Source organism: Sceloporus occidentalis, unplaced genomic scaffold (assembly GCF_023333645.1).
Source record: "Sceloporus occidentalis isolate IW3139 unplaced genomic scaffold, rSceOcc1.0.p SCAF_206, whole genome shotgun sequence".
Classification (NCBI taxonomy): domain Eukaryota; kingdom Metazoa; phylum Chordata; class Lepidosauria; order Squamata; family Phrynosomatidae; genus Sceloporus; species Sceloporus occidentalis.
The window spans coordinates 565,603-619,781 of NW_028317186.1; the positions used below are offsets into that span (position 1 = coordinate 565,603).

Sequence of the window (54,179 nt, forward strand, 5' to 3'; positions counted from 1 at the left end):
ATACCAGTTATTTTGGTGACTTTATTGTCAGTACGAGTGAAAGGTTTGCCGCTGAGTAGATCGAAGCCGCTGATTACAGCAGGAAATGTTATCACTTCCTCCAATCGAATTTTTAGACTAACACACAAAATGGCCACCATTATCCCAAAATCTCGAAATTATTTGGACTCCTGCTCTAATTTGAATGAAATTTAATTAAATTAAAAATAGAAATGACACCGGACCACACTCTCATCTCTAACGTTAGATCTTTGATTTGGCATCAATATAAGTAATTCCTCACCTCAAAATTAATGCAAATTCTTTATAATATAGAAATATGTCTGGCGTGGATTCCCTTGGCGGCCATTTTGTTGCTGACCACCACCTATAAAGTACTTCATTTCATTAATCGATAAATAATCCGTACAGCGAGTTCATATTATTTGAATATTTTGCTAAGGGGGGGGATTATTAAAAAGTAAACATTATTTGTGCTGATATGGCAACCGTATACCTCTAATGCCAAGCGCTGTCTGTATGAATTATATTGTATCATGAACATGTCAAAGTAGACCACGGCTTATATTGTGACAGATCCGGTGCTGTATTTTCAGCTGGATTAATGAGGCTGGGGGTGAGTTCGTGACACCCCAGCACCCGTGTCATTATCACCGCGTGATGAACAGCCATGTTGACCGTCTTTTCACTTTGCTAGTTCCTTAACGCGGCAGCTGTAGCCACCGTCATCCTTCATGGGCTAATTTACAATGTTACAACACAATCAGAGTGACGGCAGGGTAATTCATCATCTCTTTCAGGGCCTTCATGTATTACCGCGGTGGGTGGGGGGGGTCGTCGCCGGCCATGTCACCGGTCTGTCGAGTCCTGAGATAACTCGCTTTTATTGTGTCGATATAGAAAGCGCGTGGGGTTCCCTTACATGCGGACAGTAACGGGTGCATTAGGTCTATGTGGGGTGGCGGAATGAAACAGGTCATTCACGCACATATACGCCGTGTAAGAGAACGGGCCATGCGCGATCTACAAGGTACTCTGTACCTGCACCGTGATGGGAGCGAAATATTATTCTTCAATAAACAATAAAATAATAAAATAAATCAAAAAATAATAAACATGAAGACTAATATTTTTATTTCATTATAATAATTTTAAATTCAGTTAAAGCCTCCAGATGCTTCAGATTTTCACTACTGAGAAAAAAAAAAAAGAAGTTCTCTCCACTCCAAATTTTTTTGTTTTTTTGTATTTAGTTTCTTTCTGGCCTTCAAAAAAGTCCAGCGAGTGCCGAGGTCAATTCATCTAATAATTAATAAAAACACACAACCAGCTTTAGAAAGTTCTACCACATTCCATTTATTGATATAGCGCCGGCGGATGCTGTGGTGCTGTTGGGCGGTGATTTAATAATATTACAATCGACAATATCCAATTTGACAGCAAGATTAATAATAATAATAATAATAATGTTACTATAGGATTAATGCATTAAGGCATACAGGTACAGAAGGAAAAGTGAGCCCTGCTCCCAGGAGCTTACAATCTATTAGATAATTCTATGGTATAAGAGAAAATAGAGCAGATTAAAATGATAAGAGTTGGTATTCACTATTATGTCTGTCAATTAAAAAATATTTAATTATATTATAAACTAAAATTTATGATGAGGCACGAGCTGCGAAGGGTTAATTTCCAGTCGTTCTTAAGCACTAGTGAAAACAATGCCGATATGATCTGCGTCAAAGAAGGGGGGGGGCCTCCGTATTATTTTATATTTTTATATATATATCTATATTTTTTTATTTTTTCCCTCCAGGTCTTTCAAAAAAAAAGCAATAAAATCAGCAAAGCCCTCACATCCAGAGCCCTGACAGCCTGTCAGATGCGTCTCAGCTGCAAAAACACTGATCCCAGCAAAAATTTCACCGGGGAGGAAAATGTATTCCTGAGCCGCACTCCGAGAGTGAAAAATGGCCGGGCCTCCTCTTTTGCATGAGGTTTGAGGCCTCCGTGGTGTTCAAAAGAGCGGATCGCTCTAAAACACAGCCATTCATCATCCGGAAAGCCCGGGCATCGACAGCGCAGGTTCTGGGGTTTTCACTTCACGTTCAGTTTATTTCCCACCTCTTGTTAACCCCTTGTGCGTCGAAGGGAAGCTCGTCCTGTTTCGAACCGGTCGTCAGAGCCAAAAAAATCCACCCGTGGTCCTCCCTTGTGGCACCCAAAGGGTTAAAGGCGCAGCCGGAGATACTGGACGCGCAGATCGGCGGGAAAAGCTCTCTTGCGTAACAAACGTAAAAGTGACATGTCCAAAATTATAATTTTTTTGTCACAATTAGCTCTTTTTTTTCCAAATGGTCCTATTTTTTTTTCTCAAAGAATATAATGAAAACCCTTTTTTAAATGTTTATTTAAAAAAAATTAAACAGAATTGTACTTGGATCCATTTTTGCCCCCTGTGTGTTGCAAATTTCAGGGAATTTTTAACCCGAGTCGAATTCCCGGTGGGCGTAACTGGGAACGCCGGGTCTTTGGGGGGAACTCCAGGTCGGGGGAGCCACTCCCGGTCCCCACCAAAAAATGACGTGTGTCCGGTGACTACAGCGGGATTGCCTCAATATCAGTGGGACCACTCATCGACATCATGGGACCGTCCACTGACATCAGCGGGACCTTCCACCCACATCCCAGACGGGGGGCTCCGGTAGCCAGAGACAGAGAGTTCCCAGGTATGTTAGGTGAACAAACAAAATGCTTCGGCACATATCCAGCCATTGGCCGCATTTACCTCATCAGGTGGCCACTGGCCTTAAAGCCCAATCTACTAGACAAACACCCTGACTCCTTATCATACTGCCTGTGAGAAACAATAGAATGGCTCAGTCTTAATCACCCACTCGGACACTTGAAAGGCCTTTGCTACCTATGATTCCGTCCTCCAGCAGATGAAACCCCATTTACCTCTCTTATAGCCGCTGCCAATGACCCGACCCTTCGTCGGTAACACTGATATGTTTTAAGTAACCTTTAAGGAAATTACCCAAAATGCCCCATAGAAAATTCCCTGGCAGTGTTGGGGTTAATCCATTCCAGCTTTCTTCATCCTCTGCATCATTTATCCCTCACCTTTAACTCTTCGTAAATCAGAGCACTTGTTTAGACAAACGTCCTCAGCAAGATGAATGGAGAGCAATTATCTTGTCTGCTTCTTCCGCACTTCTAGCTATAATTCCTTCACACCTTTAATATTTCTTCCCCTGACGTTTGTCAACAGTTAATTCAAACGCTTTGTACTAATTAATGGAATTCTGTTTATAAGGAGAGTGACATAGAGAGCGAGACTCAAAGAGAGAGACAGAGGGACTCAGAGAATGAGAGGAAAGGGGGGTGAAAGAGAGAATGAGAGAGAGATAGAGAATAGAGAGTCAGGGACTGAGACAAAAAAGAAAGAGAAGAGAGAGTAGAACTCAATGGGAGGCAGAGAGAGAGAGAGACAGAAGAGAAATCGAGTGAAAGGAGCAGAGAGGGACTCAGAGAGAGAGAGAAATGAGAGAGATAATTATAAAGACAGACGGACTCAGAGAAAGAGAAGGAAAAAGAGAGGAACATAAAGAGATGCTTATAGAGACAGGGAGAGAGGAGGAGACTCATACAGAAATAGAGAGAGGGTGAGACAGGTGCTGACAGAGAGGCTCAGATAAAGATGCTGTTATAACTGGACAGGAACAGTTGCGCGCATGTTCTGTACCGGAGACCACTGTGACGGCTGAGGCAGCTGTGCGAAGTATCTGATATTACATCATGTGTGTATGGCAGTCAGTGTGAGTGTGTATGGCAGTTAGTGTGTGTGTGGCAGTCAGTGAGTGTATGGCAGTCAGTGAGTGTGTGGCAGTCAGTGTGTGTGTGTGTATGGCAGTCAGTGTGTGTGTGTGTATGGCAGTCAGTGTGTGTGTGTATGGCAGTCAGTGTGAGTGTGTATGGCAGTTAGTGTGTGTGTGGCAGTCAGTGAGTGTATGGCAGTCAGTGAGTGTGTGGCAGTCAGTGTGTGTGTGTGTATGGCAGTCAGTGTGTGTGTGTGTATGGCAGTCAGTGTGTGTGTGTATGGCAGTCAGTGTGTGTGTATGGCAGTTAGTATGTGTGGCAGTTAGTGTGTGTGTGTGTATATGTGTATGGCAGTTAGTGTGTGTGTGTGGCAGTCAGTGTGAGTGTGTATGGCAGTCAGTGTGAGTGTGTATGGCAGTTAGTGTGTGTGTGTGTGTATGGACAATGATTTAGAGATGTATAATTATTCTGTAGGGGGTACCAAGTAAAAGTATTGCCTGGGCCCCACATGATTTTGATCTGCCCGTGCAAATAACTTCTGGGTTCCTTTTATCGGGTCTGCATAGAAAAACACCTGGGGTCGCATAAGCTGTCTTTTTTCAGGTGGGATAGCGGAAGACTCCATCTTTGCTGGGGCAATACAGTCACGTCCATTTTTCTTCATCAGCCAGTGTTCCTGAGGAGTGGGACAACGGTAGGATAGCCTGTAGTCACTCATTACAACTTACACGGTGGATAGTAAAGTAGGACCAAGTTGCTTAACACATCAACGGGAACACGCAGCTTAGTGAATAGGCCACTAATCCTGAGGTCACCCCATTCCAACCTCTCCTCGTGGTAAATGTGACTACAGCTACCATACCAGCAGACCGCCTCATCACGAGACCGCTCCTCATTCCTCGTTCATATTTTTTCTTTTCAGTATAGAATTCCCTTACGATATCGGGAACATATCTCTAACTGCGCCATTTAGTCGAGCGTTTTGCGGGCATTTACCACCAGGCATTGCGGGAATTCAAACACATTCCTTAAGAGAACACATTTTTTCGTCCAACTCGTCTCTTGTAAAAACACGATATTGTACATGCGGGAACATCTTCACTGATTTGTTAAAAGAATTCACGCATCAACGTTCAAATTTGCCCAAAACCATATGAAAAAAAAGCACTTAGGCATTTCCCGTCCCTGGAAGAGATGTATAATTCATGCGCTACACGGCAGGATTCATACACGGCGCATTTGAATGTTACGTCCATGTATTATTGAAAGGACAGTGTTGAGAATCAGTCGACCTTTCCGAAAAGAAGAACCGACCCATATTTTTTGCCCGTCTTCCATTAAAAAATATACACTATTATAAAAACAAGTCATTTGAAGCTCTATTTAATTATTGTTTTTTAATTAGAAAGAATAATTAAATGATTTATCAAAGACGATAAACTCTTTGTAGAAACCCTTCGTCGCTAAGAGTCGTTAAGGTATCTGTTGGCCAACTTAAGAGTTGGTGGACGTTTTTGGTAGGTCTTCCTATCAAGCACACCCCTCTGGCACAAAAATGGTTAATCCATATGGTTCTTTTTGTGGGGCAGTTTCTTGGTAGGAGGTAGGGTAGAGTTTTAACCCCGGGTTATATTGAACAGAAGACCAGTGAACACGTTGAACCTTCAATGGCTTTTTCCAAGATGCTCCATAAATGGTCCTACGGCATTGTCAGCAAAGCATGAGTGAAGAACGGCCTCCCTCGCCAGAGTCATTTGGAGGTGATACTCAGAGTAGTTAACACTGGGGGTTCTGGGGCAAACATGGAGGCCACAGACAGAAGGTCATGGATTTATATAGATACCAACCAACTTTAGGAAGTTTCCATGAATACATTTACTCTGTTTGTACTACTTTCACTGGAAGGCTATTCCAGGTATCTACCAACTTTTCTGTAATTAATAGAACTCTCTTGCATTATCCCACCCACCCACTCTTTTTTTATTAAAAATGTTTGGACCTTATTGAACACCTTGACATATTTAAAGGGTTAAAAATATCCCGCCTTTATTTGCTCCTCCAGACCACAACAAAAAAATTAGAAATGGGGGAAAAAAACTATTGTCATCTAGAACTTTGTTTCGGAATCTTCAACTTGAAAAGATTTTGAGTTTTAATTTTTAAGTAAAAAAACAAAACAAAAACATGATTTTTTTTTTGGGTGACATCAATATTCACAATTTAAAAAAAAAAAACTTGTTAGAATTTGTGTTACAAAATTCCAAAAATTTTAAGAAGAGACCTCTGAAATTCTGAAGGCTCATGTGACTACATCTCGGTCCAATGAAAGGTCTCTCCTTCGACTAAAGTTTGGGTAGTTTCTAATTTTGAAATATTCCAAAAAAGTGGAAAATGGCCCATTTTAAAATTTGCAAAAATGTTTTAATTTTTCTATTTAAATTTTTTGTCAACAATTTTTTTTCAAAATCATCCGAACCTAATTTACAAATTACAGGGCAATTTCCATGAAAACACAGACCCGTCCTTAAGACGTCTCGCTTCCTGATCTAAATTCTTCCCGTCAGCTTCCCTTTTAACCGTAATTTCCTCGAAGTTTAAAGGCGGACCTTGGACTTCAGCTGAGCCAAGGTTATTTTTCTTAATAAACGTTTCTACCCGTTCATTCAATGTCTGCTTTCGGTAAACTCTGAGACCAATTATTAAACCCTTAGGTGAGAAAAAAAAAAAAAAAAGAAAAAAGAAAAACGATAAAGAGAAAAAAGAAAAAGGAGAAAAAAAGAAAAAAAAAGTGGAGGCTGAGAAGGGGAAATGGAGTAAGAACAAGATGATGTTTGGCCGCAGTCAGCCATATTAATCCGGACACTGATAAAGACACATGCTTCGTGATGAGCTGACCCAGCATTTGTGCCTCGGCAGCTGGTAGCGAGCACTTCCTCGGCGGTGCTTTTAGACAGCCGCTGTAAATTGGGTCTCTGATGAGCAATGGCAGGCAGAGATCATATGCAACGGTTTGATTGCATTTTATTTTATCAGAGTGATTCTCTCTCTTATTCACCAAGATGCATCTTCTCATATTCCCGGCCTCCAATGTACCGTACCGTGCGCCGGGCCTCGCGTTATTACAAACCGATGCTAAAAAAATGCAAAGCGTAAGGGTAATTTCAGCAAAAATTTTATAGAAGGAGTTAAATTTTATTTTATTGCAATTTTTTTTCATTATTATTATTTTATATTTATTTATTTGTTTATTTTTGCCTAGAGTGGGCTCTGCTTTATTGTGAGATTTGCTGATATATACATGAAAAATAAAACTTTTGAAACGTCCGTAGAATGCAGAGGATGGGGTGAGATTATGGCTCGAGGTTTCGAAATCAAATTTGAAACTGAAAATCAAAAAGGAGGAATAAATGTGCTTATTGGCACAAAGGGTTAATGCTTGGATTACTCAAATGTAGCCAATTAGGGAAAGGATTTTATTTATTTATTTTGGTCACATTTTGGCTCATAGTGTTGTACTAAAAAATTCAAAAATGATCACTTTTTGAAAAAAATAAACTTGTACAAATTACAAAAATATGCATTTTTCTGGGTTTTTTGTATTTGCATTTGCTTATATTTTCTTCGCAAAATAAGAAGGATCAATATTTTAAAAAAAAATAAAAAAAATTAATAGAATGAAATGCAAAAAAAATCCCCAGCATTCTATGATGCTAAATTCCCCACACAAAAAAATGGGAAAAATAACCTTTTCTTGTATAAATTCAAACATTTTTGTTTTATAATTTTTCTTCTTTTTGGTAAACAATCCTCCATACTCCTCAAATGTTTTAATAAAATATTTCGATTCTAATTTTAATTTTGCATTACACTGGACTTGAATTTTGGAAAACTATTTTTTTTAACTATTTAAATATGTTAATATATTGATTATTAGCTTACTGCTGCCTTTTTTATTTATTTTAAAATTATTGAAATTTGATTAATAAATTCCTTGTTTTAGTTCGGCTGTCATGTTCTAACTCTAGTCTTAAAGTAAATTTGTAACTTTTACAACATTACATTTATTTATATGGCGCCAGCAGAGTCCGTAGCGTTGTTACAATAGGAGGACAATGAAAAGCAACAATAACATTAAACATTGCAATATATAAGATGACAAAAAATAATAATCAAATGTAATGTAAGGAGGTTTTACTTTACTGAGGTAGGTAAGTGGAACAGCCTCCCAGCAGAAGTGGTAGAGGGTAATGCAGTGAGGGTATTAAACATGCATGGGATAGACATACGGCCCCTGAATCTAAGACGAGACCAACAACTGATTAAGGTTTGAGTCTTTACAGCAGGAAATCAGATAGGGCCGAATGGGGCCGAAAAGGTTTCTATGTTACTTGTACAGGAGAAGAAGAGGGCTCTGTTCCTGGGAGCTTACAATCTTTTAGGGAGGTTTAAAGTTAGCAGGGGGGGGAGTCTGACAGTCTTGGGAAGAGGAAGAGGGGTTAGCAAACCTGGGAAGTCTCTGGCTCCAGCTACTTGGAGCCCCCCCCCCTTGCGGGGATCCGCTGACTTCAGTGGGCGGTCCCGCTAACTCCCCGGGCTGTCCAGCTGACTTCACTGGGCCGTTCCGCTAATGTCGCAGCTGATCAGTGGGCGGTCCCGCTAACGTCCCGGGTCCTGCTGACTTCAGTGGGTGGTCCCACCAATATTGTGACATCGCAAGACACACACCATTTTTTGAGAAGAAGTGGACGGAGAATGGGACGTGCGGCAACGCCGCTCCCGCGACCCGGAGTTACCCCTGAGGGGCCCGAAGAGTTCCCAGTTATGGGGGGTCAGTGCTGTTAAGGGCCGTCTATCTATCTGTGTATTCAGCAGGGAAACAGCCATTTTACTCTCCATGAAGTTATCTCTCCCCTACTGTTAAGCTGCTGATTGGTTCAGGCCGCCGTTATAAGGGCTGATTGAGAATAAAGGGGTGACCTTCAGGACAGGAAGTCGATTCGGTAATGCCGGTTCTGCCACAGCCTGCCTCCATTTCCCAAATAGCTCCAAAAACTGAGTAAGCTGGTGGCGAGGCACGAAGCGAAACCTACAGGTAGTTTGAAATAAATGAATTAAATCTCCGCTAAAAGCTGTGAAGGCGACGGTCTCGCTTTAAGAAACTCCCTCCTCGCAGACTCATAAATGATGTCATTACCTGAGAAGTGCACTTCCTCCCGTCTGAGTGCTTGAGTGGGAATTGGGGTCCTGCCGGCTTTGAAGAACGTTGTCCTGGCAATTAGCTCATTTCTCAATTAGCGTGTTAGTAATGGAGTAAATTAAAATGCGATATATTATTAATTGGGCCGTCTTAGTCGTGGGCCGCGAAGGAGTCGCGCGTTACGAACAGGAGCTTCACATTCTTGCTTCCTGTTTTGGGGCCATTTGGATTTTTTTTTTACGCTGCTGATGTAATTATGGAACTTACTGCCTGCCGGTTATTAAGAGGATATTCAGCCCCGATGTAAAATGGGACTACGTTTCAAATGGCTTAACAGTATAAAAAGATACTGAACTAAGGGCAAAATTACTGCCCCCAAGGGGCATGGCTGAGGGTAGTGCTTTCTACCCTCTTGTGAGGTATTTGTGCAACTGCGTGGGGCATTTGGAAGAAGAATAATGAGTTTTATTTACCCCGTTTAATGTACAAAGCCGTTCCCTGCTGTTTCTATACACAATGTCGGGGCTTTTAGGGGCATCCGGGGAGGAAAAAGGGGTATCAGGGAAAAATGAAGGGGCATCAAGGGGGGAAGGCACAGATGAGGGAAGAGGGGTATCAGGGGAGGAGAGAAATCAGAGGAGGAAAAAAGGGGCATTAAGGGAGAAAGGAGGGGGTATCATGGGGGAAAGAGGGGCATCGGTGAAGGAGATATGGGCATCAGGGGAGGAGAAAGAGGCACAGGGGAGGAAAGGGGCATGAGGGAAAAGAGGGGGCATAACGGGAGAAAAGAGGAGCATTAGCGGAAGTTAGAGGGGTATCAGGGGAGGAAACAGGTGCACCAGGCGGAGGAGAGATGGGGAAGAAAAGAGGGGCATCAGTGGAGGAAAGAGCGCCTTTAGGGGAGGAAAAAGGGGCTTTTGGATGAACTAAACAGGGGCACTTGGCAGACATGAAATGAATGTATTCAATAAAACTCTAGCTGGTGCTTTTGTCTGTTGGTGGAGTAACACGAGATGTGATGCCGCTGTACATTCATATCCCAAAGCGGGTCCCTCCAAGAGTTAACTGGTATTAAATGTTTTATTTAACGGCCAGGACCCGGTCCCCCCCCCCCGCTCTATCAGAAGTCCGTATCACGGTCGCACCGGCCGGGATTGTTGTGGCTGTTTTTACACAAACCCATTATAGCTTTTGAAAGAGACTTAATTTGACCTTCCTGAGGGACGCTTGTTCTCCGCCGCGGCCCCTGCGGATATAGAACTGTCCCTTTTTTTTCCTTTAAGGATCGTTTTGTGTGGATCGGCTGCTGTATTCCTGCTGACTCGGCGGTTTCCCCGTCTGTGTTTTAAAAGCGAAATGATTAATTTCTTTGGTAAGAAGTAAAAACACGCTCCTGTCCTCGCTCCTGTCCTCGCTCCTGTCCTCGCTCCTGTCCTCGCTCCGTGTCAGCCTTGAAAGGAAGGTCAAGAAACGTCTAAAACTGAACTTCTCAGAAAAAAAAATCCAAAGGATGGAACTGACCACGAGCCGCATTCAATGAGAAATTGTTTCCGCGGACCACGAGCCGCGTTCGGAACGCAAAGCAGCCAAACCCTTATGGTGCTGCCGGTGAAACTAATATCATATCCATCCGTCGGGGGCCTCGGCAGAGCCGGAGCGAGGGTGATGGGGCGACCTGGCACTTCAAGGCTGGCAGCCGCCTGATGACGTCTCCCGTGTATGAGGAGCCCGCTGGGGCCAGGCGGCCAGTCCAGGCCTGACGTGGGATTTCCAGTCGTGGATCTCGGACTAAAACGTTCATGGAGGGGAATATATATCCTTGGTGCAATAGCTTCCAACAGTCCCGGTTTTCCCTGCCCCGGGTCTTATTTCTTCGGGCGGTGGAGAGCCATGGACCAGTTAGGGAGATCTTCTGAGCAACGGACATTTCGAAACGCAAGCTCACAGCAATAACATCACCCGCACGTTATGCCCCGGCAGGGACAGGCTGTTATGTCCTCCAACTCCCATCATGTTCAGCCAGATGTATCCCCAATGCATTTGCAGGGGGGGGGCAACACAACATTTACAGGACTGCTCAACGATGCGTTCACTTCTCCACCCTGCCACTAGGGGGGGGCGAAGCAGCAGACGCGGAGTCACCTGCCATCAGCCAAGGAACTGAACCTTTAAACTGAACCGGGCCTTTTCCTGCGTCTGCCGAGGGTCTTCGCTCAGCGAGAGGCGGCCGGCGGTGACCCCATGCGGACCCCAGGGGACGCGCGACCCCCTCGCACGCTTCACGTCTAATCAAAATCAATTATCTAATTAATTTCCAAATGGGGACGGATTCCCCGGAGCTTTGCCTCCGAATCGCCGAGGTCAGGATCGATCCGGCTCTGCCTGCCTGCCAGCGTTTCCGAGGCGGGGGGGATTTTTATTTTAGGGGTTTTTTTCTGGAATTTATACAATTTTTTACGAGGAAGTTCCTTTCTGGTGCGGGACGGTATTAACCCTCGCATGCCCGATGGGGTATCGTGTGACCCCGAATAAACGCGGGCTGCCAGAACTTGAAGTGATCGATACAATGATCACAAAACGCAACTAATTCGCATCGTGCCAAAAAAACTTGGAGAATTTAGGAAAAAAATGTAAAATGTCAACTTTTGGGCAAATAATTATTTTTTTTGTATTCGTAAATATAATATATTATTAAATAACTTATTAACTGTTATTAATAAATATTCACTGTAACCCGCTCCCGAGGTTCCTCTCCCTTCCTTACACAGGCTGCCTGAACCAATCAGCAACAAGCAGCAACTTAATAGGGCAGTGATAACTTGATGGGGTGGAATAATCCTTCTGATATATATATATATATATATAACTATTATAAAAGATTGTGCCAACTATTTTTGCAGATTCAGAAAACATTATTTTCGGGAAATATATATATTTATTATTTTATTGAGCTCAACATATTTCATTAAAATAAAGAACAGCTTCAATCTGTTTGGTCTCCCGGAGCCGCGGCGAGCGCAGGTTGGCCAGGTGGGCGCCGTCGCTGCGAGTCTGGGAAGTTCACGAGTCAGCGTTCGGCGTGGAACCAGCCGATCAGCAAATGCCACCGGAGTTTCAAGGGCGCAGCATATGGCCGAGGGTGCGGCGTGACCCAAAGTGGCCCCCGTTCTGCTGGAACGAGTTCTTCGTGCGACGGCAGGAAGAATCACGCTTCCGATCACGCTCAGCCGCCAATGTACTAATGCCACTCTGTGAAATATCTGCTCCAACTCTCATCACAGTCAGCCCAAAATAAAAGGTTAATCCAGAGCCCCGTATATATAAGTGTATATTAGAGGCTAAAAGCCCCCAGACTCCATAGTCGAGCCACCAGCGAGATGTTGGTGCGCATGGAATGATAAACAACTCTGGTGCCCCCCCTCCCAATAATGGAAGTGACCAGAGGGGCACTTTTATGTTAAAGGGTGTGGCTAGAGGTGTGGCTAGGGTGTGGCTTTACCAAGGTGACTTTGAGGTCTGTTGTATATACTAGAAAGACTCAGGGGTTAATATATTTTATTCCGGTGCAGTAAGATTTCGCCATAATACGTTTATCTAGCCTGGTCTACATAAATAGAGATTAAATGTCATGAACAAGAAAATGTTATGCATGGAGAGAAGCCGGGATGGACACCCAACATTATTGTCCACCATGTTTTAATAGCCCACCAGAGCCGCCCTGGAAGTACCGCTCCCCTCCCCCCAGCCATCATAGAAAACAATGCAGATTGGAGAGAGTAGGGTGCACACTCGTGTGAGTGCGTGGGGGTCCCAGAGCCCCTCTGGAGATCGGACCCCTCAATGGCAGCCAAACTCCTTGGGAGTTCCAAACAAACGCATAACCCCTCAACGCGTCATGGTGCCTGTACCAAGGGGTGTGGCAAGAGGTGGGAAGGGGTGGTGACATTCCCAAAATTGGGTGGGGCCGACCCTAAAAATAAAGTATTTTTTTTTTAAATATTTCTTTGTATGAACTTTCATTATATTTGGCAAATCGCCCCAGTTCCAGGGTTAATTACGGGGTTAATCATTGGGGATAAATTAACCCTTTTTTCACTCCACAGGCCACGGAGAACAAAAAGAGCCGAAAAGAGTCTCGCTGGACGCTCCACGCCGCGCTCTGGATGCTTAAAACAGAATTTATGAAAATAATAGTCATGCTTCCCGTAACCTTTAAAGTAATTAACAATTTTATAAGGGAAGTTTTTAAATTCATGCGAAAATCGAAGCGGCCCGTCTCTTTTTCTCACCCCCCCTTACCTTTAAATTTATCCTTTTTTGCTGTTGAAAAGAAAAAAAGGTTCAGGAAAGAAAGGATTGCTGGTACTGAGCGTGTCTGGCGGGCGGGGGTGGGGCGGCGGGCGAGTTTAATGTATTAGGGTCGCACAGGAGAGGAAGCGGAAAAAAAATAAGATCTCCTTTTTTCTGTATCGATCTGGGAGGCGCGGCGAGGTCAAGAAGAACTTGTCGGCAGAAGTCTGCTATGGCAATGATAAGGTGGGGAGAGGGGGCCGAAAAGGCATAAAACACACATTTATGTTCATGTAAGTGGCGCCAGTAATTCTTCTCTGTCCTCGCGGGAAACGACGGCTCTTATTTTGTTTATGTTCTCTTATTAGGTTTCCTGCGATAAGGTGCCCGGAGGGGCCGCAGAGAGAGGTGAGACATTTTTTTTTTGGGGTGGGGGGGGATTTACGAAAAAAATGCCCAAAGAAGAGTTAAATGCAATTTAAGGAAGTTTTACTTTACTGAGAGGGGGGTAGATAAGCGGAACAGCCTCCTGGCAGAAGTGGTAGCGGGTAATACAGTGCGGGTATTAAACATGCATGGGACAGACATCCGGCTCCTGAATCTAAGACGAGACCGACGACTGAGAATTTTTTTTATTTGAGTATACTGCTTTGTATCCTGACTTACCTGTGGATATTTGATCTTCTGTTCCACTCTCAGGATTTTTTACACTGTATGGCTGATTTAGCGTGACGTCATTTGAGTTATGCCACCAATTTTGTAAGTTTTATTCTACTTTATTAAAATTTTGGATAAAAAGATTCTGCCCCATTTGGGTTTCTGTTTCATACATTTCCAGACTGAAAGAAGAGTTCAAGCCCTTTGGTCTCTTTTGATGAGCTTCCCATACTGCAACACTTGTGAGTGCACTGCACATTTACACTAATAAGTGTACACTTTTTACTGCACTATTATTGTTGTTTTTGGTTTTTCTCCACATGTACTTGCGCCCCAATCCTGTGACGTTTATCTCGTTTTGAACATTTATGAGGAGTGTTTTTCGGAGCTGCAGAACGTGTATTATCACCTATATATTATTTCACTTTATACTTCTTTTTCACTTTAATTCACTGATTTGGTGACTTTTTCTTTTATTATAAATGAGACCAACGACTGATTAAGGTTTGAGTCGTTACAGCAGGAGGAACGGGCCGGATGGGGCCGATCTAGGTTTCGAGGTTGAAGTAAAGTTGTGTTGCTTTCAATCAGCGCTCATCGCAATTCAACATGTAACCAGAGTATTATTATTATAATTATAATTGGTTGGGTTTATATAGCGCCGTCGTAGTCTGTAGTGCTGTACAATAGAGTTCTCCCGTGGTAATGGCAGCGAGCGCGGGGGGGGGATGGGGCTGACCGCCGATCTTTCACGCTGAGCAGATCTGAGGATGAAGATCCCTCCCGTAACCTATTAAACACCCCCCCCCGTGCTCTTGGTATGGCCCATACATTATGTAAGTGGCCGCGGCCGCCCAGTGCCAAATTCTATTACACGTCTCTAAGTAGGCACTCAACAAACTTCTGAGTTATTTAACCAGGATGCCGGATGTCTCGCGTTGGCTTTAATCAGCCGGGGAGCGCCAAAGAGGTTATTTAAGTAAATGGCGAGCAGCGATTGGACGTTTTACCCGTCGGGTCGTGGATTTAACGCCGAGACGCATCATAGACCCATCAAGAACACGCCGTTAAATAATGCAGGAGGGCTAATGTGTTTGCAACGCAGCCTTTAGATTGTAAGCCGCCTGACGACACCGATGCCGTTAGAAGAAAACGCGCGGTAATTGCGTGGAGTGCGTTTAACTCATCGGGGGCCACAGTATGGAGGAATCTACAACCACTTAAAAAGACTGGAGTCTTTAACTGAGTTGATACTTTCTTATAGGACCAACTTAGAAAAAGTTAAGTTATATAAGCTGTTGGAAGCTCAAAGATCTCTTCTTTAAATAAAAACCTCGCAGAGTGGGTGGTAGATAAGTGGAACAGCCTCCCAGCAGAGGTGGTAGAGGGTAATACAGCGAGGGTATTAAACATGCATGGGATAGGCATACGGCTCCTGAATCTAAGACGAGACCAACGACTGATTAAGGTTTGAGTCTTTACAGCAGGAGAAACGGGCGACTAGATGGGGGCCGGATGGGGCCGATCTGCTGGCAAACCAATCAATGCCCAGTACTTGGTGAGCCCACTACTATATTTTTTTTAAAGGGCAGCAATGGCAATTTTTTTTTTCAGAGATTGGTGAAGCGAGCTTTTTTGCTGCCTCCTGACATTGTGCACTCAGCACGCCCAGGCAGCACAGCCCGTGTGCAGTATCATGCGCGTCCACTTCTTTCTGCCAATCAAAATTAGTTTAGGTAAAACCCAATGGCGCCACATCCTATCGTCTTCACTTTACCTGGTAACATGCGCGGGAAGAGGCGGGATCTGGCAGCCCTACGGAGTGTTTCACATAGAAATGATCTGCAGAGCAAATGGAGAATGGGGGGCATTTCGGTCATTCATGTAAGAGGGGCTCGTTTCTTTAATCCTGGTTTAGTGATGCTTTTAACCCTTTGGCTAGGAGATGACGAGGCACGTAGGACATACAAATGCGTAAGAGCTGAGTTAAGAGGTTCGATTACATTTTTAAAAAAAATCAATTAGAAATATATTTAAAAAAAAACATTAATTAAAAAAAAATTCGATTTGCAAAATTTTCCATTTGAAGAAGAAATAATAATGACAATAAATTCCGTCTGTCCGTCCTTTAAAAAGGGTCTGTTTGGAGAAATCTGAGCTTTAAACCTGAGCGTTCCCCGGGTGCCATCAATTTCCCGGTTAGCTCATAATCTGCCGGTGCCGCCGGAGAAAAGTTTATCATCTTCAGGTCGTTTAAAGCCAACAGCGACATAGATTTCACGCGGCGATGTTTTTTATTTTTCCTCCTCGAAGTTAAATTCCGCACTTTGTACGGTTTAAACGTCCTTCTTGATTTATGTGGCGACGGATCCCCAATTAATTTCAATTTATGTTCCCTGCCGAGACTTCCGACGCTCGGAGCGAGATAAATTCTGACCTCAATTTCCTGCCCTGGCTTTTGTTCCGTAGATATTTATCATGTCGACCAAATGGTTAAACTGCAGCTTCTCCCAAAGTCTTGAAGCCCCCCCCCAAACCTTTTATAAAGGCTGCCTGGACCAATCAGCATCAATCAGCAACTTAACAATCAGGGAGAGATAATGTAATGGGGAGGAATAACCATGTAGTTTGTGCTAACAGTGAGTTAGGATCTGTACGCAGGAATAGAACACTCATTGATTCACGTATGGTTGTGTCCAGGTGGCAGATCCACTTAAACAATGAAGTATTCTTCCAGCCCCAGCCTGTTGCCCCTCAGGGCAGATTAATGTCCACCTTCCTCAATAGTAGTGAGCATGCGATAAGACTGATAAATATCGGACGGTCATTAGAATCACTAGCCAAAGAGCCACAGATGTGTTAATCTATAGGGCTCACCGTCCCATGTGGCACCCCCCCCCCCCGCCCTTGACAAATGGCTCTGTATGTAAGAACAAGTCACTAACAGCTTGTCCTCCCATAGATCACCGGCTTTATCTCAGCCGCTGCTGCCCACTTCCCCTCGTTCATTACCACAGACGTCCACCCTTACCTTGTCCTCCTCAACCAACGTTATCCATCACCAGTCTGATGTCCACCAACCGAACCAAGAGTCTTCTCTCAGCGTGAGGAACCTAAAACCTTTGGAGAGAAGCAGTTCAGCATGTAGCTGGTTAACCTTTGAAATATTGTTTTATTTTAAAAACAAGGAATTGGTTAATGATTCTTTTCAATAAAGACGGAAGCTCAAAAGGACTCGGACTCAGGGTGACCTGAGTTGGATCTCAAGTATGTTGCAGCTTTGAAGGACCTCAGTTGGTTCGTCCAGCTTTCTGGAGTTTTTCCAAGTTGATTCTTCCATGAATGGAGTTGGAATTTGGTAGAACCTCACTTAGAACCCTGGGTGAAACTTCTCTAATGTTGGTAAATGAACCCCTATTCTAAATTTTGGGGTTCTGGTCTAAGCCCAAGTAGTTCTCCATGCTTTCTTTGACTACTTCATCCTGCCCAGAACTTCCTCCGGACTAGTTAGGAAGAGTGGGACTAGTGGGCATTCAGGAAGGGGCGCATCAGATGTGGTAGGGGTGGAAATATGATTACCTATGGCAAGTTCCAGAAAGTTTATGTAGAAGCCTCAGCCCTGACATTGTCCAAGTCCTTTTGACTTTCTAGATGCCCGTCCATATCACAAACCCGCTAAACCGCTTGTTATTTTCCGCTTCTTTCTTGTTGACGGAATATTCCTTAAGGTTCTACCATGGATTCTCCAGAGCAGGAGCTCTTACCAAGGCTGGCTGGATATGATTGATATTATGAAGCTGACGACAGGTCGGAGTGGCCAATATCTGGCAATAACGCCGAACCTGCCCCACCACCACCACCGTTGATGATGAACGTCCAACGCTGGTGGTTTTGTGGGTTCCTCGCCAAACACTTGACCTCCCCAACAGAAAAAAAAAGAGAGAAGAAGAAGAAGAAGCATCATTGGCTTCCAATCTTCTCCCTTCCTTAATGTGAAATCCCTGTCTATATTCAGCGCATCCATCCTGCGGGCGTCAGAGTCCCACCATATGAATGTCAAAGTACTCATTAACGTGAGTAATGGCCGTATGCTTCCTTTTCAAATAATGCACACGCCTGTCACGGGCTGTCTCGCGCACTGTATATATTGAAGCCGTGAATGGGCTGTGAATACATTAGGTGGCCGTCCTCTGCTTCCCTCACCTACGGCGGCGGCTCCTGCTTTATCAGCCGCTGATGAATGTCCCGCGCGGCTCTTCACTTACTGCCTGGCTGCTCCTGCCACACACAGAATTTGTTTCCTTCCAGACGGGAGGAAAGACGATTCCAGCAATGAATGCTTTGGGGGCTCGGCGCTCAAGTTCTTTTGCGGGCGATCGGGGGGGGAAAAGGAGCCGGGGCCGTCCGAGGTGCCCGTTCTTCAGTCTTACAAGGGCCGGTTCATCACAGATGTTCTTCCACCTACTCTGCTGAATGTAACGCTTTTAGAACCGAACGCAGCATTAGAAGTCTTTCCAGATGCCCCCCCCCAAAATAATTAGATTATAAATTATAATCATTTAATAAATAATGTTATTATTAAAGCATTTTTTCATAATTTTATAATTTTTTTGTGGCACAAAAGCACTGATTGGTTATCGCCATAGAAACTCAGAAAACTTCTTAAACGTTATTGTGATATTTATTGTGATTATAGTGGAACCGAGGCACAAATAAAGCATTTTGTATCTAAAATGATGCCTGGAGATTCTATGACATAATTATTATTATTATTTATTGCTCTATATAGCGCCGTCGTATTCTGCAGCGCTGTACAAAGGTTAAACAGGGCATAACAATTCGAATTACACAAACGAGTCATATTGAACGTTAACTTTTCATTTCTCTTTGCTATTAAAATATCGGGGGACCGACGCAGGGACTCCGCTGCTCATTAAAAGCACTTTAATGAAAGCCGGTGCCTGCGCGGCCCGAGCCCCGGTGTGGAGAGTCAGTCGGTGAAGCAATTTAAATTTCATGAATTCAGCAGAGTTCTCAAACTGTTCTAGAGCCACAACGCGCCCCCCGAGGATTCGGGGCGGACAAAGCCTTTCAGGCACCATAAATATCATTTAAAGAATCCCGTGTATAAACTGCGCAGAGCCGGCCAAATAATGACTCCGACGACGACAATGAGACGACGTTCGCCACACGGCGAGAAGCAGGTCTCGGAAGCAGCGGGGCAAATAATGGAGTGTTTGCCCCTGACTGATAAATAGCAGATGGGCTTTAATTTTCTGTTTAGTTCGGGCGGCCCCTGTGTGTTCCCTAAAACTGTGCCCTCTTTCCTCCACTCTGCCCCTCTCTCTCTTCCCTGTTGCCTCTTTGCTCCTCTAAAGCAACCCTTTCCTCCCCTGATGCCCCTCTGTCCTCCCTCGACACCCCTCTTCCCTCCCTTGACTTCCCTTTTTAACTGCCCTGATGCCCCTCTCTCTTACCCTGATGCCCCTCTTTCCTCCCCTCTGCCCCTGTTGCCTCTTTGCTCCCCTTTCCTCCTCTGATGCCCCTCCCTTCTCCCCAACCCCCCTTTCCTCCCTTGACTTTCCTCTTTCCTCCCCCTGATGCCCCTCTCTCCTCTCCTGATGCCCCTCTTTTCTAGGAGGTCAGAATGTTTGCTGGGTATGAGGGGATCGCAGGGTTCTACAGCCCTAAAAGTCCCGATAATGTGTGTAGAAACAGCAGGGAATGGGTTAATAAATTAAACGGGGTAAATAAACCCCATTATTCTTCTACTAAATACCCCACTCAGTTACACAAATACCCCGCAATAGGGCGCAAAGTCACATAAAAATTGTGGAGGACTGGTCCCATAGGGACGCACGGCGAGTATGGAATTGGAAGGACGCTGGGCAGCCGTGGTTTGGATCCACGCCGCGTGTCCGGCCCGGCCCTCTCATTTCTTGTTACTGATCCACAATCCAGGCCCCGCGAGGATAAAGCCTGATGAGGCAGCACTTCTCCCCGAGCCGCGGGAAGCCCTCCTTTCCGTTTGCCTGTCAATGTCGGTTACGATCTCGTCCCCTCGGCTCTCGCGGCCCTGCTCTGCTGATATGCCGCGCTCGTTATTCGTGCGGACACCCCGCGCGCGGACACAGATGTAATCACGGGGGCCGGGTGGATGTTCCGATGTCGCCCTTGGAATATTCCGGCCGTCAGCACATTCTCTTTACAAGTCATTATTCGTTAGTTACTGCGAAGTTCTTGCTTCTTTTTAACCATTTCAAGCCGACGGCTGAAACGCGCGCAGTCGGCCATTTTGAAGTTGGACGCCATTTTGAATATTTGTTAGGTTTTTTTGGAACAGCCTGTCATTCGTTCAGTGTAGAAATAGTGAGACATTTCATAAAAATATAATGTTTTGGTCGCTTTGCGTGCTTCATGTCTGTAAAGTTCTTACATACATACATATATAGATATATTATATAAGGCCTTATGTATTTGCAGCGTCCTGCCACAAAGCCATCAACGCAAGAGAGGTCCTGGGCAGGGGTGGTACCAAAATTTCACATGTTATTTATTTTTAAAACTTTTGGGCCTGAGGACAGCAAATGTTTTTTTAGATTTCTTTTCCGCCTTATTATAATAATAATAATAATTATTAATTAAACTTTTTTTACGGAGATCATATAGAACTCAGGGATCTCTCCCTTAACAAGATAGTAACGCTGGTGATGTCATGGTGACATACTATTTATTTTAAAATGTTTTATTGTATTATTTAAATTTATTTTTTACTATTATTATTGCTTACACGTGTTTAAATCCCCTTACTGTATTACCCTCTAACACTTCTGCTGGGAGGCTGTTGCACTTATCTACCCTCCTCCCAGTAAAGTAAAACTTCCTTCCATTCCGGTCTCTTATTTTCTCCTCCTTCGGAATAAACTTCCCTCCTGTCCTTTAATCCCTTTATGGATTTACATTTCTCCCTCCCGTCACTCTCTCTTCTCTCCCCCAAGCCGGACATATTGAGATCCCTCGGTCCTTTCCTGCAAACCGTTCACCATTTTAGTCTCTCTCCAGAATGTTAATCTCTTTCTGCAGGTGGGATCTCCAGCACTGTACCCACTACTCTAGGTGTTCTCAGAGGGTTAAGAGACACCCGTTGGCCGCTGGCTTCTTCTCGCATTTCTCCGGTGACGGCGGGAGAGCTATTGATTCCCTCGAGCAGTCTGTACTTATCCGGCGATGTTTTCATAATCGCGGCTTTGATGTATTTATTACCGAAGGGCTGGACGTTCATCCGGATAACTCTGCCCGGGGAACTCGTTTGGGCAAATTAGGAGCTGGTTCTCCAGCCACGATTCCGATATTATTATCCGCTGAAACCCCAGCGCTGCGTCTAACAAACAGCCAGCGTCTCATTCTCACGGAAAAAAAATATATATTTAACAATTGTATTATCAGATAGACAAACAGTACATCAGAGGTTAAGCATCATTTGTTTCTAAACGTAGTGCAGTTACCATAGCAACTAATGGAATGTTGGTACTGGTTTTACCCCCCATGATGCAATGTCTGGAAGTTTTACTTTTACGCTGAGGGTTGTAGATAAGTGGAACAGCCTCCCAGCTGAAGTGGTAGAGGGTAATACAGTGAGGGTATAGACATACGGCTCCTGAATCCAAGAGAAGACTAAGAAGAACCGTAGAAAGTTTCAGGAAGTCGCCACATTCCGAGTCACTTCCTCCATGCCGGAGGTTGGGTGAAAACGTTCACTCTTTTGGGTGAATTCGACGTCCTTCTCCTAATTATGGTCCAGGTTGAGAAGAGGAACCCCGAGGGGCGGAAGTCGGAAGAGGTCTCCATTACATGGAAGGCGTCCCCTCGGAGGCCACAATCATCCCGGAACCAGGAGAACCCGGAACGTTCAGCTCGATGACTTTAATTAATGCGAGAGACGGCGTGATGAGTAGAGAAGGAACCTTCGCCTTCTCCTCCGAGGGACAAACTCTGACAACCTTGTCACTCCCAATTACTGGGTAATTACCCCGATGACGTGCGTTTGTATTAATCGAATTAATATAACCCACGGAGTTGACCTCGACAGATTCGCTGACACCGGGTGAATCTTATAACAGGGGAGGCTTTGGGGATGGGGCGGAAGAGGGTAGGAACATAATTGGGGTGGGGGGGCTGTTAGATATCCTTTTTGTTTGGTGCTAATTAAATTGGTTGTTGTTTACTGGAGCCGGGCTCTGGGGAAGCTGGCGGATATTGCTTACATGCAGCGCACCAAGTTTGCTTCTCTCTTCTTGGGGGGAACTCTCTTCATTAGTTGGGGTCCTCGCCTGGGGATTATGAGGGCACCGGCCACGCCGACTGCTACATGTCTCGGATAATATTCAGCTGGCCAGCCACCCGTTGTGACCCATAATAATCGATTAGACCATGTTCTCATGAACCCAGAGGGACCATCGGAGGATGTATCTTCTTGGATAGTCCCTGAAGGGGATTCCTGACGCAGGGCTGGCTGTCCGTAGAGTTATGTTACCCGGGTCATTATTGGGGACAGCAAGGGTCGCAGTTGAAGGACGTCAGGGTCTTTCCCTGCAGCCCACCTACCGATCCCTGAGTGCTCCTCAGCAGCATTAGACTTTGAGGTATCAGTGAGCAAGCAGGAAGCAGGAAAGTGATGGCCCAAAATGACCTTTTCTCACAGGTCTCAACATGCCAGCTGAGACACCTACCAAGGCTCCCATTTCCACCCCAACTCAATCCGCATCCAGTTCTTTTTTTGTTTTAAATGGGACAATGGTCGCTACAGGCACCCAGCATGGTGGTGGCAGCGCTGGCCAAGGTGTCTTTGACAGTAGAGAACATGTTGGAACTTCAATTGCCACACGACTGGGTGCCTTATTCACCCAGGTGCCGTGTCTATTAGAAACGACCACAAGTAAAAACTTTTGGAGGGCAGATGGTCCTCAATATCAGCTCTTCTGCTATAATTCACCGGAGGAAAGAGAGAGATAGATGGGCAAAATGAGAATTAAAGAGAGGGAGAGCAAGACATTAAAAAAGGAAGGGGAATGAGATGAGAAGGGAGAAGGGAGAAAGAAGAGGACAGAGAAGAGACGTGGAAAGGCAAAGGGGGAGAGATAGAAGAAAGAGGAGAGAAGAAAGGCAGAGAACAGAGGGAGAAGATGGGGAGAAATCAGAGTAGGAGAGATTGGATAGAGAGAGAGAGAGAAGAGAGATGGGAGAAGAAAGAGGGCAAAAGAAAAAAAACAGAGAGGGAAGAAAGAAAGGGAGATGACAGAGAGTGGAAGAGAAAGCAGAAAAGAGGAGAAGAGAAGAAAGAGGATTTTTTTACAAATGAAAACCATTGGAGGCCAAAGCCACCGCTTAACCAGGTCATATAAGGGCTCCACCAAGCGAGAGGCTTCTCCAGCCACGGTCTATCAGAAGCACAGAATGATTCAATCCCACGATATTAATCTCCTAAAATTCACCATATTCCCAACCCCCCCAAATCTAGAAGAGCGTTGCGCGTTTGGAATGGCCCCTCCCACCTCGCAAACCCTTTCACCCCCCCTCCAACCCCCCCCCCCAAAAAAACAACAATTCTATTCTCATGTAGATTTTTGCTCTCTTTTTTCCCCGATCGTCTCTCCCCACAGATGGAGCTTCAATTAAATTCGGAAATCCATTTTTTAATAGAACTTTCACCTCAGCTCCCCGTCGGGCTATTAAGGCGGTTATTGTAAAGTTAAGTAGAGAAGTGGTGAGGAGGTAATAAGCTTAGGAGGGCGCTTCTGTCATCGCATGTTTATGGAGGAGACGATGTTTTCTTTATTAAACATTTAAGAGCCATTTCCTCCAGAAGCCTTCTGTCCCTCCATTAAAGACGAGACTCCGGCGAGCGCCGCGGCATTAATGACTGGGGGATCGGCTTCTCGTTTGTACTGGGAATTCTACAAAGCTCCCTTCTTACTGTAAAACCCCCAGCACCTCGCGCTCTCACTACCCCTTCGCTCCCGCGAGCTCGCCAGCCAGGCCGTCATCACCGTAAAAAAACGTTTTTTTTTAGCAAAAAGAAATCTCTAAATTTTCTTTTCATTATTTTTTTTTTTTTTTTTTTAGGTGAGGGCTGGGAATTATAAAAAGGGCCTTAAGAGGACCACCAAGGCCGGGCGGCGGACCAGATTCCAAACCAATTTTTTTTTTTTTTATTATACTTTTTTTAATTCGAATTTTTAGCACCAACCACCAAAGCGCTGCACAGAAAAGCGGCGATTCAGAAAGAAACTGAGTGTTGGAAATAGTTCTTTCCAGACTTCTCTCCTTCTTTTAAAATGTATTGACTATTTTTACATTCATTCTGTCATCTTTAGGGCCAGATCTGTATTTCACATAGTTGGAGAGTAAAAGCCCCCCTTGCGAGTTGTTCCCGGGGGCTCCACTCAAAGTCTCCAATGAAACTCGGGGTGCTTTTTTGTGAAGTCCCACTGAGCATTTATTTCGGTTTTTGGGACACTATGATTCTCCGAGGTCTGATTGGGTGAGTCGTCACGTTATACCCCCAACATTTCAGGTGACCCAAAACTGGGGTATTACCAGACCCAAGAAGGGGCATAGTTGGGGGGGACTATTTGCCTCTTTCCTAAAGGAGCCCCATGTGGGAGCAGCACAGACCTCCTAAGGGACTCATCCTAAGCGAATGCACTCTGCAAATTGAGTGCCCTAGCGGGGGGCTCCCCGCGTTCCCCGTATATTATACCCTCCAAATAAACTTTCAGCACTCCGAATTATTGCAATGCAGGTGACAACGTTTCCACTCACCGGCCAATAGCCAGGTCGCTATATGAATATATTATTATTTACCTTTCTTTTATTTGCATTTATTGTTAGTCACCAGAGCAGCTCAGCAGACACCCAGCTATTTAAAGGAAGTGATTGTCTGAGAATACTTCCCTTCTACACGAGATATACGTTGTCACAATCACACATCGCTTTATTGATTCATAGAATATATATAATATGTGATAATATATAAATGTTTTATTATGAGATGTTGTTGAATATTTTGGAATATTTTTTTTGAATATTTGACACATTGTTGCAGATGTATCCATAATTCTAAAATATTATCGATTTAATTGATTGGCGTCTGACTTCCCCCTCATTAAATCGCACGTGGATTTGTTTTTTCACTATCATGGCCTGACAAAGACTCCTGGTGAGCGGAAACATTGTCACCCGCGTCGCTATTAACACGGTCGGGAGTGCTGAGCGTTTGGAGAGTATAATGAAAACCAGGGCAGTTGGCAGGTATTCTAGAAAGTGAACCCCCGGCGCTGTATACCGTAATATAACCCCCAGTGCTGTATACAGTAATATAACCCCCAACACTGTATACAGTAATATAACCCCCAGTGCTGTATACAGTCATATAACCCCCAGCGCTGTATACAGTAATATAACCCCCCAGCACTGTATACAGTAATATAACCCTCAGCGCTGTATACAGTAATATAACCCCCAGCGCTGTATACAGTAATATAACCCTCAGCGCTGTATACAGTAATATAACCCCCCACCACTGTATACAGTAATAACCACCAGTGCTGTATACAGTCATATAACCCCCAGCGCTGTATACAGTAATATAACCCCCCAGCGCTGTATACAGTAATATAACCCCCCAGCGCTGTATACAGTAATATAACCCCCAGCGCTGTATACAGTAATATAACCCCCAGCGCTGTATACAGTAATATAACCCCAGCGCTGTATACAGTAATATAACCCCCCAGTGCTGTATACAGTAATATAACCCCCCAGCGCTGTATACAGTGATATAACCCCCAGTGCTGTATACAGTAATATAACCCCCCAGTGCTGTATACAGTAATATAACCCCCCAGCGCTGTATACAGTAATATAACCCCCAGTGCTGTATACAGTAATATAACCCCCCAGCGCTGTATACAGTAATATAACCCCCAGCGCTGTATACAGTAATATAACCCCCAGCGCTGTATACAGTAATGTCAGTTGGCATTGACAACAATCTGCTTTTGTCTCAGTTTTTCAACAGACTTTCATTAGTCAGAGTATCCCACTGGGTGATTTAGACCGCGTCATTCTATTGTTCCCCACAGGCAGTATGATAAGGAGTCGCGATGTTTAGTAGATCGGGGGTCAGATAACAGAGCCAGAATCAAACAAATGGCTGAAAATATTACATTATGGGGCAAAAACTAAACACAGAATGTTTTAAATCTGATAATAGGAATAAAAAGGTGGGAGTCCCGTTAAAACAAAGCGCTTCCCGCATACAGAAAGAAACGCAGAGCCGCTGCGTCACCCGCTGCCACATTTACTAACGTGGTCATTTTTAAAAGATCGCAAAAGGTTACGTGAGGTCTGATGAAAGTATTTTTGACGCCTGCCTGGGCCGGCATTTTGGAGGAAAGACAAAATGACCCCAAACATTGGGCAGACAGGAGCAAGACGGAGAATTTTACCCCCATCTCTGCCCCTCTGGATGGATTGAGGAATAAGGAGCAGGCATAAGGAGAGACGTTTCAGAAAGTCGGTGCTTTAGAATAAAAGAGTGAGCGTGAAATTAACCCTTTTATTATTCCATTCTAAACCGCCACATTCTGATTAAATTACCCCGAACCTCTGGGCAGACAGAGGCAGGGCAGACTTTTACCCCTCGCATCCACTCCATTGGATGAATTGAGGAATAAGGAGCAGGCATAAAGAGGGAATTTTAAGAAAGTTGGATGCGAATGAATAGAGTGAGCGTGAAATTAACCCTTTTATTATTATTCCATTCTAAAAGACCACATTCTGATTAAATTACCCCGAACACAGGCAGACAGAGGCAAGAGAGAGAATGTTACCCCCCCCCCACACACCCTCTCCTTGGGGCAGTGTTACAGGGTCACCGTACCCAAGGCTGGGTCCCCCTGTTTGAGGGCTGAGGAATCACCAGTCAGTCCCTCATACGGATCGCACTCAGCTATCCACGGATCATCCAGACCACCATTCGTAGTAAACCAAGAAGAACTCTTTATTACAAACACACAGAACTTTATACAATCTCAATGCAATGTGTACCGAACCCAACCCCCAATCCCATCAGCCACATCCCATCAGCCACATCCCCTCACAAATCCCATCAGTATACAGGGGATGTATCAGGTGAGGGGATTACAGAATACAATGGGTTCCCCCACCTGTGTTATCCCCCCTGTAGTGCGGGTGCCGGCTGGGCAGACAGGGCTGTGCTGGCTGATTAAGAGCCCCAGCCAGATTATAGGATCGTCTCTTTGAAGGCTGGATCTGAAGCCACATCAGTCTCTGGGCCGGTTACACAATAAACACAATATAATATATTACCGGGTCACAGTATACAGAACCGGACACAAAAGTGCTCCGTGACCCGGCTAAACTTCATATGACACATGAGCCAGCTAGCCTGGCCCTGTCACAGGCAGGTGTAAGGAAAAGAAGTTTAATTAACTAAATGGTTTACGGGAGAAATAACAAAAGAATGAGCGTGAAAGTAAAAGAATAAGAAAAATCAGCATAAAAACAGAACAGGATTTTTGGTATTTTTATAATATATGATTCTATTTAGTAAAATAGATTGTTTGGCGAGGATTTTTATAACAAAATTCATTATTCTAGATATATTTGATGGTATTTATTTTTTATATAATTTTGTATTTATTTTTTATATATAAAATATAATTTACTGTTAGGGACAAAAAATACCAGGGGGCAGATGTCTCAATCAGGCCACCGTCTGGAAACGATGACACCCGATCGTCATAACATTAACATCACAGAACCAGGACCGGCTCATTGGGTCTCTGAGATTGGACCAAGACGCGCCGGTTCTGTCTCTGAGACGTGCCGGTTCAGACCCTGAGATTGGACCAAGACGCGCCGGTTCTGTCTCTGAGATGCGCCGGTTCTGTCTCTGAGATTGGACCAAGACGTGCCGGTTCTGTCTCTGAGATTGGACCAAGACGTGCCGGTTCTGTCTCTGAGATTGGACCAAGACGTGCCGGTTCTGTCTCTGAGACGCGCCGGTTCTGTCTCTGAGATGCGCCGGTTCTGTCTCTGAGATTGGACCAAGACGCGCCAGTTCTGTCTCTGAGACGTGCCGGTTCAGACCCTGAGATTGGACCAAGACGTGCCGGTTCGGCCCCTGAGGTTGGACCGATACAGGCGCTTGTTAGCCTCGTTCCTGAGACCCAGAGCGTGCCGTGCCTTCCAGAAGCTCCTGTAAAACTGATGACCAAGCACATGTTGTCAGCGAAGCGATGTTACTATACACTGCGCTGCGCGTGGAGCTCGGCGGGTCCCGATCCTATCGCACGCGCCAACGCCGCCATCTACAGCCGCTAACCGGAACTGCAGCTCACGGCTCCCTATTAACCCTTCTCCGGCTGAATATTCAGTATTTTAAAATACTTGCTTTTCATGACGATTTTAAAGAATCATCAAACCCCCCCCTTCCATGGACAACAGCAAAAAAACGGGGGGATGGGGGGGGGTAAATTTACCCAATGAATCAGCGGGAGAATCAGGTGACCAAAGCGTGAAATAAACAAATGAGGAAAAAATGCCTGAATGCAAAAAAGAAGGGGAAACGGAGCCATCACAGCTTTCAGAATAATTAAAGAATGAATTAGAACTACGTACAGCTGGCCATCAGTATGAGGAATTTGGCTTTAATCCATTTATTGGGCCAATCACAGAATCAGATCAAACCTTTGGAGCCTCAGCGGTCTCTTCCTCAGATGGGATCTCGTCAATCAATGTCATTGTTTTAGAGATATTTAGTTTTAGGTTGGTGGCAGCCTGTGGCAGAGCCAGCATTATCTTATCATTGTTTCCATCCTGACGTTTCCTCCGCTCCATCCTTACAAAGGCTGCCTCAACCAATCAACAACAATCAGCAACTTAACATTGGTCGAGAGATAACTTAATGGGGAGGAATAAAAAAAAAATCTTAATGACTGCATAAAAATAATGAATGTGACTGAAATGTAATAGCAGTAATAAAGTCATAACAGCGACAATAAAGTGAGGGGATTCTTTTTTCACCCCACGTTTTGCGCCACCTAAATTTGTGAAGTCGATTTATGGAATTTCACAAAACAAAAACCGCTGTTTGGGGGGAAAAAATCGTTTTTCCATAAAGGTCGATTGGGTCTGTTTAGTAAAAGCCGTATTCAGGGGGTCCCCCCCCCCCATTTATTTCAACTAAAGAGGACTGGAAAATGACAGCAAAGGCTAAATAATGAGAAAAAAATGTGCCCTCTGACCCGCAATTATCAAATATGGTTGATTATCGTCCAAAGTGTTATTTACTACTTGCTATGTCCTGTTTACCCGTTGTACAGCGCTACAGAATAGGATGGTGCTATATAAAACAATAAATAATAATAATAATGATATATTTCAGGGACATTTAATCCAGGGTGCGATTTCACGAATCAAGGCTGCCCTCTAGTGGAGGACATAAAGGTACAGCACTGCAGCCTGGTCCGGCGCAATAACCAACTGGCCCCCGGCACCCCGAGGTGCCGCACGCGGCTCGATAGGCTACTACATGGGCATAAAATGTAGAGGGATTTAAAGTGCCAAGGACGGGGCGTCATCGCAAGCCAAGTTTGTGGTTGGAGTTATGAACGGTTTGAAGGGATATATAATGATGGGGAGGAATAATCTTGCAGATCTTGAGAGCAGGAAGTTAAGATGACTGCTCCCATAGAATGCACAAAGACCGGTTTCTAATATATTTATATAAATATATTGCTTATTTTATTCTGTAAAAGTACATCACGTGGGTTTATTTAGTGCATAAAACACGTGGGAAAGCGATCCAGTTTTTAAGGTTACTGAGTAACCGGGATAGGTGGCGGCGGGGCGGCGGGTCATGGTAGGTCACTCACACGCTACCCGCCTCTATTAAATTAAATTGTAACGCGAAGCACTGCTTGCCACGTCCTGCTTACACATTGTACAGCGCTGCGGAGTATGACGGTGATATATAAATAGTAATAACACACATTGTACAGCGCTGCGGAGTATGGTGCCGCTATAGAAATAATTTCACTATGTGTCCGGGATATTATTGGATGTTTCTCATCGTTGTATGACGGAGACGAGGTCTTTTCCGGGGGCTCCTGGGCCCCAGCGAGGAATCCTGTGAGGGGTGCAGAGCAGAGAGGGTAGAAGACTCGATCCGGAGACAAGAGCGCCACCTGCCGGTGCAAATGGATGCTGCAGGAGCTGCTCCTGGGTACACGGGGTTAACATCGGGCATTTACCCAACCTAAAGCATTTCTTACATCCACCCAAAGCTCGCCTCAGTTTGAAGACAGAGAGCGGGACCTCGTTTACAGAACCGAGCGAGTGCAGCACTCGGGGGAGACAGACTCAGAAACATAGAACCCGCCGGCAGATCGGCCCCCATTCCACAGCTGTAACGACTCAAACCTTAATCAGTCGTTGGTCTCGTCTTAGATTCAGGAGCCGTATGTCTATCCCATGCATGTTTAATACCCTCACTGTATTACCCTCTACCACCTCTGCTGGGAGGCTGTTCCACTTATCTATTACTCTCAGTAAAGTAAAACATCATTCCATCTACTCCACTGAGCCCTACCATTTCCTCGCTGTCTTAACCCAATTGATTCTTCTAAATTCCCCGGGGGGGGGATTTTATACAGAGAGGTTCCACCTGCTTCTAGTCGGCTGCCAGGTTGGGTGCATTTGCCAACTCATACTAAGTTGCATTGAAAGCAGATTTGGCTGGTGGGTTGGAGGTCCATCAGACTCCCCCGTGACCATCAGACTCCCCCGTGACCATCAGACTCCCCCCTGACCAATGAGAGTCTATGAAGAACCACGAAGAACCATTTTATTTTTGTATTTATTTTTTCCTGATTTCCTACACGTTCCGGGTGAAGTTCTGGCCGGATCCATCCACTTCAAGCTGAATTCACGAAGCCTCCGATTACCTTCCAAAATAATCAGATTAGTCGAGATGTCTGCCCTTCCCCCGCCCCGACTAGTCACATTACACAGAATGAAATGATACATTTCACCACTCGATATCCAACATGGGTTGGAGCCAAGACGCCACGTCGGACGCAAACATGGCGCATACGGGTCAACGGTACCGAGCCTATCACAGAGCTCCTAACGACACACAGACATAAATAATTAGTAACATTTATATACAGGAACGATTAACGAGCAAAAATCTCCCAAAACGGGAAATCAGGCAGCTCCATCTCAGAAGATCAGTTCCACCGGTCAATCCGGTCGAGACGATTCCACCGCCGATCTCCACGAGGTCCGCAGGCCTCTCTTAAGGCTTCCTAAAGCTTACGGCTCCTACTCCAGTTCCACGAGGGTCGATTTCTACACCGGATGCCGCATCGCTTGGTGCCCCCCCCCCCCCCGGCGGACGTCGGCGGACAAGACTCGCGGGCTTTGCCTTCCACGCGGACTTCCCATCCCTCAGTACAAGGACTCGCTGTTCTGGACGGCACTGAACGGCAGCTGGAATGCGTCGTTATTTGGGTCCTTTTTACGGGACTTGTTCTTCCTGTTCCAGATTAATAGCGTGCCGGTACACTTGGCGCTGAGGGCGGATTTTCGGTTGTTCTCCTTGTTACCGTTGAGGATCTCGCTAGACGTCAGCATAGAATCCTTCTTGTCCACCACCTGTAGGAGACGGACGCGCATGAAACCCTGAGAAATTTCCCACACGGGCAGAGCTTAGTGCTTAAAGTGTCAGGGACAAGCTCTGATATGATGGCTGGAGTGTCCCTCTGAAGGACGGAGGACGTAATACTACGTCTCCACAAACCACCGCTGTAATATTACGTCCTCCATCCTGACTGTTAAAGAGATCATTGGAATGAGCTAACATCTGAGATACCCCCGAGCGGGACGCACTGCTGCCCCCCACTCGCCGAGTTACTCTCACACCCCTTTGGTTCGGTGTCCAGCCGCTCTCGCGCTCCTTCCATACGTCACGACGATAACAATCGATAAAGGTTTACCGTGCTCTGCGGGTCGGGGCTGACGAAAGTCACCACTTCAATGTCCGCGCCATCTTTGCTGATGTTTTTAAGCATCTGGACAACTTCTGAGTGTTTCGACCAGCGACAGTCCTCCCCGTTCACAGAGACGATGTAGGATCCTTCTTTCACCCCGGCAACCTGAAACACACCGAGTTTACCGGACGTCACCAGCAGGAAGCCCCGCGGGCCGCCGTGCGGCTACAGATATATCTATATACAAACAAAATCTATAAACATAATAATTCTGCACATTCCGTGCCGTCAAACCCTTCTGTCCTATTCCCAATATCCCGACAGCCTCCTTCCTCCCTCACGCCCGCCATTCTCTCCTTTTTCCCCACCCTCTATCAGGTGGCGTCTGAACGATCGGCGGTACGTACAGCGGCACAGCCTCCAGGGACCACCGCGGCGATAAGGACAGGAGAGTCCCCCCGCAAGGTGAACCCAAAGCCTCCGTCACCCCTCTCCAGGTGAACCTTCTGCGCCGAGCGCCACTTGTGTTTTGCGGAGAAGACGGACAGAGGGCCCTGGGGAGGAACAAAGATTGGTTATTAATCCGTGCAGTTACCCCCCATTCAAAGCTTCATGGCGGTGAAGCCACAGGCACTGGGAGGCGGATGAGCAGATGGATAGCGGGGCATAAAGGGAATCCACCCCTTGCATTCAAGGCAACTCTCAATGGGCAGCCAGGGGTCGAAACCAAACTCTTAATTACCTTCACCTCCCGAAGCGGTTATCCCGTTAACAAATAACGCGATAAAATCCTAATTATGAAAAAAGTTCTAATGCCAACGGACCTGTGACAGATGGGCCCCTGAGGGCCGAAACGTGTCCCACTGTAAGAACATCCACATCCAAGCAAGAAGTCCTCAAAAGAAGACACCCTGCGACAAAAGCGGCGCCTGCTGCCCTACACCTCCAACTCTTATATTTCAGTGGCTGGCTGAGCATAATAAGAGTGCACAGCATCTGGATCACCCGGAAACGGGCCTCAGAAAATAGCGCAGAATTTTCCGGAAATACATGGGTTCGGTCCCAGATGACGAGCGCAAAACATTTCGTGAAACGAGACCAACAAGGGCGCCGAGGAATCCCCCGAAGATCCCTCAAACTCACCAGGCGATGGAAAACGTCCTTCACCTTCAGCTTCGAGAAAAGCGGCATTTTTATCTCCGGTCTCTTCTCGGTTTTTGCTGGAAGAGAAACGTGAAACGGAATTACAGGTGTGCGCCGACAACCGAATCCTCGTACGTGCCACGGGGACCTCTAATGCTCTTACGCTCGATGTCCGGCGCGTCCCCCGTCTCGAAGAAGTCCTCCTCGTGGTCGATGTCCGAGTATTTTCCCAGGGACCTCTTGTGAGCCGAGGAGAGGACTTCCTGCAAAATGTCCATCTTGCGCAGAATCTTGCACAGGCCGTGGATCCTCATCGCCTCCTCGTGCTTCATAACGGCCTTCTTCAAATGGGCCTTACCTGCAGCGACACCAAAGGTTCAGGTAACAAGCTGCCGCGGCGCCCCCTGCCGTTAGAGGGGCGCAATACCCCGTACTTATTCTTTACATAGCCGCGCATGATTATTCTCAGCAATCACCTGATCTCCAGCTCCGTCTGAAAGGAGAATCCAGACCGGGAATAAGATTCCCTATGGGCACCGTAGCCTGTATTAACCCTATAAGCACCAGAATCTAACACCAACGAATAAGCCCCTCTCGGAGTTAAAAGACGCACGATGAATTGTGAACCCGATAAATGAGCCGTTTCACATAATCGCAAGTCATTTCTGCAATAAAGATTTTTTAGATTCACACTGGCTACGGCTTTCCTGTGATCAGCAAACCCGCGGCGATGCTCCAAACCCTCGCAGCCGCTTCTAGCCGCAACGCCAAGGGATGCCACAAGGTGGCGCTGGTTCCCAGCTTTGATAATTCGAGACTCCGTGCCACTCATGTTTCTGGTTGGTCATTTTAATCATTTCTCCTTTCATTTTTGTACTCAGAGGGTTAAGGTTACGACTTTAATATGCATTCTTCTATAGAGGGGGTTCAGGGACATCAAACCGTCCCTTTAAGGCCGAACGCGGTAAAAAAAACCTCTACCAAACGATCAGGTCATGATAATGAAAAGCAATTCGGAGAGATGGCCGCAGAGCGCGGATGGAAGCATCACCTAGTTTCCGCCGTTCCTCAAGGTCTTGCAATAAAAACGGGACAGACGGACCCTCCGGAGCCGTCACGTGGAACTGAAGAAAGGCTTTCTCGTGTTCGCTCATTTCCGACTCCACAGCTGGGGGAAGAATAAGGCGGTTACACAGCAAAGCATCACGCGGGAAAAAGGAGTAAATATATAAAGCCCCGGAATAGCGTGTGATGATTATACGTGTTTTTAACTCAATTCCTAAACTAAAAATAAAGAATTTAAATTGTTACTCGACAAACCCCCAGAGGCCGGTCCTCCCGGCGCTTACATAACATCTATCAAAAAATACCCGTAAAAAGGGGATTTCAGGAAATAAACTCGGATTTGCTCATTCCTGGGGATTACGGACCGAAGAATGGAGCTCATTGATGGGCTGCAGCCCTGGGTCGGGGTCTTTATCGGGGACGGGCGATTAATCCGGACCGCGTTCCCACCCGCGAGAATCACACCCAGCACGCCCTAAACCCCTTAACCTTCTCAGAGCCTGGAAAGGATCTAGAACCGGGGTACTCCCTAGAGAAGGAAACCATCACAAAACCCTACATGGCTACTGGTGCAAAAAGTAGCCCGTCTCCAATAAAGTGCAATTATAGCCCTGGACACAAGTGCCTGGAGTTATAGGAACCCCCCGAGCCCCAGGGGGACTAGATTGGATTGCAAGCTCTGCGGCCACTTACTGGTGAAGTCACAGAGCGCGTTGGCCGCGTGAAAGTGCGAAAGTGCTTTGAAGTGCTCGGCTTTGACTCGCACCATGGTGGTCCACGAGAAAGGGACGTAGTCCTTAACAGGAGGGTGAGTCATGGTCCTGTACACCAGCGTGTACACGTCTTCCACCTGGAGACCGAAGAGGTACACGTCATACGGCCGACGCACTTCTCGTTCATACGATCTACAAATAACCCCCCCGAGCGACACAAAGACCCCCAGGGGAACCGCGAGACGGATCTGTACATACAGGAGATCAGGTGGATACCTGTGTTTTCACCGGATATCCTCTATATACAAACACCCTGTGTCTGCCCCCCCGGGGGCCGGGGCCGCTTCGTGCTTTGGTTGTGCGTCTCGGCATTTGCTGGAATCTGGCCCCTGACATTGACGCTCTCGCGTTAATAAATAAGTAAGATTACCACCGCGGCTTCTTGTGCCATCCGCAGCTCGCTCAGGAACGCGCTCCGCGTGTTCTCCAGGGCAAACTTTTCGAAGATGCACTCCTGAACCTGCGCGACCATCAGCCGGACCAGCATGCTCAGCGAGGCTGCGCTCATGTCTAGGCTCGGCGCGTTGGAGAAGTTTTCTTTCAAGTAGTTAAAACACCCTGGGGGGGGGGGGGGGAGAAAGATGGGCACTGTGACTGATCCAAATCCCAGCATGCTCAGCCAGCTAAGTCCTAGAATGCTTTTCAGGTTCTGAACTCAGGAAAAGGCCTTGAAGACGCGACCCATTAGCTGCTGTTGGCTTAGCGCCCCTGGGGCCGGTCCCGAGGGCCGCACGGACACCTAGGAAGTTGCACGCAGCCATTGAGAAACACATGGTGAAAGGCAGACACTTACCGGCAGCTTTCTGAAACGCCTCGATGGCCGTCTCCACTCCTTCCACCGACAGCCGGTCCTCTCTGGCCCCCATCTGGGTGTACAGGGCTCCCATGTTGAATAACACGCTGCCTTTCTCGAAGGCCAGGGCCCTCTGGCAGGAAGGGACCCCGGTGAGAGAATCGTACCTGCGGGGACAGAGGGGGCAATCACTGGCAGGAACCATCCCTGCCGGCATCACAAGCGGACACAGTGCGGCCAACCAGAGACATCCCGTTATACCAGCGCAGACTACAGGTTACCGGTTGGTGGTCGGGTGAGCATATCCACCCCCCCCGACCCCTGGGGTATACGGCATAGCAGGAACAGATGGCGTTGGTATTTTCTTCCTAATGATTATCTGCATTAATACCCGTCAGGTCTTTTTTACGTTACTTTATGGGTAAGTCTGGCTCGGCTTCCATGCGGCTCAATGAGCCAAACCTGGACGGGCCAAGCGGCAAACGGAGGTTAAGTCACTAACTCGGCGGAGAAGCGTCTATCCACGCGCGCGTCATACCATAACGGAGCTGCACTGACCAGTGAAAGTAGACACCCAGGTTGCCGTTGGGTGGGACGAAGCGGTTATCCAAGAAGTACAGCTGATTGTAATACTCCATGAGAAGCTCGAGTCCGGCCTCGCTGCGGCTCGGGGTCCTCATAGCCTGGAGACGGCAAAGAAACCCGAATTAACGCCGAACCCAGACAGACGCGGGAAGGTGTCATTTATACACGCCGACATGTTGGTGGTGGCGAGATCCCTGTCTTATTACTGGGCCAATGAGACACAGCCGTCTCAGCTAGGGTGGGCAGTACCACTAATGGAAGGAACTTACAGACGCCGCCATCCCCCCCCCCCATGGTTCCTCCTGCTTGGAGAAGAACTACTTGGCACCTCGACGCTGGATTGTGTTCCCCGATAGATGGCGGACGACACGCTGCCGGATAGGTTACCCCCCATGCTTCTGCCGTCAGCGAGCCGTGATGTCATACACCGAGTGGGCCAGCCTTCCATCTCACACATTCTAGTGGAAAGCTGGACTACTAGAATGCCTGAGGTGGCTTCCAATAGTTGCAAGGAGCTCTAACTTAGAACGCAGAGATCTACAAACCAACGTACTTAACGGGGGAACCTACCTTCATATTGTACGGCGAGCTCGGTGAACATTCTGCGGAATCAGTAGAATAAACAGGAGCGAGCGCGTGCCGAGCTACTCGAGTCAGGAAGGTCACTCACCTGGCGCAGGAGGCTGAATTCTCGGATCTCCTTTTCGTAGACGTGAGGATCTTCTCCGTAGTGGCTGCTGATGAAATCCTGTCCAGCAAACAACGGAAGCAGCAACACGTGAAGTGCGTACATATACACCACGTACACAAATGTAAAAACAACACAGAACGCGTTGAGGCCGCTTGGTTAACCCCCCGTGTCCACACCGGCCCCTAGATCTACCCCATTGAGTTATGGGTAGAAAGGTGTGAAAAGCTCACCTTCAGCTGCTCGCTGACATCCAGCTCCTTCGTCTCCTTCAATCCTAAGGGTATCATCGGGACGCTGATTATGCCGCTGAAAAAAGACAATCATCCGGTCAGCAGACGCCTCGAGCCGACGCTGGTGTCCGACGGAGCCCCTTCCATCCGAACATCCAGCACCTTCGGGGTTACGATACCACGTCCTGATACAGACCGTAACGGGGACGCTAGAAGAGCCGAGCGGCTCCTACCAGCCATCGAATTCTACATATCTGGTGTTTTACAGGCTGAATGTGGAGATATCGGCATTATTACCACTGTAGAGAGCGTTACCGTGCCGCACTACGGTGGAGAAATGCCCCTGAGCCCTGTGAACAGCCCCGGGTCGGTAAGAATTCCAGAAGCCAGTCTGGCAACGGGAATTCCTAACGTCGTCAAAGGGCCTTTGGCTTTTATGTTCACAGCCTTCTCTTTCTGTGCGGGGCCGGGGTGGTTTGTAATTCAGAGGATCCGTCAGTAGATATCGGGGTGGACTTTGGTTGGGGACGGTTTTAGGCGTCACCGAGTCCCAAAGCACTGAGAAGGTCGGGCGTGAAGTCTCTTGTGCCGACGGCCCGAGACCCACTCCATCGCGTAACGCGTTCGATGGGCCGCACGCCCTCGGGGGGCAGCTGTCCCCTACCTGTCGTTCTGGTAGATCTCCACAGAGCTGTTGAGCTCAGCGAGTTCCTCCTTGAGGAGCTGAAGGTTGGAGTTCACGTAGCTCAGCTCCAGGGCGACCGTCTCCTTCACTTTGTGGTTGGTAGTGGCGCTAGGATGAGAAATGAACAAGTTAATAAATATTTTCTCTCCCCACCGGTGGTTTCAATAATCCGGTCAAAACATTGTTTGGGGGGAAAAATTTACTTTTGGAGAAATAAGATCTACAAGCGCCCGTCGCATCCCCCTATTGGCCATTCGCTGCATATAATGTACCTCCAAAACAGCATAATCTATACATATGTTATAAATCCACATTTATACATTGTACAGGGCTGAAGATCACAGGGCAGGCCCTTCATAACACAGAATGAAGTCAGGGAGATGACCTTGTTTTCACCCTCCAGTAGACTGAGCTTAGTGAATTCCTCCAAGACGCCATAAGTAGAGGTCATAACTAATTTAACCCTAAAAATGCTTTAAGGAACCCGGCCCTGCCTGTGGCCCTTAGAAGAAGAATCCAAGAAGATTGGGCAATGCATCTCGTTTACCCACGTCCCTTGGAAACAAATGGTTAATTATAAATGGAGCATGGTCATGGATCCTGACTGCGGCCCTCGTGTCTTCTAAGTGAGTGAATAAAGACTATAATTGCCAGCGATGATTGTATCGTCTTCTTCCATGGACAGCAGGATTACCGACCATTACTTACCACCAACACACCAGTTTGGCCAAGAAGAAGAATTTAAGATTTAAACATTGGAGCTCCAGGCATTAAGCATGAAGTCTCAAAGATGGGGAGAGTGTGTGGATGTGAGAATGAGTGTGTGTGAGTGAGAATGAGTATGTGTGAGTGAGAATGAGAATGTGTGAGAAAGAGTGTGAGGGAGTGTGTGAGAATGAGAGTGTGTGAGGAAGTGTGTGTGTGTGCTTGAAAGAATGTGTGAGAATGAGTGTGTGTGAGCATGAGTGTGTGAGAGTGAGAATGAGAGAAAGTGTTTGTGTGTGAGTGAATGTGATACATTGTATCAAAGCTATATTACTCATCATGTATTAACTGCAACATTCTTTGCACCATTAGCAACGTACGCCCTATTCACTGCTTGTACAGCGCTGTAGAATACGATGGCGCTATATAAACCAATATATATGATATAAATAGGAAGGTTGTTGTTGCATCGGCCATAAGGAGGAGGCGTCTTTTTCCTTTAGAAGAATCCGCTCGCTTTCACACAGCAGGACACATTGTTGCTTTGAAGGCATTCGGAGCCCTTTGTGTTGCAAACCCATTCAAGACCCACAAAAAGCCCCTCTCTGTCTGCTCCACGCCGCCGAATTCTGCCACACAAAGGGCCGCGGGAAGATAATGCGCAGAGATGCCGGGGAGGAATGAGTCACGACTCGGCTCCATTGTGCGTCCCTTATCTGCGCGGACAGCAGAAAGCCATGAGCGGCCCCTGCAAGTGTCACATGGAGAGATACAAAGTGACACATTACCCCGGGGGGTACACAAAGCAAAGGGCCGGGGAGATGGGAAAGGGGGCTACCCGCTGGATGAGGGGGTATTTCTGGTTTTCTTGTTTTTATTATTTAACTTAAAAACAAATGTGTGCAGAAGCTAAAGAGTCTCACAAATAGAAATATTATTCTCCCTGACCATAAACCCCAGCGCTGTATATACAGTAATAATAACCCCCAGCGCTGTATACAGTAATATAACCCCCAGCGCTGTATACAGTAATATAACCCCCAGCGCTGTATACAGTAATATAACCCCCCCAGCGCTGTATACAGTAATATAACCCCCCAGCGCTGTATACAGTAATATAACCCCCAGCGCTGTATACAGTAATATAACCCCCCCAGCGCTGTATACAGTAATATAATCCCCAGCGCTGTATACAGTAATATAACCCCCAGAGCTGTATACAGTAATATAACCCCCCAGGCCTCCAATAAACTCCCTTTATCTGCAGACCTGGAGCCGCCGTTGCTGTCAGTCGTGATATTTTGGGTGAATTTCCCGGCTCAAACACCACACTGAGCTGATGCTTTATGGCAGGGGCGTCCAACATGCGGCCCGCGGGCCAAATGCGGCCCGCATGAGATCGGCAGCCAGGATCACAAGAGCCCTGCTGCTTACTTGTGGGAGGGGCTATTCTCTGCTCCAGTCCTGCCTCCTCTGTGGGGAGAACGAGGGAGGCCACGCCCCCTGTTGAAGTCTGTGAGCGGCATTGAGAGAGCTGTAGTGCAGGTAAGGGGGTGGGGTGTTTGAATGAGTATGCCTGATTGAGGGAATGAATCTGTGAATGAATGAATTTGTGTGTGTGATAGCATGGATGTGTAAGTGCTGGAACCTAGGCATGATGGGACTGTGTTTGCTGTTAACAATCCCACTCCTATCATGCCAAGTCAGCCAGTATATGCTGAAACCTGGCTAGCTGCCCCCTTGTGTATTGATGCTGCCAGCAGTATGGGGTCTGCACTTACAGCCACCCTGTACCAGCATGTACTGGCTGATTTGGGATGATAGGAGTGTGATTGCTAACAGCAATCACAGTCCCATCATGCCTAGGTTACAGCATTTACTGGTTGCCTGGGTATAAAAAGAGTGTGTTTGCTGTTAGCAATCACACTCCTACCATGCCAAGTCATATTGTTGATTTTTTTTGTCCAATTGTGGCGTGTTACTTTTAATAAAAGCGTGGTTACACACTAAAATTGGACAAAAAATACAATGCCCAGCCAACCAGTACATGCTGGAATCTGGGTATGCCTGAGATTGCTGTTAACAATCATAATATAGAATTTTTTGTACAATTTTGGTGTGTAACTTACTTTTATTAAAAGTGTGTGGGGTCACTTTCAGTTTCGGCTAAGTGAACCCTGAATTTTCGGTTTTGGTCCAGAATTTTCATTTTAGTGGATCCCTAAAATAAATAGAACTATTTTATTTTTACTTATCCAGAATCCTGAATTTGTAGGCCCAGAAATCCCAGAAATCAGTGAGAGGAAAAGTAAAGGTTTTGTGTCATTTACTTTATTTTAATCTGCATATCTTATTAAAGGCCATATTTTCTCTCAGTGAAAAATTAGTGCGGCCCACGCACGCATACAATTCTGATGAAGTGGCCCACTGCAGAAAAAACTTGGACGCCCCTGCTTTATGGCAATGCTAACGAAGTCCATTCCTCCATTGACTTTCATTAGTCAGTGTGTCTGACTGGGTGATTAAGACTGAGGCATTCATATGATAAGGAGTCGGGGTGTTTAGTAGACCGGGGATCAGATAACAGAGCGAGAATCATACAAACGGCTGATATGCAGCGGCCTGGAAACAGAATATTATGGGGCAAAAAATACAACTGGAGAATATTTTTGAAAACAGTAATACTCGTAATAACACAATGGTGGGGGATCCCCTGGAAGTGCAAGTGTTATATTATATTATATTATAGAAGATTGCAGGGTGCACCTAAGTCTCTAGTTCAAAATGAAAACGTCACCATTTTAAATTAACATAATAATAATAAAAAAATAAGAAAATATCTTCTAAATGTTACTTAACCCCTTCCAGGATTGGTTAATGTAATTATTTTGATTGTTTTATTTCGCAGCGCTATAGAACAGATATTATCCATCCATCTATCCCCTTCAAGATATAAACCATGAGCCGCTTCTGTAAAAGGGGCTCTGTCCTGAAAAGAAATATGTTTCCGTCATTAAAGCGCGTTCATGCGCACGCACCCGTATCGCCACGCAGCGAAACTCTCCGGATCATTAGAAAAGGTAGGAACTTCCAGCGCGTGGCTTTAGTTTGTGAATCCAACATATACCGTGGTGCTTTAAAAGCCCAGAAACACACGTGATGTCACCCAAAATCCCCAAAGACATACAATAGGTATCATGGCCTCTTTTCTTTAGTGGCATGTAACACGTATGACGGGACAGAGCGGACGCGGTCACGCAGCAGAGAGCACGGAGCGCGCCCATCCAGCTTCCGTATCTGGTGCTTTCATCTCTATGCCTGCAATTATCATATGAAAGCAGCGTTGTCACATTCAGCAGATTTGCCCCCTTTCCCCACCCCCCAGCTATGTGTTTGGCATTCCCCCTCCGCGCGGTATACACTCTCGGCATTCAGAGCGCGCATGCGCAGCAAGCGCTTCTTTACTGCAACGCGGTGCTTCTTCAAGAGAGGCTGCTCAGTGGCCAAGAACCGCAGGACCACAGCGTAGGAAGGCAGCTGCAGCGGCAGGGCGGCAGCTTACACCTCAGATAAATGCCGTTTTATTTTTAAGAGATAAATGGCATCTTCGCTAATGAATTCTGCCGGCTAATGACAGACTGCAAGCAGTAGTGTATTCTGGCCTAGGCAGGGCGGCAGATCTCTTGGGTGAGATCACCGATCCCCATTAAAACTATGGAGGGCTGTGCCGAGCTCAGAAGCAAGGAAGGCGGCGCGGGGGGGGGGGGGGGGGGTTGGGTCGCTGGATCATGTTTTCTTTTAAGATTCAAAATCAACAAAGCCAGGTTTTTTCCCCTCGGTAGAAAATGCTGAAAGTTAATGAATTTATCCAATTCGGCCTCCAGCTGTCAGGTCCTTTTTCTGGCGTGGGGGGGGGGGGTCACGGCATCTCGGTTCATCCCACAAGCCGCCATTATTGCTGCTTTGTTTTTCTTTCATTTCAAACAGAACAGAACCCCCCCCCAGAAAGTCCTGCGCAGAGGAAGCCGCTTTAAACCCGCATGAAGGTCGACGCTGACAAAAACCTGGTTTTATCTCATTTTGTTCCAATAAACTCCCTTTATCTGCAGACCTGGAGCCGCCGTTGCTGTCGGTCATGGGATATTTTTTGTGACTTTCCCGGCTCAAACACCACACTGAGCTGATGCTTTATGGCGATGCTAATGAAGTCCTTTCCTCCATAGACTTTCATTAGTCAGAGAGTCCCACTGGGTGATTAACACTGAGGCATTCTACTGTTTCCCGCAGGCAGTATGATAAGGAGTCGGGGGGGGGTGTCTAGTAGATTGGGCTACTACACAAGCACCCTGGAGATAGCCTATGGAGATGCTGGAGGCAGTATGGGTGTCTTTACGCTCGGTGACCACGAGACCTCGCAGACGGCGTCTCTCTGAGTGAACGGGGATCAGATACAGATAATCCCACCTCTGCCAGCGCCTATCGGGGGAAGCGGATTAAGGCCGCTGCGACATAAACCTCTCAGGAAGGATTAGGCAGCGCGGCCGGTGACTGCGGCGTTCACAGAACGCTTCCAAGAACCTGACTTTTTGGGGGGGGGGGGGTTTAACCCTTTGAGCGCAGGGCTTCTGAGTAACACATCGTCCATTCCCTGGGGCCGTGGAACTCGTGACGGTATCTGCGGGATTAGCGCGGTTGCCGAATAAGAGGCTGTGCTTGGTGTAAGAACGCACCGTTCAGCAGTCAAAGCCTCGCGCGCACTTAACAGCGCCGGAACTCACCGGAAGAGGTTTTCGGCTCCGGCCCTCATCCTGATCTCCTTGTTGATTTGCTGGTTGATCCGCGCCCGGCGGTGCTGGAGTTTACTCCGCTGGGACTGGGAAAAGGGGTCGCATCCCTGCAATACAACAGAAACAACAGCCAGTTAGGGGACCGGCAGGGTTATTCCTCCCCCTTACCTTTCCCCCCCCCCCCCACTATTGTTAGTTGCTGATTGGTTCAGGCAGCCTGTATAAGGACAGGTTATTTACGGGATCTGCCATGCTTCAGCTTCTATATATTATATTTAAATTATTATATCATAATTACACCAACAGCCAAACGAGGAGTACCAGCCCTAGGAGGATCGAATGAATGAATGAATGCTAAACGCTGCGGGAGTGCGAAGCCACCGAGGGGTTAAACGCAGGAGAGACAGTTAGGACTCCCTGGGGCAATGGTGGAATAGGTCTTAGTGACCTTTACAACGCATGCGTGAGGCGTATGTCCATATCTGGAACACTGACATGTTATTTATGGTAGATAAACAGAACAGCCTCCCAGCAGAAGTGGTAGAGGGCAATAACAGGCTTTCTCCTGCCGTAAAGAGTATTTAACTCCACAAGTTGGTAAATAAACCCAGATTCTCACGGCACATATCTGGAAGGAGTGAAGGTAATGAGGGCAGCCAAAGAGAATTAACGTTGTTTTTTCTCCATTCAAGCATTTCAAATAAAATTGTAAAAATAATAATAATAATAATTAAAAAAAACCGGATAAAATACAGCAAAACAATTTATATTTACTAAAAAAAAAAGACCTTGAAATGTTACAAATAAGTATTTTTGTTTGTTTTTGAAGAACATTAAAAGAGTTTGTATAAAACAAATCTGACCCAAAAAGGGTATTTAAAAAAAAATTAAAAATAATTCGTGGATGTTGATGTCTTTTGTTTGTTTTAGTAACAGCCGCCGCCACCAGCAACACGGAAAAAAAATTATATTTCTTCTTAATTATCTCTCTCTTTATTTATACAGAGACCTCGCCGAGCTGAACGATGAGCTTACGATCCAATGACTGAACTGGAACAATAAACAGGAACTGGAAATTTCACTATTTATTTTTTTCCGTGCGGTTTCAGAATTCCTGCTGAGAGTCGGAGGCCTGGAAAAATATTTCTATATATAAAAAATAATAATAATAATAAAATAATAATAAAAATTTATATAATAATCAAATATTAAAATAAATAATAAAAATAATAATGAAAAATTATATAATAATCAAATATTAAAATAATAAAAATAATAATAAACACAAAGTAAGCATCCGGACTCTATCACCGCCCATTGGACACGGCAGGTATCTGACGCCCAGCGCAGGAAGGAAGGAGCTTAAGTTTTAGCATGAACTGAGTATCACCAATGCAAACATAGTGAAATCACTGGTGCAGGACTCTACACGCCACAAAAATTATAATATCAACCCAGGACAAAAAAAAGAAAAAAGTTTTAGAGGCACAATTTCATCCCATTTGGCCGCCGTCCCATCGCAGGGCCCAGGCGGTGCCAGGCTCCGGGGCGGCCCACGTCTCGCAGGAAGGGAGATGCGAGCCAGCTGGGGCGGCCAGGGTGTCCTCCTACTCACGTCGGGATGAGTCGGGCAGAAAAAGAGCGTCAGCTGCGGAGATCAAAGCCTCGGCCGTGAGGGAAACCCTCGCACGCTTAACCCTCTGCGTGCCGGCGGGTGCTACAGGCGCTGGGCTACTGCTGTGGATTACGACTCTCATAAAGCTCAGCTGTGGCTCCTAAAACCGTACTGCCTGCGTTCAAAGTTTTGCGGCATCTTATACTCATTTCTATAGGTCGACCGTAAATCCCCTGAATCCATGGATTTGCCCCATTTCTATGCCTCTTAAAACCGGCAAAAAGCAAGCCAGATCTACTGCAAAGCCCGGGCAGCGCGGCCGCGCACGTGGGGGCCCCCCCTCCGACCGTTCGCTCGTAGGGCACGATTCACTTTACAGCTAATTACACGGACGCATGGCTATTTTTAGAAGCCGTGGAATTCCAGTAACGCTAACAAACCGTTCATCATTCTGCGCTGAAGTCTCTGGCTCAGGTGCGGCCGCCGGCAGAATAACAAAGAGAAAAGGGGGTCCGCAGCTTTGGAGGGGGCTCGAGGAATGGAGAGACTGCATACGAGTGACCAAGCTGACCCGAGCCAAACGTGTGCCACATTATTCCGCCCCCTGATCATCACCTCCTCCGGGTTTTCACAGTTCTGCCCCCCCCCCCCGTCCCGCACACACCTGCCTCTAAACATTTGAGCGTTCCCTAAAATAATACCTTGGGGGAGAGAAGAGAGAGACGGGGGAGGGGAGAGACATTTAAATACATAAAGGGGTAAAGGAGGGAATTTTATTTCAAAGGAGGAGAAAAGTTACAACAAGAGACCGGAATCCAACACCAGAGGATCAGAGACTGAGATGGAACGGAAGGAAGATATACTTTACTGAGGGGGTGGTGGATAAGTGGAACAGCCTCCCAGCAGAAGTGGTAGAGGGTAATACAGTGAGGGTGGTTCGCCACTCTCCTCTCTTGTACAGCAATTTGGCGCTATAGAGGTTACTGATGATGATGTAATGATGATGATGATGGTGATAATGTAATAATGATGATGGTGATGATGTAATGATGATGATGATGATGTAATGATGATGATGGTGATTATGTAATGATGATGTAATGATGATGGTGATGATGATGTAATGATGATGATGATGATGGTGGTGTTTTGTATATTGTAATCTTACACGGGAAGCACAAAGTGCTGATAACCGGCATCCCACAGATATCAACCAGCAACAAACAGAACAGTATTTCTGTCACCGTATCCGGCCCTAAATGTGATTCCCACCCCAGCGCAGGGGATCGGCTACAAAACACACAACGCTAACCGCGTACAAGAGCCAGACGCGACCTCTATGCCAAACGCGGCTTCCACCGGGGGGGTTTGGGCAGAGACGTAACAGTAACAGCAGAACCGATTGGCCGTCTAACCTGCCCGTTTCACCCATGAATTCTTTAGGAGCGCTTTAGGGGCATCCCAAGCTTTGCTTCGATACTTTTAATGTCTTCCACTTAAAGTCTATTCCAGGTATCCACTACTGTTTCAGTAAAGTACACTGACCTCTTGCTTCCCGTGTGACGTGGGACGTCTGAACGATATTTCTGGCCCTTATTAACGGGAAGTAATAAAGCGCGAGGGTTTATTTATTTATTTAAGGGATCTCCTAATTAAATAATTTGTTAAAGCGGATTTGTTTCTTCTTTGCTTTATAAGAGGAGAGGAAGGAATAATGGAACGCGTTAAAGCCCCCCCCCTATGTCCTGGGCTGGGGGCAATTGCCGATACCTTGCAGGGTTTATAGCACCCACTTTAAAGCCCCAGTTAACCCCTCACAGCCCAGGACAGTCCACACAGGTGTTCTACAGGAACGGATGCCTGTGAGGGCCAAACCTTTTCATAAACTATACACTCGCCGGGGAGACTGAATATTAAAGGGGCAGCAACGCAGCCGATACTGATTGACAGCTTAAACAGCCAATCGGTGGCAGGGAAGACTTTAAACAGACCCCTGCGTATCACGCACTGGGAGATGGGATTGGCCGGACACGTCGTCAGTGGGGCATTTCGTTGGGGGGGTGGGGAAAGGGGGGGGAAATGCATTTTGGGGCGATTCTGCAGAATCCCTCCACCCAATGACATTTATAAGCAGAGCACATAATAATTTAAAGGGACCGGGCAGCTATAACGTGCATTACAGTGCATACGATGGCCGGACGGTCCATTTAAACAACCGCAGCGATCCCCCCGAGCTGAATACGCAGCGGGGTACGGGTGACCATGTGACCCTCTCCCCCGGGACAACTTCTGCTGCAGGGAGGTCAGAGCCGGCCCTGTATTTTGTATAGTTCAATCAGGGACACAGCCCTGTCTAGATAAATCAGTGAGAAATCTCCCCATATTAGCTATACATTATACAGGGCCCAGGGGGGGGTCAGGGAGATGAAACCACAAACCCACTGCCAACTCGCAGGGGGGTCCCTCTTGCACGGGGTGATGGAAAGCCCTTCAGGGGGCCGCCCCTCTCAGGCACTTTCTGTTGGGGGCCGCCTCGCTAAGGCATCTGGTACAGAAGGAGAGGAGTCCCCTGCTCCCAAGAGCTTGCAATCTAACGAACAGACTAGCAATTTATAAAGGAGAAGCAGGTGGAACGCACTCACCTTGCGGACGCTGCCTTCAGTGTCGTGGCGCGGCGGGAAGGGATCACCGTCTGAACTCACCGGCTCCATCATCCTCAGCGAGAAGAGACTCGGGAGGTCTGCAGGGGGCGAGAAATTAGTGACAAATATAACACACAACATATACATATATATATATATATACACACCGTACACACACGCACACATATATATACACAATATACACACACGCACATATATATATACATATATATACCGTACATACACACAACATATACATAGTAGTAGTATCCTGTAGGACTGATTTGCATCCTGTAAGTAAGATATCCTTGGGGCCCCTCTACGACCCGGATCTGGGGGCCCACAGGTGGACTGTATTGAGGTGGGCAGGCCCACCCACACGTACACCTGTCAGATGGCTTGTAGATCTAAAATACAGCCAATTCACCTCTTCTCAAGCATGAAACTCCTGAAGGCAATCCTTAGGGGCACATCTGGGAATTGTGCTGTTTGATAATAAGCAAAACAGACCCAGATCCAGAGCCCTCTCCCCTAAATACCCCACAGAGGGCAACACGAGGCTAAATTACCCCACAGCATCCCTGCCTCCACATATATGAATCTCTGCATTTACCCCCAAACCTCTTCTCGCCCCCCCATCTTAGAGAAATACCCCCATGCATTATACAGACCTCCTAATACCCCCACTATTCCCACTCACTGCTTCCCCATAGACACCCAACAGGTACCGCCCCCCCCATCATCTGCACCATGCCCTCCCTCAATTACCTCCACTACTTGCCCACCGCACTCTTTGCCCCGCTGGTTAACCCACTCGATGTCGCTAAGTGGGCAGCCTGGTGGGAACCAATGCGCAACACTGCATGGTTAATAGCCCCCCTCCCAGTCCCGGAGGGGTATGTTTGCACCTATACACTTCCCAGACATTTCCTGCCCTCTTCGTCAAGGTTAAGCCCCGTTCTCCTTCCCCATTTGCCCCTCATGACTCATAAATCCCCCCAGGTACCTGCGCATCTGCCCCGGAACCAGCCCGCCTGCCCCACACACACACACACACACACACACACACACACACTGATACCCAGCGGGGAGGGACCAGCACTGGCGGGTTACGTCACCCGTCCGTTGCACCAATGAGCTCCACTCGCTTCATCTCCCTTCACCAATCAGCAGAGCGAAGAGGCGGGTACCCAGGCAGAGAGCGAAAGCTTGGGTTTACAGAGAGGACCTGAGTCTCCCATGGCAACAGAGGAGCTCGGCACGCCGGGTGACGTCAGGCAAGGGGCGGAGAATGAGGAGTGTTTTTTTACCAGTCTATGCGTGGTGTGATGGCGCCACCTGCTGCTTTAGAATGGGCACTGCAGAGAGCAGGAAATTAGTAGCATACAGACCAAGTCCTGTTACCTGTAACGCAGGTGCTGCGTATGTGATTGGCCGCTGCTCGGAATATACATGAGGGGGGCTTTGCAGTTAGTAGGTTATGAATGGCTGTTGCGGAGTTAATTCTTGCTGAAAAACTGAGATGGACCGCTATTGGCTAAATGCATTCCATCTGAAGAAGAGACCTCCGAGTCCTGAAAGCTTATGTTACTTTAGATCTTTTTTCTTCTATGTCAGACCCAATAAAAGGTATGGGCTTCGACGACAGAGTCCTGCTTAGATGTGTATGGAGATTAGCGTCCGGTTACATACGGATCATACAGGCTGTCTCATTATTTATAACGTGCCGACGCGATCTCCTGTACAGACAAAGCCGGCGCCAAAAGGAGCTACAATAACATCGAAATATTAACACAGGAATGGGGAAAGGAGATCCGGGGCTGACGGTCGCTACCAGCCGACCGACACAAAGAACGGGCCACAAAAGCATCGTTAATAAGTGGAAGGTCAGCAGAGGTCAGAAACGTTAAACGCCAACACGGGGTGAAAAAACACTTCCTTACCGTATTTATTTTAGGAAATTATCAGCGTTCTGGGGACTCTCTAAATTAGTGGAAGAATTAACCCTTTAATAGCCCGTCGTGAAGATTCTATGTAGCGAGTGGCCGAATGTGTTACCCCTAATACCGGTTGCCATGGAAACCTTGACTGGTAGCCTTATCTAGAAAGGAGTCAGATCCAGACTGTGTGACCCCGAGACCATAAGATTGGGGCAAAAAACCTCGGGAGTTCACGGGTGTGATTCTCAGTAATGCCCGGATAGAAGTTCCGGTGGATCCGTTAATGCGAGGACTGGGGATGATTAGGTGACCCCGGCTATGTAGGAGGTGAGCGTAGGTTCTCACCCTATTGAGAGTGCGCCTTGACGTGGCGGGTGAGCTTAATTATGCTTTGGCCAATTCATATAACCAAAACCTCTCATTTATGTTATGTTTACATATTTGTTGCCAACTTTATTAGGGTGAGAAGCGCAGACAGTATTTTGTTTTTTGTGTTCATCCTTCTCTGGTTGATAAATGAGTGATAATTGCATAGTTTGGGTAATTATTATTTTTGGGGTAAGAACTCTATAAATATATATGGTCTTGGGCTTATTTCCAACCAGGGAAGAATTTAAAAAAACATAACTTTGAGATGTTTTTATGGAAATGAGAAAAAAAATACAAAGCTATTTATTAAATAAGCCATATCTGTCCCTAAAATAGTTTTTAGCATCACTAACCCAGCCATAAATACCCTGATATTCCGCCCCACCATATAGAGAAAAAACCAGCAAGCTTTGGGTGCTTTTATACTTTTATACGTTTATACTCATATTTACACTGAGGAGTAATAGTTCATGAGCATCAGACAAGTATTTACTACAATATCCAGTGATCTTTGCTCCTCGGGGGCGGGGCTTGCATCACTGCTCACAGGATGATTTGAGGGTCGAGCGTCATTTAACACCTTTATTGATGCTTTATTGAAAATGTCTAATCTGAATTCTGTTTTATTCCCTTTTGATGTAAAAAAAAAAGTAAATCAGCAAATAATATTTTTTCCCAGCCTTGCGGAAAGTGTTTTGAAAAAAAAAACAAAAGCTGGCGGAAATGGGTCAAGGAAATGCAAGGCCATTATAGGGGTCTCTCTGCATCTTAATATTCCTACAAGAAGGGTATGTGTGACAACCTCCAAGGGGATCTCTATCTACCCCGGGAGCAGGGCAAAAAATTAAAATATAATTAAAGTTTGTTTTTTTAAAAAAAATATGCCCCAATAGCCTATCATCAGAAAATTACAAAAACCTCCCCCATACCAAGATATAATAAAAACACTAGAGAATAATATGTAAGGGATCAATGGGCCCCTCTAGAACATAAAAAATGGTGTGGGGGTAATCTTTCTGAACATACATTGGGTATAATAAATCCTAAGTGAAATTACATTTTCTTTATATTTTATTAATCATATTATTATTATTTTTTAATATTAGTACTAATTACATTATCATACTTTATCAAAGTTAGCCGTATCGATAATTTCCTGCACTTTTTGTAACCGTCACTTCTGTGTCTAGTTTATGGAAATACCCGGCAGAGGCGTTTTATTGCCGGTAAGACGTAGGACTTTCACCTTGCAAAGGCTTTGGCGCCAGTTTTGGTAGGTTGGGGGTGGGGTTTAGGGGGAAGTTACTTAAGGGGGTGTGGCATGAGCCTGAGGGACATTTTGTAGTCACCTTACCTTGTGTTGTTTGTCCCGCCTTCCCTCCCTGTTTATTGTGTTATGTTGGGGTATTTCTGCCAGGGTGGGGTAGATTACCAGGCATCTAGTGAATGCTCTGGGGGGAGCGTTTGGTGGGGGGTCCTGGTAAGTGGTGCTGGGAGCCTCAGGTTTGGGTTTGGGCATCTTGTCCGTCCCTGTATCTCCCTCCTAGTTTGACTGGAAGTCTTTATGGGTTTTGTTAATTATTTATGTTTATTGATGTTATTTATTAGACTTGGGCGTCGGCCAACTCTTTGTTGTTCGTCTTCGCGAGGGGAAAAATCTTCGTATGCCGCGAATATTTGCCCGTTCCTGTGTTCAGTTCGGGCGAAAAGTCGCGTGCATTCTTCATGCTCGTTTTTGTCCGGTTTCGTAGAAGGGTTAATACAGGGTTAACGCGGTACGGACTACGCAGCAGCTTTGGCGCCAGGAGTTTAAATGTCTGTACGAGCAACTCTATTGGTCGCCTGCAGGGGCCTCCTCTGCCATCAACCAATGAAGTACACCTGTACTTCACCCCCATTCAAAGGGGAAATGGGCGGGGACCAGGGCGTGTCAAGACCCCGCTCCCGTGACCCAGAGGATTCGCGTCTTGACCCTGAGAACCGGAGGAGCAGCGCTCACCCGGCAATCTCCTGGGCCAAACCCGGAGAGTTCCCAGGTATGATTATTGCTCCTTAAGATAATTTTTTACTTTCTGTTAGTATAATGGGAGTTTAATCCTTTAGATTTGACTCAGATTGACATATAAAAGGAATTTGCAGGCAGGTTAAAAAAAAAAAAGGTTAGTACAGTAAAAAGGGATTTTATGCATGAGACGGACATATGGTTCCTGAATCTAAGATGAGACCGAGGCCTAGGGCAGCGGAGAAGGTAAATGCCTCGCTCTGTACAATAACCCCATAAAGAAAAGGTACAGAAATTGTTAGAAACGCCCTGGTCTCCCGGAGGGAAAAAATAGCCGGACCTTTGGCACCCGAAGGGTAAAAGTACCTGTGATGAGTTGAGTGACCCTTTACATGGGCCAAATTCTGTTTCTGCTTAGTATAAAGTCAAGTGGTCCTTCGATGACCTGCATGTTTCTTCTGTGAGCCCCCCCAGCCATGCCTTCTCCTCACCCCTCATTCCATTCCCCTTGGCAGCATAGATTGTAGCCCATGGAACAGCGCAGATAAGTGAAAGGGCCTGGACTGGGTGAGGAGCTGGGCTTAGGATAAAGGGGTAACATGACTGAAGGTCTTCTCGTCAGTGTCACAGTGGTGGGGCTGGTCAGTGTAAGGTGGGGGTGGAATAATGGTTGGTTCACAGATAGATATATTTATATTTTCGATGCATACCGACCTCAAATCAAATACTATACACGTTTTGTTGATGACATTTTCTTAATTTGGCCAGACACAGAGGAACAGCTTCAACACATGGTGGATACCCTCAATAGCCATGACACCAATGTCAAGCTGACACTTACACATCATAGTCATTCTATTCGCTTTTTAGATGTAAGCGTGTACAGAGCCACCGATAACAGCTTGGGGTATACCCTGTATAGAAAAGATACTGACCGAAAGATTTAAAGCTAGAGGGTATAACACCCAGACATTGAACAAGGCAGCAATGGAAGCGTGGAACAGAAAAAACTCGACTGATACCCAACCTAAGGAACGATCAGAGTCCTTTTTCTTGCCACTTACATAGAATACCACTACCACCACAGTCACCAACGCTATGAGAAAAAATATCATAGGCTCAGATTCCACCCTTCCCAAAATATACCAGAGACCACCGACGTTCAGCTACGGGAGAAGTCGCAACATCAGAGATCTGATTGTTAAAACCGATCCCCAACACTGCTACAGTTCCACCAAGCAAGCTGCGAAACCAGGAGGCTACAGATGCCCCAGTTGCGTGACCTGCAGTCATACGCAGATAGGAACTTCTTTCCCTCACAGGGGCAAACGTATACCGATTAATCATCACATAACCTGCACCACTTCTCACGTTAGATACTCGATCACTTGTCCCTGTGGATTAAGCTGGGTAAAACGGACCTAACACTTCGTGACCGCATCAGAGGTCATCGTTCTACAATCATTACAGCATTCAGGGATTCTAAATTGGACCAAACAGCATGCACATCGCCTGCCATGCTTACGCTTTATTGCAATTGATCGGGTGCCACCACTGCCCCGTGGAGGTCATCGTTCCAACAACTTACTCAAAAAAGAGACATATTGCATACACTGCCTAGATACGGTCACACCTAAGGGTCACAACGAACACATTTCTTTTTTCTCTAATATTGAAGTTTTATGATCTTTTTTATAATAACAGGTTGCCTTATATACGGAGTTCTTCAGAAATGTGTTCACTCTCTTGTAACGGCAGGAATGGTTTAGTGTCGCACCTCATTTTGGATATAATAGTTTCTAGTTTTGAGGATGTATTCTGTAGCATTACAGTCGCACAGAGTGTTTTTTGGAATTACATGTGAATATATTTTAATATATTTTACATAGGCATGTCCTATGGATTTTAATTATGGACAGTGCTTATTGTTCAGCCTCTTCTATGATATCGTATCATGTATCTCCAAACGCTTTTTTAGCTTAGTATTATATTGTCACTTTGGGTCATGTATGAGCATTATTATGTGGATTCTGTTACACATTTGTCACAGAGTGCATCATTTATGGCAGAAATAAAATGTGGTCACCCTAGTGTGCACCATGGCAGCG

General features: G+C 46.3%; 1 protein-coding gene and 1 pseudogene across 1 annotated transcript; one reads left to right on the forward strand and one right to left on the reverse strand.

Annotated features, from left to right (window-relative positions):
* Nucleotides 1–27,755: 27,755 nt before the first annotated feature.
* LOC149277880 (rhophilin-1-like) lies at nt 27,756–47,829 on the reverse strand. Its single transcript, XM_089502602.1, has 17 exons — nt 47,761–47,829; nt 43,495–43,610; nt 37,991–38,119; nt 37,327–37,402; nt 37,076–37,153; nt 36,379–36,503; nt 35,821–35,987; nt 35,398–35,585; nt 34,948–35,104; nt 34,241–34,357; nt 33,353–33,547; nt 33,190–33,266; nt 32,454–32,600; nt 32,053–32,211; nt 31,512–31,711; nt 30,046–30,274; nt 27,756–28,175 (listed from the first exon to the last, which is right to left on the reverse strand). Exons 1-17 carry the CDS (start codon nt 47,827–47,829, stop codon nt 27,756–27,758), a joined length of 2,649 nt encoding a protein of 882 aa, XP_089358728.1.
* On the forward strand, nt 43,889–44,008 carry LOC149277881 (U6atac minor spliceosomal RNA; annotated as a pseudogene).
* Nucleotides 47,830–54,179: the final 6,350 nt, after the last annotated feature.

Bases quoted from the DNA above. Each gene is read 5' to 3' on its own strand.
- LOC149277880 (XM_089502602.1), bottom strand. From the start codon at position 47,829: ATGGAGCCGGTGAGTTCAGACGGTGATCCCTTCCCGCCGCGCCACGAC. The intron at 35,105-35,397 runs GTAATCTTACTT...TTCGGTCTCCAG, and splicing joins TGGCACAAGAAGCCGCGGTG to GTGGAAGACGTGTACACGCT. The intron at 33,548-34,240 runs GTGATGCTTCCA...GTGTCGCTGCAG, and splicing joins TGAGGAACGGCGGAAACTAG to GTAAGGCCCATTTGAAGAAG.